A 60948-nucleotide genomic window follows, 5' to 3' on the forward strand; every position below is an offset into this window, starting at 1 on the left:
GAATATTAAAAGAAAAAATGATTGAAAATTATGTCTCCAAAAGATAAACTATTAAAGAAAAGGACTGAATAATGGGAGGATGGTAAATTTGGACCCCTTATAAGTGTAAGGTACTCTATACAAATGTAGGGAATAAATAAAAAGAATCATGTATAAAAATTTATAGGAGAGGAAAAAGTGAAGGAGATTACTAGACTTTGATTAGAATATATATATATATATATATATATATATATATATAGAGAGAGAGAGAGAGAGAGAGAGAGAGAGAGAGAGAGATCTGTATCGAAAGCTTTGAGGTTCAATCTTGAGAGGTTGGGAAAAGATATGAGATGAGAAAAGAGTTATCTTCTATTATGTTGATACTTATTGTTAGCCTTTAAGTAATCAATTAAGAATAAAAAAAGGGATAATATGTTGTCATAAAGTAATACTGCCTTTATCGTGTGATATATACGTACCAAGAGGTATTTTCATTCTTCGTTGCATATGCCCTATGACCTCTAATCTTCAAAATAATAATAATATTAATTATAATTTCATGGTCATATTCTCTTATTTAGTTCGATTTTAAACTTACGATTACAAAAATAGTCAAAATTTCAAAGGTCATACCACCATGACAACATAAAATCCCAACAGTGACATTTGAATTTAAATTAGGTTAAAACCATTAAAAATCGTTAATTTTTCATCTTTACTATTTAGTTGAATATACTTCGATACAATATAAAAAAGTCTACTAAAAATATAAATATATCTAATTTGATTAATTATTAATATTTAATTTTTATATTTAGGAATAAGTTATAATATGTTAAAACTAATGGACGGAATTTGAGAAAAGTTAATAAGTTATAATACCCTTGAATTATAAAAAAAAAAACAAGCTGACGCAATATTTTTCATTAATTTGTGGCATAAATTTAGCGGCAAGAAATACTTTTAAAACCAAAATAAAAACGAGCCGCCATGGAGTCGGCTCTAGCTGCGGACTCTGCGGTCGGCGGCGGAAGGACTCCACTGCTGGAGAGAGCCAGAATTGCAAAGAAACGCGGCGGCTCGGCGAAAGCAACCGACGAAGAGGTAGGGCACCCTACCCCACAGGTGGGAAAAGGACTAGGGGGGGTGGGGCCCTATGGGCTTGGGGATAGGGACTGGGGGAGCCATCAGATGTCCCTAAATTCCAAAGTAAGGGCTGATTGGACGTGCTGCTTTTTTGTTTTCTTCCCTACTTTTTTTTAAAAAATCAAAAAGAAAAAAAGCTTTCAGTCTCCTCGGCCTTTGCCCCAAAAGATTTGCCTTTTTTGCATTTTTAATTTGCTTTTGAAACCACGCAATACGATAGTAAATTACATTTTGCCCTAAAGTTTAGAAAATGAATTTGTGTTTGGCTGTAGTTTGCGTGAAACAAAATTTTTGTACATATTTTAAAATCCGAATTGCATGTTCCTAAATATTGAATTAATATGTTTTAAAACTTAGGAATTGAAATTTGTGGTTTAATATTATTGTTATTTTGAACTTAATTGTAACAAAAATATAAAATTAATTGCTTGTCACATTACTCATTTTCTAAGCTCTTAGATAAAAGAGTATAACAAAGACAATAAATACGAAACTAAAAAATTAGTTGTAAGTAGGGGTATACTCGGTTCGGTTCGGTTCGATTATGATTAGAACTGAAAAACGAACCAAGTGTTTCGATTTTTGGAATTTTAGAACCGAAACTGAAACCAAACTAAAAGTGTTCTTCTATGGAGAACCGAACATTTAGCGATTCGATTACTATTTTTTCAGTTTTTAAACGATTTTACAGTTGTTGTGAAGATAGGGGAGGGAGGTAGAGCCGCAGGCACCAGGCAGAGGTGGTGTTGGTGCAACTCGAACTCTGAGAGTCCGAGAGAGACTAAGATCCTGAGAGAGGCAGCGTCAGTTATAGCTCGAACTCAAAGTGAGAGAGACGACGAGAGACGGAGAGAGACCTAACTTAGATCATATCCGAGCGTGAGAGAGTCTAATATGAGGGAGAGGTAGATTCAATGTGGCTAGCAGGGGGGGCTCGAAGACGAGAGAGTGAGAGATGACACATGGCCACGGGCAAAGAGACAACTCATATCAGAGAAATGTAGAGTGAAAGTGTGAAACCCTAAAATGTAGAGTGTACTCCACATTAATTACATTAATATTTTAATATATATACATATAGACACACACCCAAATGAGAGTACATATGATAGCTTCACCAATACTTTACTTGTTTGGTGTTATTGTTGCACCTAAAAATTGCTATTAAAATTTTTACATAAAATACTAATTGCAATTACCAAAATCATTTCAATTTGATAAATCAAAATAACACTAATATTTTCTTTGAGAGCTTATAATTTGAATTTTAGTAAATTGCGACACATAATTATATCAAGTTCTATGGAGATTTGCACACACACACACACACACACACACACACACACACACACACATATATATATATATATATGTGTGTGTGTGTGTGTGTGTGTGTGTGTGTGTGTGTGTTTTAAATGTGAGAGAGACGACAAGAGACGGAGAGAGACCTAGCTGAGATCATATCCAAGAGTGAGAGAGTCTGATTTGAGGGAGAAGTAGATTCAATGTGGCTAGTAGGGGGGACTCGAAGACGAGAGAGTGAGAGATGATGCATGGCCACGGCCAGAGAGATGACTCAGAAGAGAAATGCAAAGTGAAAGTGTGAAACTCTAAATCCCAAATCCCCCATATATAATTATTAACTAGTCATATCATTATTATTATTATTATTATTATTATTATTATTATTATTATTATATAAATCAATATTTGGATTTTTTTTAGTTCGATTATATTTTGAAACCAAAATCGAAATAAAAAATTTGTATTTTTGGAAACGAAAATCATAAATTGAAAAATCGAACTGCTTGTGTTTTCGGTTTGAATTTTGATTTTTCGATAATATATTTACACTCCTAGTTGTAAGCACTAAAATAGATAAATAAGAAGAATAAGGATGCATTGTGTAGTGACCTGAAGAATAATAGTATTATAATAAAAAAGAGGGAAGAAAATGAAAATAAGAATAGAAAGAGGTAGTAGACTTCGTCGACGAATACAAGGATTCGTTGACGAAGGTCTTCAAGATCTCGTCGACGAGAAAATACCGAGCGAGGATTTTGGGCTACTCTGAATTTCGTCGACGAAGGGTAAGGTTCGTCGACGAATTTACTGAAGGACTCGTTGACGAGGTGACGTGGCTCGTTGATGAATTTCGCAGTATAAATAGCCCTAAACTGATTTTTAATCGCAGAATTTCATCTGAACCCTCTCTTTCTCTCTCCTCTACGGCTCCTCCTCCTTCTTCCGTAGATTTCGGCCCCGCCAGTCGTCGGATCGACGATCTGAAGCCACCACGACGCTCCTAGCGAAGTTCTCTACAAGTCTACCGGAGTGGATCGTTGGTGAAATGAGGTTGGATTTCATCCCAAATTCAAGGTAAGACTTTTTAGTCCATTTTTGGCCTTCTGACAGTTATAGGAAATTATGTAGGCCAAAAAATATTGATGTTTTGTTCTGAGATTTATGGTTTTCAGGGTGTTGAGTGGAGAACCCTGCGGGTGTTGGACCCGTTATAGTAAAAGATTTTTAGCAGGAAACAGGTAAGGGAAATATGCTATGCTAGGTTATATGAATATGTTTTTAGTATGAAAATATAAATGTTCCACCAAAGTATTGTTTACAGCAGATATTTATATAGTTTATCAAATGTGATTAATATATTTTAAAATTACTGTGTGACTTGAGAATATAGATATTGTATAAAAACATGTTTTACAGTATTTTCAGAGATGTTTTTTACAGAATATATAGACAATGAATGTATTTTACAGCAATTACAGAAATACCATAATTATACAGTTTTATAGTACCATGACATACATATTTATAGTTTTCTACAACGTCATGGTTTATACAGTTATTACAGAATTATGATAAAACAGATAGTGGTATATAGAGATGTATTATATAGTATCAGACCCTGTTGACCATACAGTTACAGAGCACGGTACCGTAGTTATATACAGTTTATATAGTGCAACCACCTATTCAAATAATACGTGGTATAAAGGTCAATCGCATAGAGCCCACGAGTGAACAGACTCCCCATCAGATATGGGTTGAGTAGGGCTGATCAGACTATGGAGTATAGTGATTTATTTCTGATTGACCAGCCAAGGTAAATCCCGCCTACGGGCCGCACAACCCTGTCATGAGGGGTTAAATCATGACACACAGTTATCCACAGGAAAGTTTACAGTTATTATTATGTTTATACAATTTTACAGAAATAGATAATATATACATATATTAACAGTATTTTGAATAGAAACCTAAAGTACAAAAATGTTAAGCAACAGGAAAAAGATGAAGACTATATTTCTAGTATTATGCTTTACAGATTTAGTGATACATGATTATATGAAAATAGATTTGCATAATATTGTAGCTCATTTGCCACACACTAGTAATAGCATATTTCGTCTTATGGAACTTTGGTTTATCCCAGTGTTGAATTATTTTTCAGGTGAGTCAGTTGGGCGAGCGGACCAGGCTCGCAAATAGAGAGATCACAGTACTGCCCTGTCAGAGAGAGTGAGTATATTTTTGTATAGCTCTCACCGGTTGAGGATATTGAGGGAACAGTCAAATATGTGTATTTTGGGAAACCTATTGGCACTCTGGTATTGTATATAATTATATGTGGATATGTTTATTTGATTTCTGTTTGTTACTGCTTAGGTTAATGATTGTGTTCAATCCAGTATAGTATCAGAGCATGTTAAATATCATAGTATAAAAATAAAAAAAAAAAACCCATTTAAATAGCAGGTTGTTACACACTGAGAATGTGAATACTCTATTTTTATGGCGTAATGCAAAAATCAAACTCAATCTACTCCTAAAAGCTCCTAAAATTGTGAGGAAAATGAATCGATTAAATTTAACCTTATCAATCTAACCTAGAAATAGGAAAATTTAAACATTATAATCTCCTAAATACAGGAAGGAGTCATTCAAATCAACTCATTAACAAATGATGAAATATTGATAATATCAAACTTATATTTATGAAAAAATAAGAATAAAAGAGTAATCTTGTCGTAACAGAATGAATCAAATTGCTTTTGGAGAAATTTTTTTAGATTCAAACACTCTTTTAAAGTATCTAAACTTAAGTGTTACCGAAGCCATCCACTTGTTTCACTAATTCTCAATATTTTCTTCTAATTTAATTTATCTATCCTTTCATACCAAAGCTTTAGTCTGAAAATCATACTTTTTCTCAATACAATTTGATCTTATAAGTCTAGCTAAAAAAAAAAAAAAAACAATTAGATCTTATAAGTTGTTCTAGTTATAAGAATTATCGTTATTTTGTGTGTTTATACACACATATTATTTAGTATAATAAGAATTCCTAACTTATTTTTTGTAGTATATAATTCAATGAAAGAGGGTTAAATTGTTTACAATGAGATACATTACTTTACCGACAAGAGAATAGTAAGGTGTCACGGTTTTTTTTGCCCCTATCTTCATATTATATTCAACTTTATAAAGTAATAATTTTTTATAAATTTTCAACAAACTTTTAGTTAATTTATTATAAATGTTTTTGGTACAATTGGGAAAATAAATTTTAAAAATTAAATTTAAATTTGTAGGAATTTTTTTTTAAAAAAAAATTAATATAATTTTATACTATTTTTTAAAATATATATAAATTTTAATTCAATTATCAAAAATCTATAATCCAAAACTCATGGTATCTACAGTAGTATATTACAAAAATATATGGTATCTACACTAGTATATTACAAAAATATCCCTTCTAAAGAGTAAAAACTGAGCAGTTTATTTCATTTTATATTCGTAGAAGTGTAGAACAGAGAAGAGCATGGTAATTTCACCCCCGGCATGTCTCGTCAGCAGGGGAAACCCCTGCTCTGCCCTCCACAAAGCCTGATATAACCCGCATCAGCATCACCGTGCCAGAGGGATCTCTCACACTTTCCCCCTCCGTGCTGTGTTTCTACCATCTCTTCTTCTTCTTCTTCTTCTTCTTCTTCCTGGTGATGGGCTCTGGCTCTTCACACTCCTATACTACCGCATTACAGAGCTTACCGTCGCGAGCTCTTTCCCACCCATGATCCCAAAATATGACTCTGTAGTTGCCCAAGAGTATTTCAAATCCTGGGAAGAAGAAGAAGAAGCTGTAGCTATGGGAAGCGGCAGGGTCTATCCCAATTCTAACGCCACCGTTTTACTTCAAAACGACAGACCTCACTGCTCATCGCAGGTTCTTGAATCCCTTTGGATCAGCAGCTCTTCCCCCACTTTCCATGGTGATTTTCTGCTACACCCTTTCTTTCTTATTCACCCTGTTGCTTCTGCTTCAGTTCCTTAAGTATTTAAGTTAGGTCTACTGAGCTACCGTTTCTCTGAAATTTTGATATTTCTATATTTGTAGCCTTACTGTCCGGCTTCTTTGATGGTTGCTGGTTATTATGTAAACTAGCTTCAAGATTGATTTGTTTCACTTGTCTGTGAAATAGATTTACTCTGCTGTCATTGAAAATTTTCAATCTCGAGCTTTCGCTCATGGTTTTCAATCTTGGGTAAAATCAAATTTTTGTTGCTCCTGCTGATGGCCCAACCTGCAAAAAATGTGTAACCCCGCGGAGCTTGGAATTTTGAATTTCAATTTTCGTAAAATTAAATGCAGAAGCGCACTGAATTGCGTTTAAATTCACACAAATCTAAACCAAAGCTCCAAACACAACTAAGGAATCTCTGAAATCCCTGCTTACCGTATTGTCTCTTCTTCTATTCCTATGCTTATGTTTGAGGTTCCAGAACAAGAGCTACCAATAGCAAATTTGTAGGGCAAAGAATTAAAAAGCTTCTCTTGTAGTTAGTTTCACTTATATATACCAGAGACAAGCATGATAAATGAAACTGAAAAGGTGAATTTGAGCTCAAAGTTCGACCCAAAAAATTAAATCTCATATTTTTTTAATACCCACTAGCAAATTTTGCAAGAAAGATGACAAATTTATCAAATGGCAACTGTTCAAGAGTCTCAAAAAAGTTGTGCCGATCAAGTGTAAGTAATGTTTGAGTGATTCTGGTTTTGGTAACTCAGGGTCGACTTCCATGGTGAGCTTCGAGAGTGTTGGAGGCGGGGACGCAATGGACGGGCCTTTCTTCCAAGCGCTGAGCAAAGAAGAGAATGGCGACGAGGATTGCGACGAGTGCTATCACCAACGAGAGAAGAAAAGGCGTTTAACAACCGAGCAGGTCCAGCATCTGGAGAAGAATTTTGAGGTAGAGAACAAGCTTGAACCAGAGAGGAAGATCCAAATCGCAAAAGAGCTTGGGCTGCAGCCTAGGCAAGTTGCAATATGGTTTCAGAATCGGCGCGCAAGGTTCAAGACCAAACAGCTGGAGAAAGACTTTGATTCGTTGAAATCTAGCTATGAAAAGCTCAGGACAGACCATGACAACCTCGTTAAGGAAAAAGAAAGATTGAGAGATGAGGTAGTGCCGTAGTAGTAATAATAATAATAATAAAGTAGTACCAAACTTTAATCGATCCCTAATGAATGGTTCATTTAAATTCTCTGTAACTGTTGGACTTCGACAGGTTGTTTTGCTGAGAGATAAACTGCAGCACAGAGAGAAAGGGTTGACAGATTCAGAGCCTCACAGTCCCATCACCTCATCACATGCAGAACATCAGAAATTCCCAATTCCCAATAAAGGTTGTTGTGAAAATTTACGTGATGTGCCAGTGGCAGTCTGCAAGCAGGAAGCCGCGAGTTCAGCCAAAAGTGATGTTTTCGATTCTGACAGTCCACACTGTGCAGAGGGGAACCCCTCATCGTTGTTAGAGCCTGCGGATTCTTCTCATGCTTTTGAGGCAGCAGAGCAGTCTGATTTTTCTCAGGATGAAGAAGATAACCTCAGCCAGAGCCTTCTGCCGACGCCATACTTCCCAAAGCTTGACTACAAGCAGCAGCACTCTTATTACCATGACCCGGCTGTTAATCCCTGTAGTGCTCTGGGGTTCTCGGCTGAGGATCACCCCTTCTCTTTCTGGCCTTACTGAGTTAATTGATCACCATTAATTTGTCACATAGGCTAGCTCCAGCATTTCTGAGTACTGCAATTTCAAGTGTCCTGCTGTAATTATGGTTAATTATTAAGCAATAATAAGTTTGTGGCGTTGTTCCCTGTGTTATATCTGCTGAGCACTTGAATTTTGAGGGTGCTTGCACTTTATTTATTCAAATTACTTGCTTGTGAAACTGAGGAAAGGAAAAAAAATGAAATGAAAATTTGAATGGAAATCACATGAAAAATTTTGTTTTCATTTCTCTCAATTTAATTCTGATCTTAATAGTTTGAGGAATAAAACTATTAAAATAAATCAAACATAAAATAGTTCACATTTTTGAGAAATTTTCAAAGTTTTTTTTTTTCAAATAAATGGCTAGTTAATTATATAGCATTCAGTTTATATACTTATTATATATAAAAACAATTAACGCTTAATCCGGCTTTGTGTGGTGAGTGAAGTAGTAGGTAATGAGACATATGAGTAATCATGGGCAATCATGAAATTAAATGTTTAGGATGTGGAATAGAATTTAATTAATCGAAGTAAGTTCAATGCAACCTTTCAATTATTTAAACCGAGTGTAGAATAGCTGAAGTTGAGCCAAATCATTAGTGGATAAAATGCTTTTTAACAAATCATGCAAAGGCAGAGCTAGAGTTGATAATGAATAAATAATGGAGGGCTGCCTTTAAGAACAAAAATGTTGAATCTCAATGCAACTTTTGGTAGTAAAAGTAAGAACAAAAAAAAATAAAATAATGGAGGGAACCCAAAGATGATTAAATATGGGCAAAAGAGAAGATCGTCAATTTGTCATTATCTGTAATCAGCATGTATAAATATGTCACCGACATAATAAACATGCTGAATTAACCAAGGACATGATTAGGTATGCTATCATATCCACTCGAAAAGTTTACCTGCTTTCATAGAGAGATAGAGAGAGAAAGGTAATATATATTTCCTATTAATTAAGCTTCCAAGTTCTTGTCCGTCCATGGAGAATTGAAGTAACAGCTAGGTGGCAAAGAAGTAAAGGGGGAGAAGCAATAGCCATATAGCCAACAGCTAATATGAGTGCTAAACAGAGAAAAGAGGGCAAACATAGGGGCATTGGGGACCCTTAAAGTCAAAAGATTAGGGCGGTTCATATTCAAAATGCCCTTACAGTGGGCAAGGACTTTTAGGCATGGCATTAATTGGATGGGTAGCTAGCTAGCTACTTGAATTTACATATGTATATATATATATATATGGGATGTTGACATATGTATATATATATAAGCGCGCTGTCCCACGCATGGCGAAAACATGGAATCCCCATTCTGTACCCACCCATAGTTCTTTTCAATTTTCTAATTTCTTCCACAACAATACTTCATATCAGCGAATGCTGATGCAATTGGGTTCCTCTCAGAGATTTTCTCATGGTTTCTTTTGATTGAACTCGCTAGCTAGCTACCTAGCTACCTAGCTAGCATTGTTAGAAAACCCTAGAAGTACCTTTGCCTCATCCCCCGTTTAGTTCACCTATGGATCGAGACATAGCTAGGTTTGGAAGAACTTGCCATTAAAGAAGAAGAAGAAGAAGAAGAAGAAGAAGAAGAAAGAGGAAATGAAGAAGATGCTTCGTGCTTGCATGTTTTTCTCCTTCACCTACCCCTGTGTGGGTCCTCAATTATAATTATGGACTCAACCAAGCGCCCACTGTGGTTGGGATGGGCACAGGAAGGAGTAGATGATGACGGGATAAGGGGGTGCATGGGGACGTCGCGTACGTATACCATTACGATCTTCATGTGAAAGATTCCAGTAGTACGTTTTACTTTTTTTTATATACGTAGACATCAGCTGATAGATACAGCTGAATGTAAAACAAGTGGTGTAGCACACCAGAAGCTATTGCTCAGCTTTCTCCCAAAGTAGATTATTCAATTTCTTCTCTGGATGTGTATTAATTTTTAACCAAACCCTGACTTCTGTTGTCCTTCAGGTCTCGTGAGAGAGAGAGAGAGAGAGAGAGACATGTTTACTAGTCTGTAAGAAAACATGGCTTCAATATTAGGGGCTCTTTGGAGCTCAGAAAATATTAGGTAAATAAGAGAATAATATTAAGAAATTCTCATTTTCATGTTTGATTATTACGGAGAATGAGAAAGAAAATGAAAAATATTCTAAATTTTTAAAAATAAAAATTTGATTTTACACAATATTAATATTTAATTTTTCCTAATTTTTAGCTATATTAAAATAATTTTTTTATAATATCTAATAAAAAATTAAAATATAAGAAAAAATGAGTTTTCTTTTTATTTTCCTTTTCCTGATCATAAAATTCTTGATCCAAACATATCCTAAATATTTTAGTTTTGTGAGGAGGCCATAAAAATTATATGAGAGGGAATATTAGATTTTTCTAATTAGAATTGAGTGTAAGAGTTTTGGAATTTATGGCTGTGTAATTGAGATTGAACTATGATATTTGAGTGAAAAAGAAGAGGGAGAGTCGCTTAAGGCAGTGTTTTTCGAGAGTATAGATTTTGGGGTTTAAATTTGAATTTGTATAGATTTGAATGAAAACTTATTGATATTGTTTGAGAGTATGGATTTCAATTATTGAATTTAGATTTAAACATTTTGTTTTTTTTGGAAAAAGCCGGAAGCCACCCATAGAGCGGCTCCGTCCCAAGTTTATTAATAACTCTCACTTATGGCGGAAAAATATCATGAAAATAAAAGGACACTTGGGACAGATTTGAATACAATTCTATACTATATTTTATCTAAATCTAACACAACTCAAAATTTAAAATCTCTCCAAACATAGTAACTATTCATGACATGGATTTGGGATCTTAAATTAGATTTGGATGAATTTTACTATAATTTTATATCATATATAATTCAAATCCACCATAAATCTAAATTTAAAACATCTTTCAGCATAGTATCAATGAATATTTGTACTATATTTCATCCAAATATATAACAATTAATTAAAAAAGAGTGCCCATTGTGAGAAATTACTTATATTGTCCAATCACTTTATATTTTGTAAAAATTAATTAAAATTTTGAATTTTAATTTATTTTCAACTTGAGAGAGAGAGAGAGGGTGATGTATTTTCAGGACATAAATGTATAAATCGAAACTTTAGATGACATCAAATTAAAAGGTGAGAATAATATTACTTACTAAGTAGTTCGATCTAGTCATTGACCCTTTCCTGATTAATTTATTAACTTGAGATTTTAACATCATCAAAACCTAGTTTCTATGCTCACCACTTCAGCGAATCCATCAATGTATTCATCATCATCAAGGGGTGACTGTAGACGTGGTGTGAAAGATTTAAGGTGATGGGCAGCTAGCTGGAGGAGATGAATTCATGATAAGGAAAATGAACAGGGGAACTAATTGGGAAGGGCGAACTTCAGGCAGTATATCTTAACAGTAGCTAGTCACTTTGGATACAGTGAAATGTCACAGGTGCATGTGGGACAACTGCCCCACCCACTAGCTTTATAATTTAGACATGCCTCTCCTGTCAACTTATCAATCCCTACAGGAAAAACACTCATCTATCAATGAAGGCAACAGGAAATTATAAATGCCTGCACAAGCCTCAAGTTCCGTCTCTCTAATTGGCCTTGCAACCCTAAGAAAAACCTACCTATAGGCAAAATACATTGCAATGGCAATTTGTGATGCCCCTCTTAGATCACACTTCAAGAATTAGGAAGATTAAAATTTTATGTTGAACTTTGGAAGTATATATAGGAATGGAAAGAGGCGTCGGATAATGAACAAAAATTGTGAAAATGATTCGATCACATAAGATTTGGATCTCATCAATTATAAGATGTCAATTTAATGCTTAAGCATATATAAATGAGAGGTAAGGGTTTTCAATTGATAGATTCAATTGGTTCAAGTGGATAAAATGGAGAATAAAATTTTTTTCGATTTTATATGGGAGAAATGAACCTACCTTCTATATGGAATTCAATCAAATCTATCAATTTTTATTTCGATTTTTCAAGGTGAAAATCAAATCGAAATGAAACATCAAATCTATTAGTGTTGAGTTATGGTTCATATCCAAAGAGATTATCTACTTCAAAGCTATCATAAATGGGAGGGCTCAGGAGTCTCATAGGCTCTTGAGCACTCCATGGGTGAAACCTCCATGTCTACTTAAACAAAACCCAGTATAGTGTGATGGAGGGGTGCAAGAAGTTTTCACCACCTTGCGGGATGGTACTGGACGTTTGAGTTAGGACACAATATAATTGTATTATCATATGAGACTATATCTATATATTGTAGTCAAAGGTTGAAACCTTAAGACAGTTTTTGTTGATGATAGTAGGACTTGGGACGATACTCCATATGTAGGCACAATACCAAACCACATAAATTCGTTATACTTCTTCTCTTTTTAGATTTTCTCTATTTTTTGTGTTTACTGGCATTTGTGCATAACCTTAGGCCAGGATTTTCACAACAATTAGTTTGGAGAGAAAAAAATCAAACCAATTCAATTGCCCATTTTGACAACCACACTTATCAAGTAGGTCTTGGCACAATCTATTGTTATTTTCAAAATTTATTCTTTATGCATTACATTAGATATATAGCCAATAAAAAATCTGTTGTAATAATGGATTGGATAATGAAGATGCACGGCAGAAATTAAACAACAGGTAAATCAAAATACACAATCAGAACAACAACACAAAGATTTATGTGGTTTAGCAAAACCTACATCCACAAAAGCAATGGTATACAAATTTTCACTAAGAAAATCAAGATGTACACAATACACTTCTCTAATGATCAATCTCACTCTTATATATGCCCAGAATAACATATATAAAAGTTTCTCGGAGGTTTCGCCCTGTTTGCCCAACCTCTCAAAGTTCAAAATTCAAAAATTCTGAAAAAACTGCTCGCAACCCAGGCGCCTCTCGTCAACGAATACAGGGTTTCGTTAACGAGACCAAGAAGACCCTTCGTCGATGAATACAAGGGTCTCGTCGACGATGCCAGAAATATGAAATTTCCTACTCTCGCTAATTACTTGTCGACGAATTTCAAAGCCTTCGTCAACAAGTCTCTGCTATCCCCTCGTTGACGAAAATAAGCCCTCGTTGACGAGGCTGTTCTATGCTGCCCCCTTCATGTTTTTCCCTCTTTCTTCTTTACTTATAAAAATCAAAGTATAAAAGTCACAAATAACAAAATTTTAAAACAAGTAAAGAATAATTTCAATTTTTTCAATTTTAATTTTCAAAATCAAAAACAAATCAATATTTCTTTGATTCTTAAAATTACAACCAAATCAAACTAAAAAGGTGTATAAATCGAACCATGTGGAGCAAATTAGCTCGTTTCAATCAATATTTTCGATTTAACCCAAAGTTCTACACATCTCTAATAAGAGGTAGGGTTTGTCACAGATTTTAGTGATCTTACTCTCGTAATAATTTAGTGATCAAAGCATTTCATTTCTACCCCTCAAGGGTGGCTGAGGTGACAAACTCAAGACTCTCCTAGTTAAGTAACCAATGTTTGAGTCTTGGGAGTTATGATTTTCTATTTGAGATAATACCTTGGTATTTAAGTGAAGAAGGGTAGACATATGGGCCAATAGTCTTGGTCGATTAGTCAAATATTCAAAGGGTCTCAGATACTAGCATTTTTTTTTTTAAATCACTTCTTGTAAGTATTTATTGTAAATCAACCCCTCTACAACTCCAATGAATAATCGATTTCTTTTTTATTTTTGTAAGTGAATTAAAAGACTTATGAAACTGCACTCATACGAAAGAGTCAGATATATGGTTCATCTCTAATTCAAAGAGAAATGTTAAACAATATGGCACTCATTAATATTACAACTCCACATGGCAGGAGCTTATTAAGGTACACATTGTTTCACCTAGTAAATTCCATTCAAATGAACTCACAATATCACGACTTCATTTTTTTTTTTAAATTTTTTCCCCGTTCAAATTCTCTTTAAAATATTTAGATTTTGTAAGCTACAATTAAGGAGAAATTGTATAATATCAAATCTATGATTTTTCTTTGTTGATTTTTAATCAAAAATCTTAAAGTTTGATTGATTAGTGATTTTTCATGTTTTTCCCTCATGAGTGACACATGGGTTTATATGTTTGCCACGTTGTCTACCGGACATGCCACGCAAAATGCAGCCTTTGCAACGTGGTGTATTCTGTGCAAGGCATAGCTTCATGCTACGTGGCAGCCAATGGACGGTGGGTCTGAAAGTCCTCTTGCTGCCACCATGAACACAAGCATCGCTTTCGCTGGTTGATCGAGAACTAGTGATTTGAGACGGGGCCCAACCCGGAAAGCCCCATGGGTACCCCATAGCGGCCTGGCCCATGCATCCCTGATGGCTCTGTCAGTGTCAGCAGTGACAGCAGCTATCTGTCAACCAGCCTTGTCTGCCGAGTGGACACGTGTATGGTCCCTTAATGGATTATTGACCTCTCACGTGGCTACCACCTCCTCATGTCTGAGCCCTAAAATCAGCTAATTATGAGAAATAAGTATTTAGAGCCGAGTTCGAGTAATAATAAAATGTCACGTTAAAATTTAAATTTATATTAATACAGTTCTTATAATATTTCAGTATATTTAAATGTTAATATAGCAATTTATAATTGATTGATTTCTAATTTTATATAAAAGAAACGTTCCTCTTAAAATTTTTTCAAAAAAAACAAGCCCTACCTAAATTGTAATTTTTTTTTTTATTACATAGGAACTCCAGCCACCAATAAACCCTTCGGACCTCTTGGTACGGTACCAAACTTACGAATCAGCATCCTTCCCCTAGGTCTCGCTGATCAGGTAAAGTCCGTAATGCAGACATAGCTTTCGTGCATTAGTTCGACATTCAGACAACCCGACTCCCGAGACATATCTCCATTACCATCCAAGGTTCCCATTGGTTCACAGAGCGAACTCTCACCATCCACGGTCTCTACTAGCTCACAGAATAAATTCTCACCATCCATAGGTATCGCTGGTTCTGTGAGTGTATCTACTTGGAATTGAACCCTCGATACTTTTTCTTACATGTTGATGTCTTTTCACCGCGCCATGCCCGTGGTGGCTAAATTGTAATTTATTAAAATTATATTAAATAGTGATATGGTACTCACATTTAAATATACTTTACAAAACAAATCGGTTAAGATAATATAAGGCGGATTAGGTGGGTTGTCGGGTAAGCAAATTGTAATCTATATCCGACTCAATTAAATGCCCACTTAATGACGTTTCGATTGAATAATCCGGGACAGATGGTAGATAATCCGTCATTCTCACCCCAAATATAATTGTTGTTACCATATAATGAACACTTTATTTCTTAAGATAATAACTAAAATTATTTTTAAAATTATAATTTAGTAATTCTTAAAAATTTAATAATCAATCAATAAATTTTAGATATATTTTTATTTTTTAAGATCATGAATTTAAGATTTTTGTTTTGATCACCAGAATTGAGCATTCAGACTTTAGTTTAAGTGAGAATGCGGGACAAACCTAGCAATGCATATAATAATTTTAGTGTAGGAGTTGGGAGCGTAGGGTTGGATCTTGACCAATTGGACTTATACTAATTGGTTCATGCCTAATAAGCATAAACATGTAAAATTATCTATGGATTTGGGCATTAATTGTTAATGGATTAGCAGATATCCATTAGATAAATCCTGAAACCCACCAACCGACTTGCTAAAGGGCAAATGCAAAATTTTAAAACGCAACTCATTTAATGTGCTGATCAATTATAAGTTAGTTTAAACGGGTCGAATTTGATTCAAATAAACAAATTTTTATCCATTTTACCATATCTACGCGTAATTAAGCCGGACCCACATATCATGCTTTACTACCGAGTCACTTTTATTGTTTAGTTAATTATTATTAATTAATTTTATTATATTTATTTTTCGATTAACTTTTTTGACAAGCTTATAAAATTAGTTAAGATCATTCTAATTTCCAATTAAACTACTAATTTCATTTTTTAACAACATATATAAACTGCAATATCATAATATTGTGCTTTGTATAAATAATTAGTTTAAAATTCATAAGATTTTTTTTTTCTTCATGCAATAAATTAAACAAGATTTGGTTTGAATTTGATATTGCATATACACCATTTTATTAAAAAAAATTATCTTTAACATTTCATAAATATTATTATTGAATTCATTTATAGAGAAAAAATACACTTCCGCCAACTTAAAAATTTTAATTTAAGGAAACATAATTTTTTTCATTTTATTTTATGATATTTGATTTTTTAAATATTAATAGATATTATTTATACACTTATAAAAAAATTTGCATTCAAGAGTTCTTATTTCAATTATTTACAAATGAACTGATCATTCGAAAATTAATTTATTAATATTAACTCGATGTTGAACAAAACATAGTTTTATTTATGTAATTTTACTATGACGTATATTTCTTTTTATAATTTATATTAAGTTTATTTATGATCAGATGACAATTTTTTTTTTGTTTGATTTTTAAATCCATATATATTAGCATGTAAATTAAAAGAACTTAAATAATAATATGTATATAAAATTTCTTCATGAGCATATTTTTAAATTAGGAATTAGTACAATATACAATATCATAATAATTTATATTTATTTGTTTCAATTAAATTAATTTAACTACTCCTAAAAGGCTAAAGGCTAAATCATGGTAGTTCTCAAATTGACAAAATAAAAATTTTACTTTTACCCTTCATTGTAAATTCATGAAATTAGTAATTACACATATGTCCCTAAAACTAAAATTGAACGTCACCCCTTCACGATTCATTTGATTAATGTTCAATATCTTCCTAACCTTTTGTAATTCCTAAATGAATTCATAACTCTCTTTAAAACTCTTCTTTTTTTCTGTCAACCTCTTTGTTTCCTCCACGACCTTCAATTTTCCATTCTAAACTTTTCTCCTTTAGTTTACATACAATATATATATTTTTGGTTGTGAGTTTTGACGGAGAAGGGTTGTGCATAAGGATCTCACTGTAAACTTAAAAGGAAAGCTTATTTATGAAGTTGGTTTTGTTTTGAACCATTTACTCCCAAACACATTGGTTTGGAAGGGAAAATTTTTTCAATTATTTTCCATTCCCTCTCATCTTTCAAAAATTATACCGTCTCCCAAACGCTTCCAAATTGCTCAACGTTCAAAATACTACTTTCAATTTTGCTCCCTCTGCTACACATCGTCACAAGTGATTGTAACAAATGTGTCAGTCTACATATTATTATTATTAAACTACTCCTGAAAGCCAAAATTTATTTTCATGGTAGTCCTCATGTGACAAATTTTATAAAGCCCATAATACCTTTTAAAATATGTTGGTTGAAAAATTAATTTCCCCAGTATCCCAAGAATTTGAATAGTCACCCATGGGCCTAACTAATTGCTTTGCCACCAAGTGGCCCACTTTGCCTATCAATTTTAAAATCAGTACTGATGCACTCTTCCCACCTAATGTACGTTTTCCAAGCTAATGCCTTAACTTCGCCTTGCCCTTTCATCTACCGCTCCATTGTTCTATCTATTTTACTATTCCCTATAATCACATTTTATACTTCTATAGTCTTTTTAATGTATTGATGCATTCCAGAAAACTATACTTGAATTTTTTTAATTTTTTTTTATTAAACAAAAATCCGTACTTGAATATATTTTGATTTTTTTAGTACATGTTTTTCTAATTCAATGTATCTTATCTTTATCGATGAAAAAGAGGTTTTCTATTCTCGCTTTCATTATTTTCAATTTTTATTACTTATTTTCTTTTAAATTGTGCTCGGAGGCATAGATTTTTTGTTGATATTTCTTGAAAAAGGAATAGTATTTTTGCTATGAAAGTTTCCTACAAAAAAACATATTTTGCTGGAAATTATTCGAGAAAACATGTTTATATGTTTATTCACATACAAATTCAGGGTCTACTTTGTTGGGAAAATTTTCTTTTAAAATGATAGTTTTTATTTTTATTTTCAAACTTTCTAAAAAATTATAGAAATATAACTTGATTTTAAAGTATTTTCAGTTTTTTTCTAAATATTTTTGAAAAATTATAAAATTTATTTTTAAATTTTATTCAAATGTTAAAAAATTTAAAAATAATGAAAAATTTAAAGTTAAAAGAAATTATTTTTTATAGTTACTAAACCCTTATGGCTCTGTTTAGAACTTAGAAAATATTGAGTTAGAAAAAGAAAAGAAAAATATCAAGGAATTTACATTTTCATGTTTGATTATTGAGGAAAGTGAAAAAAAAAAAAAAAAAACAATATATATATATATATATATAATTTATGAACAAAATTTCGATTTTACACATCATTAATATTTAGTTTTTCTTACTCTTTAATCATATTTCTTGAAATCTCTCTTCTGATTCAAAATCGTGGTGTAACGTATATCCCCCCCTGCTTCCGGTCATGGAATACAAACTTTTATTTTTGAAAATATTTAATCGACAAGGAAAATGAAAGGAAAAATGAATTTCCTCATTATTTTCTTTTTGAAAAAATAAAATCATTGATCCAAACAACCCTATATCTATAAAAAGACATCTATTGAAATTGAAAAAATGCCAACAATAATGCAAATCATGTTACAAGGATATGACCACAGACGAGGGCTTCCAAGGCCCAATAGCTTTGGGCTGGGCTGTGGCCAGGAAATCATCCACAAGTTTGAGCTTTTCTTAATGGGCGCACTATATTGATAAAGATCCAAGATTCACTGGATTTCCTTGATGCTAATGGTCAAAGTACCAATAGGATGACCCAACACAATCCATAGTCATCAGCATCAGGAATTGAAATTCAAGAAGCATAGATGCCATAAAAATGCAGCAACAGGGATAGCTTGCTCAAGTTCAATGGCGACTGACATGAAAATGCAGTACTGCTCCCACACCATCGACTTTGGCAAGTTCATGATGTATGGAACTTACCTTCATATTTGGAGAAACTATTTCCGTTAACTTAAAACGTCTAGGATCCGTTTGGATCAAGACCGAATGGGGTTGGGCGAGAGTGATTAAAGAGAGCACCAGGAGATGCCCTGGCGGCAGCCTGCAGGCACCACCATCTAGTGTTCAGCCTCTCTTAGAGAACACAGTGAACACAGAATCTCGTGCATGAAGGAATATACACAGTTTTCCAAAACTGAGCATCCAATACAAGTCACAAAAATGGACAACACAGTTTTCCAAAACTGAGCAGGCCCTGAGTTCCTGTCAACCCACCAAACATGCTTTTCCCAAACATTTTAATAATGAGCCAATCATGCTAGCAAGCATAGCAGAACTGGACAAACATGGAGAAATAAGAGCTTCACTAAAAATAGACCCACTTACTTTGAAGACATCCCTTTAAACACTCCATAGTTTTTGGTCTCAAACTAGTTTTGATCACTTTTTATGTCTTTGGTAGCTGATCAAGTGTTAAGAGACTACCATTTGCACTTAAATAAGTAATGATCAAATTGAAACTAAGCATGCACATCTACCACTGATTTCCTATATTTGGAGACACTCTAGGATATCTCCCTCAAAACCTACCTTGTAAAGCATTAGGGTCATTATTTTCAAATCTCTTGAAGGATTAGAGAAGTAGAATTTGTGATAGAATTCTATCTCATCTCGCTGGTGCAAAAGAATGAAAGAATATAGCCTCAGAAACCAAGGAGGGACCAAATTAAAGATAATAAGCATAGTTGAAATACCTTTGGAAACAAAACCTTACAGCAGCAAGGAAAAAAGCTACACAACTGTAAAAAACGTAAATCTTGAAACAATTGTGATGAATAAACAAAGAGGTTTCAAAAGATTTATCTCGACCGAGTTATATTTTTTATTTATTCATTAGTAATAAGCTAATTAGGAATTCCCCTTACTTATTCGGATCTTAAAAGATATAATCCTCTGGAAACAACAGCCAATTCTGGGGGAGCACTTATGCCAGAATACTTGGATACAACTGAACTACTGCAGGATGATGTCGTAGCACCCACAATCCACTAAGATTAATTTGTTTGCATAATATGCGTGAGAGAGCTACTGCAGGCCTAGCTAATTTAACCTGAAAGTTGAGAGGGAATCCATCCTTAACACTGAAGGTGAGGGAATTCATGCATCATCTCAAATATAACTTACTTATTGTTGCCAATACGCTAGCAGATTTCCTAACAAAAAAATATGCAAAAATCAGTAAGGCGATGCATCTATTTCTGGACAAGAAATCAGTTTTATTCACATGTATTAGGATAATAGAACAATTTCTGTTCCACTCCATGTATTGAAGAAGATAACACTACTGTTCCAGAAGCAGCAGGTTTCATTGGGAACATACCATAAATGCAAATGCTTTGTGGATGCGATGTTGAAGCCTGCAAGTAACCTAATGCTTACCTGTTTTTTTTTTTTTATAGAAGTATACTTGTGAGGCTCCAAATTTTTTACCATGGGCCAACCACAATCCCATTCCAATTCTAAGAGCCATTCTAGATAAGTCCTACTGATTCCTTGGCTTGTTGAAATGGCAAAATGAGCCAACCTTCTTCCTCAAATAATTCCAACATGATCAAAGGTATCGCCTTGGAAAAAATACCAGAACAGAGCACAGAATTATAAGGCCACATAACGGTTCAAAAAGCTAAGCTTGTTGGTATCTAGTGATAAGAATCCAATTACGCCTTTTAAAACAGTGATTTTACTCATTCACTTCCAAAGAAAAAAGATACACTAAAAGCATTTCCTAAGAGACTTTTCTAAACTCAATGCCCAACTAGAGAGAGAGAACTATAAATAAGGAAGATATCCTCATGATGACCACATCCAAGTCAGTTCATACTCCATTCACAAAATTCAAAGTTTTTAGTCACCTCAGCAAGAAAAAAAAAGATCTATTTATTCATCAATTTGATGAGCTCAAAGGCCTAAGATTTCGAAGGACACTCCACATGAATGTGGATGTACAGAAGAGAACAATACCAGTTACAATGGCATACTTGATCCCAAGGTTCACCAGCAAGTTTACTAGAAGCCCAGCCAGAACAACACCGCAAAAATTTGCTGACACAGCAGGCCAGAATGGCATGTCAAGAACAGAAGCTATGAAGGCACCTGTCCATGCTCCTGTTCCAGGGAAGGGAATGGCCACGAACAACATAAGACCCAACCACTTGAACTCTTCCACAGGGCCAGCCTTCCTTTTGACATTCTCTAAAAGCGTTCCAAGTAACCCAGAGGCAGACTGATTCCTTCCAGCCAAGTAAGATGCAAACCTCTTCAAATAGAGTACAATGAATGGCACAGGAACCATGTTCCTACAGACAAACAATTTCCCAAAAAGCAAACATCTTTATTAGGAATCTACAGAAAACCCTAGACATGATAATCATATTTAATGATCTAGAACATATAAAAATGCTGAACCTTAGCTATAATAAGCCTAACCATACTATCCGCTGCATCTAAAAGGTAAGAAAAGGGAATTCGATAGAGGAAAAAAAATCGTGTCAAATTGAAGAGGCAAACTTTAAGAACCCAATTTTTTATCTCTATGATTTGAAAGATTAAATGTATGAAATTGGAATCATCAGTGAGAAGAAAAACAGACGAACCCAAGAACAGATAAGACGGTTAGGATTGTTGGCCTGAGTTGCATCCAGTATCCAACAGGGATAGCTCCGCGAAGCTCAATCACCGGAAGCGTGGCGAGGGCAAAGACCACGGCCTCGTCGGGCCAGCCCGAGCTCCGAAGTGCCGCCGCTATCTTGAGACCGAAGCTTGAAGTTCTGACGGAATCGACGGCAGCATCGGCATCACCACAGGCTGCAAACACAGCAAGAGACAGAGACGCCCAGAATACGACCCAAAAGAGAAATTTCACAGGTCTTTCCGCTGGAAATGGCACAATCTCCTCATCTTCTTCAACTGTGCCAGGAAACCCATCTGAAGCAGCTTTTGTCGCAGCGGAAGAAACTGGAGAAGTGGTAGAAAGAGAACCCGGATGGTGAGAAGTTTGAAATTGAAATGCCAAGCATTGGTTTGAGTTGAAGTAGTTTAACTTTTTGTTGTGGGTGATGGAGGGAGCAAAATTTTTGGGTTGGGTTTTTCTAAATGAGGCAAGTAATGGCGATGGTGGTGATGACACAGAGGCAGCCATTGAAGCCGGTGTGGCCGAGAAGAAGCCTGTAACAGCCCCTTTTAACCAAATCTGTTCTTGAGATGGGTGAGAGTATCTGCACTTCGCTTGAGGCTAAACTTGAAGGAGTGAATTATTGGAGTTTTTTTTTTCTAATTTATCCTTTTTTTTTTTTAATATATATTAAATAATACTTTTTTTGTGAAAATAATTCTCGAAATAACTTACGTAATCTCATGACTCGGTCGCGAATGCCATATCGATATCCGAACTGTCGCATGACTCAGTCGGGGGATACCACTTGATAATATGAAAGCATATGAGTGACACTCGGACTACCCACAAGTCACTTCCGAATACATAGTCAGGAGGCAGGTCGATTAGAATCTCAACCGTGTAGGGCCTTCATAGGAATTGCACTTAAACATAAAAGTTAACCGAACAATACATAACTGAAAGAAAGAAAGAGAATATCATGTGCTATACTTTAATTAGTTTATACTTTATGCTCCCCGTATATGTCCAACTCAAACTTGTACCAGGATAATGTGTGTAACGCAACCATCGGTGCCCTCAAGTCATCCCTCCATCTATATAAAATGAAATGTAAGTTTCTGAATGTAACGACTAGTACATACTACGAATTAGTATTCGTAGTACTTATAGAGTGAATGAAGAGAGATAGATGATTTTGGTACTAACCGGTATGCGAGTGGGAGTGGGTCAACCGGACGACCGTCCTAGCCCCTACTAATTATTAGAAAATATTTTCTTAGTATTATGTATGTGAGTAGTAAATTGAACAAGCACAACATGAAAAAAAAATATAAAAAAGAAAATAAATTAGAACTAACATTCGTCCAAATGCAGCTATGAACCGAAAAATCCAAACTAAATTATGAAACAAATTCAACTCAATGTAACAAATTCAAACTCAGTAAGTAAAACAATGAAATTCACGTTTTTGCTAAATAAAAAATACCTACCCCATCTTCTCCCTTAAATAGTTTTCCTCGCCTTCGAACTGTCACCTGCAAGCTTCGCGAACAGTCACCTGCAATCTTTGACGTCCTCTCTGCAATCTCCTACTGTCTCTCCCTTTCCAAACGATCTTCTGAGTGCTCGGGAGGGAAATGGGCGGACGAAGCAAATCTCGTAGGATGAACCTGCGAGATTTTCCACGTGTCACACGCCGCGCCATTTTAGAAACAAATCTTGCAACACCAAACTGCGAGATTTCTACCACGTGTCGCCAGACGAAAGGTTGGAACTTTAAATCTTACAATTTAGTACTGCGAGATTTGCTGAGCTTCATGTCATGCGTCACCTTTCCACTTGCTGAGCTTTAAATCTCGCAGCTTGGTACTACGAGATTACGTGAGCATTAATTTGAGAAATTTTTTCCCAATTAGAGTATTATTTAATATTTTATTTTATTTTAATAATAAAATAAGAAAAAACTCTCAACAAATTGCCACTGACCATTTTTATTAGTTGGATTACTTTAGGTTGAATTTTTAGAATTTACGATTGTTAAGAGTTTTTTATGGATTTAATTAGGTACATTTGTTAGTAGGTTTTTATTAAAAATATAATTATCGTTCATATAATTTTTGCACACATGTCAAGGATATAATGGTCATTTTATTAATATATATGTCAAAATGTTCACATTAAACTGAACACTAACACAAACATCTTATGTGCATTTAAAAAAAAAGAATCTTACAACACGGACTAAATAACAATACTTTAATAAGACAAACATCTTATTTTTTTCAAAATAAAATTATTAAAAATAAATATTTAATATCACGGAGCAACATTAGTAGTGTATTTTTTTCTTAGACATTTTTATAATTTTTTTCTCCTAATATCTCTTTATCTCCCTTCATCAACGTTTCATGTTAGACTTTCAAACTTGAAGTAATACAATTGATTTCTTTGTTGAATGAATTGTTTTCTTCTAAATTATTATATCTTTATATAATTTCTTATGAAATTATCATTTTATTCCATTCTACAATTAAAATAAATATTTTAATACCCATACATAATTTTGTTATTCAACATTTGAGTATCTAATTCCAATCATTTAATATTTAATGACTATATGATTCACTGAATTAAAAGTTAGATTAGCATTTAATTTTTATAAGATGATATTTAAAAATAAATATAAAAATTTTAAGATGAATATATCACATGATTAAATTATAATTAAACAATTTTATTTAACTTTAAATATAGATTAATATACATAATATATATGAGGAATTTTCAAGAATACCCCCCATTCCACCAATTATTACAGGGTGCAGCAACTGTGTTCCTCTCTAATAATTCCCCAAACGTTCAGTTTTGTTTTCGTGTGCTTTTATTATGTTCCTTCCCAAGATGAGCCGTAAGAGAGACAAGCCCTACCTCTCGCGCCACGCGCCCACCTCCACTCCCAAACGACGTCGTCCTCCTCCCCCTCCTTTCCAACCGGCCGCTCATGCCGCCATGGAGCCCTCCGCGAAGGCCCTCTCGGCGGCGGTCCTCGTGATCGGTCTGCCTCTGGACTGCTCCGTCCTCGACCTCAAGTCGCGCTTCGAGATCTACGGCTGCGTCTCCCGCATCCGCATCGAGCGCGATGGTCTCGCCTACATCACCTTCCGATCCAAGTCCTCCGCCGAGGCCGCCATTGCCGCCTCCCTCGACCCTTCTTTTGGCATCAACCTCTACTCCAAACGGGTTAGTGCGCGCGCGCGCGCATACGCACACTCTGACTCTCTCGACACACATTCTCTCTCTCCATCTCTCTCTCTCTCGCTTCGCCATCTTCAACCTGAGATTAGGGGGTTTTTTTTTGCAGGTACAGGTAGTATGGACGAATGACCCTCTTCCGAGCAAGATCCATGGGTCAAGTTCGAAGCTTTTAAGGGCTGAGGTGCCTCTGAGTAGACGCGGAAGAGGTAATAAGCTTGGGTCCAGGAATACTGGTGGTAGTTCAGAGATAGATGTGCCTTACAAAGGCAGGGAAATAGTCGCCTATGACGATGTTCTATAACGTTAGAACCGGGATTCCTAGGGTTTTCTTGATCTGTAACAATTGCATCAAGCATGTCTTTTTGAGCTATGGGCACTGGCAGCATCTTCTAGGTATATTTTAAACCAATGATGTTAAAATTATCAGGATTTCGGAAGAAATTTGTGAAGCAGTTGCATGTGGCTTTGATTTCTGATTTCGTGGTGTTGCCTTTTCTTTTTTGAATTTTTTAAGTTCTGGTTGTGTAATTGTTTTTCAGGCCTATGAATAAATTGAAAGAAGTGTAGAAATTTATCGAACGGTCTTTGCCATAAGCGTGCTTCATTAGATCTTTCCATTTGAATTTTGTGTGTGTGACTCTGTATGTTTTGTTTACAATCCAGTGGTGCATTACATTCCCCATTTAGCTGCTGAGCTTTGCCCCATACTCTAAACCCTGCCCTCCAATTCCTTCTCTCTGCTTCTTTCGGTTTTTCGTTTTCTCATATTCCTCTTCTACAGCCTTGTTGAAGGTGTGATTTGAACTTGCCACTAGCACCTGATGACAATATTACCAAATGCTATCTTGAACGTTTGAAGATTGATGGTTTTGAGTATGATTTCTTATCTGAAAAATGGAAAAATAAATGGGGAAATGGTATTGGGGAGCCAAGCTTGAACTGGGGAGTTTCTAGTATGGATAGAATTTTTTTTTTCTTTTGGGGTGGGGAAGGAGCTCGATGATGTAGCAAGGATTTGTGTTTTTTGGCCACTCTTTTGAGATTTTTTTCGACGAAGCCCTTTGAAAAGGGTTTTGGAATGCCCTGATAAGCTTGTTTCCTCTCATAGTTCACTTTTTATTTGGGATGTTCCAAACTTTTCCTATGGAATGGGCATTTCATATTATCTTTGTTTTCTATCCCTTTGTTTTGTTGCTGAGAACCATGAGACAAATAAAATAATGAACATTTTATATATCATGTTTTTTGTAATCTAAATACAAGAAAATTCAATGTGGCAGAACAGAGTTATTAGATCAGCTTAGCTGAATGGAAGTCTTTAATGCTTTTCCTTCTCCGATCCTGAACTATGAGAAGCTATTATTAACAGCTATAATTCATTTTCTTTTTCTGTATGCCTTATGTTTCATCAACAACAAAATAGGCCTGAATATTTTATTTTTTTGTTTCTGAATACTAATTGAATATTTCCAACTTAATTGTTTGCCAAAGTTCCCCTATATAGTTCCCTTCGTAGATTTTGCATTCCATTCTAACTCTTGTTCCATGTATGTCAGGTATTAAATTGTGTTTTGTTTCCATTGCCTATGCTATTCTGCACTTCTCACCCCCATTTTGAGAAATCAGGAACCCAAGGATTAGAATTGCTTTTTCCTTCCATGGCATTAATTAGTTGCTATATAGGTTCCATTTCTTCTGCATCAGATGATGTGCAGGTGTTTTACAGTTCTCTGAACCAGAAGCTCGCAAGGGTCATATGAATCTCTAAATTTTCAAGCCTGAAGCTATGAGTCGGTTTGTTTCCTTCATTTATTTCAACTATTAGATGGTGAGTGGGAGATTTCAGGTTACAAATGGGGTACTCATTCCCTTGCGTCACTCTTTCTCCTTTAGCGGACAACCCTGCAGATTTTAGTGGGTTAATTTCTGTAATGCTGCTCTTGAAGTGTCTTTCGACAATTTTCAATGCTTGCTTTTGCTGGGGATTTTCACAGCTTTTAACACCCAGGTTTCGACTTACCTCACAGATTTCAAAAACTTTTCAGAATTTTAATTTTCACTTTTTATGGAAGATTATGTTCTTGAAGTGTGCTAGCATGTCAAGCTCCAGTGAACTTGTAATCATTCTACTTGCCTATGGAAAGTTTAGAATACTTAAATCCAGAATTTTAAATCAAAGAGTTCTTTTATCATTCGTTGGTGTTCTGCCCCCTTGAAGCTCATGTATGCTGGACAGTAACAGTAACAATCCATGATTGAGGATTTGCCAAACCATCTGATCATATCCCATTGAGGGCATGCCTTGACCTGGCAACGGTGCCTGTGATTGTTGGAAGCCCTTTGCTCTTTAGCTGGCTGAGGCAGAGGCTTCCATTTGCACAATTCATTGATGATACATGCAGCAGCTCATTTGGTTTCAGGAAAGAAAACATTGAGAAAGAAAGCTCCAAAAATCATCTAGAGCTAACAGAAAAATCATTAGCCACTTCAAGAGCCTAGTTATATCACCCGAGGATCCAAATTGCTATTGGTGAAGGATTTGGAGTCTGGAAACTCTCTCTCTCTCTCTCCATTGTCAAACTTCTCAGGTGCTGAGGATCTTATCAATTGAAGGATGAGATGATACTGTTTAGTGGAATTTGTGTGACATCTATATATTCCAATTTCCCCTTTCAATATTTTTAGAAAAAAAGAATAAAAAACAAATTATTGGGCAAAAAGAAGAATGAAATCTATCGTGTTTGCCAGCAGAGTGCCAAGGATTTTCATGGGTAGGCAAGGTGTCATGACGTTATAGAATACCAAGGCCAAAAGAATCACATTTGCCTAAATATGTCGAGACTATCCAATTTTATTCAGTTGTGCTACTCCAAATACATAGTAATCAAGTAATGTTGGCATGGCAATCCTAATCCACTTGAGATGGTTGATGAGGAGCCATGGATGAAACAATAGGGTGTTATATTCACATCTTACACAAGATTGAAGGTAATTCTCATCTCATAGTACGATCCTTGAGTAGGGCTGTAAATGAACCAAGCTACTCGTGAGTTGTTCGGGTGTTTGGCTCAATAAGGGTTTGTTTGGACTCATTTATTATTCAATGAGTGATTCCCAAGCTTAATTTTTAGGCTCGATTTGAGGCAAGTGTGAGCACAACATGCTCAAGGATAATTATAACTACCAACAAACGCAATAAGTTGGAATTAGAGAAAGTAACATCATATACAACTTGACAATGATATATGAAAGTCTAGCAATCCTCAATAGTTCAATTTGTACAAGGCAATACCACCTATACTTAAGCTCAAGAGCCAACACTCATCCCAACCTTTGGATTGTTAGTGACATGAGATCCTATTCTTTGTGATCATTCATAAGACACCCAATCGTATACAAAAGTCTAGACACCTTTTAAGGATGTCAACTATCTGTCCCAAGTACTCTTTGGGGTGTTGACTTAGCGTTCGTAAGGACACTAAGGATGGTTTGACACTCCTTGGTGTCTTTTTTTTTTTTTTTTCTAAAATAATCATTTTTCTTGTGTCATTCTCATTCTAATTATGAATCACGCGCCTAAAGTTCATACATCACTTGATCGAGAATGTTATTTAACAACTAATCAACTTTGCAAAGTCCGTAGCAAGATTATAAGTACATGTATAACATCATATGCATTTGTATCAATGTTTATAATAGTTACCGACAATACACATTTTCACATAAACCGTGTTCTTTCAAGGTTGTCCATGTGGCCTTTTTGCACATGACCTGAATTTAAGAGCGTAAAATTGTGACATGTTCCTCCACTCCATCTTATCAACTTTCTTGATGATTAAAACAGATGTGGCCTTCAGCTAAACTTTAACAAACACAAGGAGAATCACTTGAACGTTAGGGCTTTCAAGGTTGATCTTCCTTGGGCACAGTTTGCATGACCATTTCAAAGTTGTCCCCACACTTAAGCTTTCTAAAACACCCATGTGGAGGACATACCCTAGTGCAAAATATATTCAGAAAACACCGAACTAATAATTGGTCTCCTAAAAAAATACACCTAAACTTTCAATTCTTAAAGAAGTGAGTTACAACATTTACCATACATTCATCCAACCTCTTTCGCCATTAACAATCCTTAATATGAATTTGTATCTCCTCTGTCACACTATGACCCAATGGGAATCAAGTCAAGACAGACTACAAGAGGAATATAAGTTTCAAGCCTATCACAAATATTGGGATTGAGAACATATGCTCAATAAACAAAATAAAGAGAACAAGAAAAATCAAAATATCATGCATGGTGTACAATCAACAAAAATATTTGTAAAAGGTTGAACTAATGTAGATATAAGAGTACAAAAATCAAAATATCATGAAAGTAGTGGATGCACTTGTGCAATTAAACAAGTAATGGTATAGTTCAATAGCTCTACATATATCAGCAGGAGAATGATCATAGTAAATACAACTCATTCTTCAAAACTATAAAATGAATGGAATGAGAGAGTGTTTGTGAACAGATACATAATAGAGGTTTACAAGAGAAAAGGACTGGAGGATAAGGGCTGTAACTACATCAGATTAATCAGATTCAGAGAAGTTTATTGCTCTAATACCATATTGTAGATCTGAAATAAATTGAAGATTCAATGAAGAAAATACAACACTTCGGGTTAGAGATGGAGATGGAGATGATTGGAAGATAAGGAGAGGAGAAAAGTCATTTAGTAGTTTCCTGGAGCATACATACATCTTTAAGCATGCCCTCTTATATAGTAGTAATAAAAAAAATGCATGGACGAAAATACCCTTACTCTAAAATGATTTTTTTCTTTGAACAGGTTTAAAACCTGGATGAGTACTGCCGGTCTGACTTGGCTGGATCAGAATTGTCATCTCGCTGATCCATATGATATCACGAAACTAGATTTGCAGTGAGCCAAAGTGAACCTGGCCAAAAGCAGGTGACTCAGCCGGGCTCAGCCAAAATTGTCTTTAGTTTGTTGTTATATCACCTTAAGGATCCAAATTCGTTTTGGTGAGGGTTTTAACTCTCTCTCCTTCTCCTCTCTCTCCATTGTGAAATTTCTCAGGTACAGAGGAACTTATCAGTTGAAGGATGGGATGATAATATTTAGTGGAACTGGTGGGATCTTGTTTGATAAAAATGTTAAGCATTATGATTATTGAAACTTTTATGATTTTACCCTTCAATTTTTGAAATTGTTTGCTGCACAATTATAAGTTTGAACAATATTCATCCATATATTCTATTTTCTCCTTTCAACATTTAAAAGAAGAAGAAGAAAAAACAAATTGTTAAAACAAATTCTCATTTAATGATGAATGATTCATGGGTCTAGATGGAGAATGATGTTTAACAACTGATTCATGGTTAATGTTTATACTTTCTCTAAGAATTTGAAAGCAAGAAAAAGTAACTGCAAAAAAAAAAAAAAAAATTTAAAACATTTTAAAAAATTGTGCCACTTTACTTAGTTTGACGGCCATGTGTGTCAAGATTTAACAATCCTTATTCATGTTGCCTGTTTGCGCATGTAGAGAGAAAATAAATGATAAATAGCACTCCTTAGATCATGAAATAATTTTTAATCCACAACAAGAAAGGTGGGTAGCAAAATCAAAACCCAAGACCTCTTGGTTATCATTAATTTGATATCATATTAGATTACCAGTTTATAGACATTAAGTTATTAGGTTGTGAGCCAAAAATATATATTAAGTTTTAGCATAAATTAATAAAAAATAAATATCTAAATCTTGAGAAATATTCGAGACTCCAACCACCTTAGTCAATAGAACTCTAAACTTCAATAGTCAATACTCTTCCAACTAACTAATTATGCTAGCTGGAGAAGATCTGAAGCAAACTTTGTTATTTTTAAACATTTTTTTTTGTTTTTCTTATATTTATTTGCAATTTGATGTAATTTGAAACTGGATTGTAACAAATGGATTGTATAGGTTGTAATTTATAATATTTTTTATAATATTATATATTTTAGTCTTTTATTTTTTGTACAAATGCATGAAAAATGTGGTATGTTGTTTGTGGTGTGGCTTTTATACTTTGGATTCCATAAACAAAGAAAAAAGAAAAATGTGAAGGGGCAGCACAGTAGGGGCTCATCGACGAGTGCCCTGTGATCTTTGACGAGAAGACAGTAAGGACTCGTCGACAAGTGTCCTATACTTGTCGACGAGAAGATCCCGAGAGGTCCAAAAGTTCAGAGTTTTTGAGATACCTAGAGTAGAAAAATAGGATCGTTGACGAGTGGAATTGTAACGACCCGGCCCTTTATATGGACTCAAGTGTCACTCACTTATACCAAATATCTAAACTTGTTCAAGATATGGAAAAACCCACCCTAAACAGGGACATACGGGTATAAATCATACATAATTATGATGTAAATGTCGCGGAAAAACATAAACATCCATTAAGATTTCTATTAGACTTATACCAGAGTTTACTAATACATCCATAATTTACATAAATTCGGACTTGGAATAATTCTCATTATTACAACCCTCCAAAAGGGAACTTCATCTAAGTTTATTACAAGATTCATATGCTTACGTAAGCTGACCAAAAATAATCTCCCCAGTCCCTTTAGCTATTAGGACTGACGCCCTGATGGACCTGAAAACAAAAGTTGTATGATAGGGTGAGACACCTCTCAGTAAGGAAGAAGGAGTTACAAAAGTGTGTGACTGCATACATGTACATTTTAACAAGAACTCATGCATTCAAAACATTTGTTTATAATATTGCATCATATCACATTTGTTTGCACCTAAAGTATTTAAATCATGCATATGATTATGAGAACAACTCCAGCTTGGTATGACAATTTTCCTATTTACCCCGTGGCACGGGTTGTGCACTGATTGCCTTTGACAGTGTCCTGTTCGTGCAGACAAAGTCGAGCATCTTTTATGATCTGACCGCCCCCTGGTTTATTTTTACCAGCAGCTTACTAACTCCTCGCAGGTTGACCAACTAACGTACCCATACTGATTTCTCACGTATGGTTGCACTGTACTGCCAGCATCGGTACCTAGCCCTAGGAGTTTATTTCAACCCCCGAACATGGAGTATTTTTCAACTCCTTTTTACTAAAGTTTCTTTCAACCTCTTTTGGTCACAAGTTGTGGCTCCAGTATCATATATACAATTTATAGCAAAACAGTAAACTGTGCAATTCCAATATTTTTCACAAATTCAGATAATCGCATTGGGTTCAAACCGGCGCCTTTCCACTCAGTTTACCCCTCTTTGTTTATTGATTCAGCTCGGTGTATCACTGGCCTCCGTTTCTCACATTCTTAATATAACAAATTGGAATTTCGTTCCCATACTCTATATCAATAGTATAGAAAATTCATTCATTTCCATTTCAACATATATCACACAAGTTTAATCCAAAAACCCGCTAAATGATAGAAATCAAGTAAACATCATTTAAATAAATAAGTAAAAGGATTCGAGCATCTCCTACTATAGTATAATTGCAAATAAATGATTTTCGTAAGATTTGGAGATCATACCCCAAAATCATCGTTTTTACCAAAAATTGTAAAATAGTAAAACCAGCATTTCTACTTGGTAGAATTTAGCAAATAAGCAGTTAAATCATACATAATAACATAAACTAGTTTTTTAACGGTTTAGTTTTCTAAAAATGTTGTTGTAATCAAATTTCCCTTACCTTATACTCAAAATGAAAGTTCGTGTGAACACGATCCAAATCGACAACCCAGGATTCCGAAAACCTAAAACCACAAAACATAACCTTACTATGTTTTCTACTACTATCCAAATATCCAATCAAAACTAAGATCAAATCTCTACCTTGACTTTTGGGAAAAACCCGAAAATCTCTGAAACGACGATCTTATCCACTAAACTTGTAGAGTTTTTTCTTCTAATCCACGCAGTACCCTCCATTTTTGGAAACGGACGACAAACGGCGAAGAATCCTAGAGAGAGAGAGAGAGATTCGCAGGTTAGAGAGAGAGAGAGAGAGAGAGAGAGAGAGAGAGAGAGAGAGAGCTTTTGGGTGAATCTTAGCTCCTAAGTAACTCAAATGGGATATTTATAGGGCCTTTGACTCGGTCCAATTCGTCGGCGAGGCGGCGTTTCATTGACAAATCCACCACACAAATCATCGATGAGGCCCTGAACTTCATCAACGAGGATTTCCCGAGAACCTCCCAAAACCCCTCGGCATTCTCTCGTCGACGAGGCTCTAAATTTCGTCAACAAGGCTCTGAAGGATTTCATCGATGAACGCGATCCTTTGTCGACGAATCCAGCTTATAAAGGTTTGGGTCTCTACAAGAATGATTCGTCGACGAGTGTTCTTCTTGGTCTTGTCAACGAATCTCCTGTTCTTGTCGACGAGAGGTTCTAGGCTACAAGCATTTTTTTGAATTTTGAATTTGAACGTTGGAGTGGTTGGGTAATTGGAGGGAAACCTCCGAGGGACTTATGCCATTCTGGGCATATATTGATTGAGAGAGTGATCATTTGAGAAGTGTATTGTATACTTTGTGATTTTCATAGTGAAATTTGTGTGTCATTGCTTTCATGGATGTAGGCTTTGCCAAACCACGTAAATCTTATTGTTGTTCTTGTTCTGGTTGTGTTTCATTTACTTATTGTATTCATTCCGCTGTGCATCTTATTTATTCGATCCATATCTCAACAAATTGGTATTAGAGCGATTGTTGTTATGACATCGGGATTGTCTTCTACAAGATTTGACATCATCAAATTTGATGGAACCAGGAACTTTGGTTTATGGCAGAGGAGAGTGAAGGACATTATTATGCAATAAGGAATGGCTAAGATTCTACTTGATACTCAACTGGAAGGAATGGATGAGGCAACATGGGTAGATTTGAAAGCAAAGGTCGCTTCTACAACACGCTTTTGTTTGGCCGACGAAGTACTCTATCGAGTGATGGAGGAAGATTCTCCAACGGCTATATGGCGAAAGTTAGAGAGTCGCTACATGTCTAAATCTATTAATAATAAACTTTTTCTTAAGCAACATTTGTATTGGCTTAAAATGATTGAAGGATCAAAGTTAGATCAACACATTAATGCTTTCAATCAAATTATTAGTGATTTGATAAGAGTTGATGTTAAGTTTGATGAGAATGACAAAGTTTTGATGTTGTTAAACTTTTTGCCCTCAACTCATACCTATGAAAATCTTGTGACCACTCTTACGTGGGGAAAAGAAACCCTCGATCTAGAAGAGGTAACAAGTGTTTTGCTAAATTTTCATCAAAGATTGAAAATATGTGATGAAGGAGAAGGACTTGTGATAAAGGGTAATAACGAGCGAGGCAAGGGAAAATCCAAACATGGATCAAGTTAGAAATCCTGAAATCAATCCAAGAAGAAGAAAGAAATCTGGTATTATAAATGTGGTAAAAAGGGGCATGTGAAATCGAAGTGTCCGGATTGGAAGAAGGGAAATTCTGAGAAACATGAGGGTACTTCAAAATATGTGAATGTCGTTCAAGAAGGAGGTTCAGCATGTAGTGATGGTGATGTTCTATCAGTTTCAGCGGGGTCAGATAATCTAATGGACTCTTAGATACTTAACTCGGCATATTTTTATCACATGACTCCAAACAAGGAGTGGTTCAGCACTTACAGGTTAGTGAGTTTTGGATCAGTTCTTATGGGTAATGATGCTTCTTGTAAGATCATTGGCATAGAAAATGTAAAGATAAAAATGTTTGATGGTGTTGTAAGAACGTTGTGTAATGTAAGACATATACCAGAGTAGAGGAAGAGTTTGATATTACTTGGTACTTTGGATTGTAATGGCTTTAATTACAAGTCCAAAGGTGGAATTCTGACGGTATGTAAAGGTAATCTGACTGTAATGAAAGGGCAGAAACTGGATGGGAATATCTACACATTGTATGGAACTACCGTTGTAGGCGAAGCTGCAGCTATATATGCTGAATCAGATGAGACCATTTTGTGGCATATGCGCCTTGGGCATATGGGGGAACACAACATGAAAGAACTACACAAGAGGAAACTTTTGAAGGGCTTGAAATCATGTCTGCTGTAATTTTGTAGGATTTGTGTTCTTGGAAAATAGAACAGGACAAAGTTCAGATCAGTTAAACACAAGACAAAGGGTATTCTTGATTACGTGCATTCAGATGTTTAGGGTCCGGTTAGAGTTGCATCAAAGGGAGAACATGTGTATTATGTGAGTTTCATTAATGATCACTCACGGAAGGTCTGGGTTTACTTCATAAGTCACAAATCAAGTACGTTTGCCAAGTTTAAGATTTGGAAGAGTAAAGTGGAAAACCTGACAAGAAGGATAATCAAATACTTAAGGTCGGATAATGAGACCGAGTACGCTAATTCTTGATTTATAGAGTTTTGTGCGGAACAGGGCATTAAGAGACACTTTACAGTTTGCCGGACACCTCAACAAGATGGTGTAGCAGAATGGATGAATCGGACTCTTAATAAAGGGCCTAATGTCTCAGATTAAATACAGGACTACCGAAGAACTTCTGGGCCAAGGCAGTGAGTATGACTTGTTTTCTGATAAACAGATCACTAAGGGTGTCACTAAAGGGTAGAGTGGCAAAAGAGGTTTGGACGGGAAATGCAGTAGACTACTCCGGATTGAAGGTATTCAAGTGTCCAACCTATTTTCACCTATCTAGTAAGGAGAGGTCTAAGTTTGACTCAAAGTCTCGTCGTTGCATCTTTTTAGGATATCTAGAGGGTGTGAAGGGGTACAAACTATTGCAAACAAGGTGGTGATCAGCAAGGATGTAGTCTTTGATGAAAAGACTATGGTGAAGCATACTCAAGAGTATGATGAAAAGAAACAAGAACTAGAAAGTTGGGGCAGTGATGAACATGTTGTGCAGGTGGAGTTGGAAGCTCAGAGCAATGGAAATGATCATGGTCTTATGGTTGCAATGAGTTCTAGCTCGGGAAACCAATAAGTCGACGAAATTCCTATATGGAGATCTAGACGCACTATCAGGCCTCCATCAAGGTATGGATTTGAAGAGTTAGTATCTTATGTTTTCCTTACTAGTTGCAATGATCCAACTACATTTCAAGAAGCAGTCCATGGTTAGGAGAAAGATAGGTGGATGAGCGTGATCATTGAGGAGATGGAATCACTACATAAGAACCAAACTTGGGATTTGGTGGAGCTTCCAGATGGGAAGAGACTAATAGGTTGCAAATGGGTATATAAGAAGAAGGAAGCCAGAAAAGGAATGAGAGAAGTTCAAGGTATGGTTGGTGGCAAAAGGATACTCACAAAAAAAAGGGATTGATTATGATGAGATCTTTTCTCCAATGGTCCGACATACTTCTATCATAATTGTGTTTGAGTTGGTAGTCCATTATGATCTTCATTTTGAACAAATGGACGTGAAGACGACGTTTCTTCACGATGACTTGGAGGAACAAATCTACATGGTACAGTCAAAGTGATTCATTGAACCGGGAAAAGAAAATTTTATTTGTAGGTTGAAGAAATCTCTTTATGGGCTGAAATAGTCTCCAAGGCAATGGTATAAACGGTTTGATTCTTACATGATCAAGATTGGTTATAAGAGGTGTGAGTATGACTGCTGCGTATATGTGAACAAGCTTGAGGATGGTTCTCTTATTTTCTTGTTATTGTACGTCGATGACATGTTGATAGCTATAAAGGATTTAATTGAGATGAATCAGTTAAAGGACCTGTTGTATAAGGAATTTGACATGAAAGATCTTGGATCAGCCAATAAAATACTTGGGATGGAGATTCGTCGTGATAGAATTGTAGGGAGATTATAATTATCTTTGGGCGGTTATGTATAGAAGGTGTTGGAGAAGTTTAGCATGACTGATGCAAGACCGATGTGTACACCTCTGACAAATCATTTCAAGTTGTATACTGCAGGTTGCCCAAGTACGGATGAGGAAATCCAAGACATGTCAAAGGTCCCCTATACGAGTGTTATAGGGAGTTTTATGTATGACATTGTGTGTACAAGGCCAAATTTAGCTTATGCGGTGAGCATGATAAGTAAGTTTCTTTATAATCCAGGAAAGCAGCATTGGGAAATCGTCAAATGGATACTTAGATACTTACGGGGTACATCGGGATATAGCATCATGTTCAGCAAGCAACAGGTTGTCCTTTAATTATGGGGTTTGTTAATGCTGATTATACTGGAAATATAGATGACAGAAGGTCTACAACGGGATATGTGTTTACCCTTATAGGAGGACCGGTGTGTTGGAGATCCATAGTACAGTCTCTAGTAGCATTATCCATGACTGAGGTGGAATATATAGCAGTTGTTGAAGTTACAAAGGAAGCCTTATGGCTTTCTGGTTTAGTCATAGAGTTGGGGTTACAACAAGATGGAGTGGTGCTGCGTTGTGATAGTTAGAGTGTCATTTACTTGGTGAAGAATCATATATACCATGCTAAAACCAAGCACATTGATGTGATGTTCCACAGGGTTTGGGAATTGATTGCTTCGGGTGAGCTTGTGTTGGAGAAAGTTCACACGTCTGAAAATGCAACGGATATTCTGACAAAATCAGTAACTTCTGATAAGTCCAAGCAAAATGCAACGGATATTCTGACGAAATCAGTAACTTCTGATAAGTTCAAGCATTGCTTGGACTTACTCCATGTTTCCAAGTGATAGAAGGGAGGCATACCCGACCAACCGTTCCAAGTTTAAGGTGGAACAGTTAGACATGTTTTTCGGAATTTTCCTAAGAGGCGTATAATCGCCAAGGTGGAGATTGTTGTTTGTGGTGTGACTCTTATACTTTAGATTTTATAAACAAAGAAGAAAGAAAAACATGAAGGGGCAGCACAATAGGGGCTCGTCGATGAGTGCCCTGTGATCATCGATGAGGAGACAACAAGGACTCATCGACAAGAAGATTCCGAGATGCTCAAAAGTTTAGAGTTTTTGAGAAATCGAGAGTATAAAAATGGGACCGTCAACGAGTGGAATGATTTGTCGATGAGTTTTCTTCTTGGTCTCGTTGACGAATCCCCTATTCTCGTGATGAGAAGTTTTTTGAATATTGAATTTGAACGTTGGGGTGGTTGGGTAATCGGAGGGAAACCTCCGAGGGACTATTATATATATCATTCTGGGCATATATTGATTGAGAGAGTGATCATTTAAGAAGTGTATTGTGTATTTTGTGATTTCCATGGTGAAATTTGTGAGTCATTGCTTCCGTGGATGTAGGGTTTGTCGAACCATGTAAATCTTGTTGTTGTTCTTGTTCTGGTTGTGTTTCATTTACTTCTTGTATTTACTCTACTGTGCATCTTATTTATTCGATTCATATCTCAACATGATAGAATGGCTAGGTGAGGTGGATATAAGAGATTGAGAGCAAAACAAGTGAACAAGAGAGACTGGCTCCTGAGAGACCTTAATTAGGGCTAACACAACCAAGAATAAGAAAATAAAAGTGAGTGATTTTTTTGGGGTCATGACTTTAAAAAAGATTATTAAGGCAAATTTTGAAGTTTAAAAGTGAGTGATTTTTTTTTTTTGGGGGGGGTGGGGGTGACATTAAAAAAGATTATTAATGCAAATTTTGAAGTTTTCTCTTTGAAATCAAGGAACTCAATTTTAACTCACTAAGACTTGTAAAAATCAAGCTAAACAAAATGGTCTAGCAAAATTTAAAGGAGTTATGGAAACTTTTTAATTGAAGCAAAATTTCCAAAATAAGAACAAAACTTCAAAAATGAACCTAATGAAAATTAGGCAAAAAGGGATAGCAAATAAGGCCAAAATGCCTTAGCGGATGAAATTGTAAAAAGGATAGGATGCCCAAAGTATGATCCTTGAGGGCTTAAAGTTTACCTAGATAAAATTGAGTGTGTACACTATGGTTTTTAAGGAAAGTTGAAATCATCCTTGCAGACAGAGACTTTACATTATCAAGGAAGAAGCCATCGAGTTCGTAGAGCGGAAAGGTCTTGGAGATATATAAAAAAATCAACTGGATTTTAGTGAAGGACTTGTAATTATTCGTGGACAAAGTAGATGAGTACCTAGCGTCAATGTTTATGATAATATCGACCGCATAAGTGAGGGAGAATATCACGACTTAAGCTTGTTCAAAACATTATTTTTATTTATAATCGCTTGCCTTGTGTGCATAGAATGAGTTACCATCATATAAATAGTAGTATAGATTTTATGCTTTGAGGATGTGTAAATCTTAGTATAAAGTGAAAGTATGATTCCTCAAAAAATTTGATATTTCCTAGTGTCAGCTAAATAGGATATAAAGATATTTAAGGAGGGTGAGTTCATCAATCTTGTAAAGCTCAGTAGCATTTGTCAAATGTGTTTAGTCTACTTGCCTCCCTTGTTAAACTCATTACTTATGCTAATGCTATAAATTGACCATCACCAAAAAAAGAAAAATTGATCATTAAGCTCATCCTAGTCATAGGCCGACCTACTACGTTCCCCTTAATTAGATGATTACAAATGAAATATGAATTTCAAAACTATCACATGTATTGTGATTCAAAAGATATACTGTCAACAAAATAAAGAGAAATAAGAGAAAAGAAAATTCACTATATAACCAACTTATAAAATTTTGTGAAAATTTCATATTGTTGTAAATAAAACAGTATAAAAATCAAAGTGTCCTAAAGTAGTGGATTACTAGTACAACTAAGATGGCAATAATGTGATCTAATCCCTCTAAATATATAAGGAGTGAAAACAATATATATATACAACTAGATGATTATTAAATGCATAGAATGAGGTAGTACATCATGAATTACGCTATATTTTTAAAATAAAAAAAACTTAGTGGACACTTAATAGAAGATATCGAAAAGTTTGAGTAAGATATAGTAATCTAGTCTTTGCAATCTAGAATCATGATAGGCCAAGCAATTAGATATTTTCTCGAAATATTGTGTACTGTGATAATCTCCCACATTTAATAAATATATTTTATTACAACTTTTGCTTTTTCCCCCCTTGATTTACTCAATTCTCGCAAATTATGAAAAAAAAAAAACATAAATTTGAAATACTTACAATTAAATCAAGTTAAAATTATTTCATTTAATGTAATTAAACAAATAAATTTGATAAAAATTAGAATGACATAATGGAAATTAACATTTGATAGATAGAAACAATATTTTATAAACATGCTGAAAAAAGTATAACACATTAAAGGGAACAACAAAGGCAAAAAAAAAATTTTTCTTTTCTAGTAAAATGACTAAACTTGCATAAAACAAATTTATTGTATTAACAACAAATAAAATAAAATAAAGCAAGATAATGTTTTGGGGGGTGGTTGAAGGGTAATTGCAACCAAAATTTTGAAATTTGGAACCAATCATATTGATTTTGACCCTTCAAGCTGTTCAAGTAATGTTATAAAATCAAAAATTTGGCAAGTCCAAATAATTTGGTCTAAACCAATCAAATGTAGTAAGCCACAAAAATTTAAATTACTTGTTTATTAACTGAACGAAACTAATCCCTACTATTAATTAAACAAATCCAAAATAATTGTCAATCATGGTAAATGGCAGATAGAAGCAATATCATATAAACGAATTGAAGAAAGTATAACACATTAAACACTAACATAAAAGACAATACAATTTACATAGGGAGGGAACAACAATTTTATTTTTATTTTTTTTCCTTAGTTTACTTTTTGCCGTGACTCAGTCAACTTCAAGTTGGAAGCATCACATTTGTACTATCTATTGAATACATTGCCCTAAGGCTCGAGATTCGCCATTTTACCCTAAGTAATCCCATTCCATCTTCAAAGAAAGAAGGACTTTGTACCTTAGAGAGATTAGGATGAGGGAATGAAGATGAAATAAATGCAAGCTCCTATCTTATAGGCTGCGAGGGGGATTTCTTTTAACAAAGAGGTGCCTATTTTTTTGCTATTTAAGCAATGACCGAACCTGCATAAAATAAATTTGTTATATTAACAACAAAAATAAATGTAAATCACGATAATATTGGGGGAGAAGGGTGAAGGGTAACTGTAATTTGTAATTATAATTTTAAAAAATTATTGACTTTCATGATCTTATACTCTATATTACCTTTTGATAATTTTTTTTTCTTCAATCATATTTCTATAAAACTCCTTCATTTCTTTCAAATTTATAAATTCTCTCTTTAAAGAAAATTATAACATAATTTATCAAACAAAATTGTAAAAATTCTTTTCAATATTTTAGTGAGATGTTATATAAATAGATTTCCCGTATCATGCGAAACAATCTAGGACCTTTGGGCAGAAAAGAACGAATGGAGAGACATTGTGGTTTAATGGAAACAGATGGAAGTGCCGAGCAAGTACAAGAAGAAGATGCAGAACAGCGGGCGCTGCCAGTTCAGCACCAAGAAGTATGGAGTTGGGGAGCCGGCACCGAGGGGCAGCTGGGGACGGCCAAGCTTCAAGACGAACTCCTCCCACAACTCATCCTCCCCCCTTCTGCTGCCGCCGCCGCCGCCGGATCCCCCATCTCTCTGCTCGCCTGCGGCGGTGCTCACGTTATTGCCTTGACCCCTGGTAACCCTTCTCTCTTTGAATTTTGGTGTTATAGAAGAAATTTGATTTTTTTTTTTTTTTTTCCCATTACAAAGCTGTGACTGGTAATTTGGAGAAAAACCCCATTTTCTTTTTTGGCATATACTATTGCGCGATAACTAAGGTTTTTACAAATGGTCTCGTTGAGACTATGATCCTGTGTGCTGTGCTTCTGGCTCTCCTTCAACTCCCTCCTTTTCGGAGCTATTACTTATGGCGGGCATATATTCAATTTGCAGGTGGGAGGGTTTTGACATGGGGACGGGGCACGTCCGGACAACTAGGTCATGGGGAATCCATGAACAGTCTCCAACCGAAGCCTGTAATGGCCTTGGAAAGCTTTTTCATAACCCATGCTTCTGCTGGATGGAGCCACTCTGGATTTGTCTCAGGTTTGTTCTGTACTTTCCCGTATATAACATGATTGTATCTTTTGTGTCTTTCACTAAGATCTCAGAAACGAAATTATAAATTTATTAGTAGTATCGACCGTCATTTTGTGAATTGCAATGTTCCTTTGTTTCCCCAATTTGCAAAATATAAGTTACTTTGCTTATGGCTTTAGCTAATCCCCCAATGTCTATCAAATCTAACACAAAGCTTTTTTCCCTGCAAAATTCTCCTGAAAGCCACAGATTATCAGGCTTGTTGCCTTGGTTTTTCTGCGATGACAATGGAACTCTAAAACCAACTGCTTGAGTCATTTAATGGCCTCCAGTCCACCATTGGCAGGATGCATGTGTGCCCGGCTGGATTTATAATGTTGCTTTGGTCTTTCTATTGAAGTTTATTCTTGTTGTGTTTTTAATGTGATATTTTTATGATATTCATAAGTGAGAAGTAACTGTCATCCCTTAGAATTGGTTTATACCATTTCTTTACGATCACTTATAGGTTCTGACATTAATGTCGGTTTAAGTTTACTTGCTCTACTGTTTGTAATAAACCTAAATGATACTGATTTATTTTCTTAGGAGCATTGTATTTTCTCCATGCTCCATTCCCACTTCAAAATTGCCTCCGGTCACTGGTCTTCATTAATTTTCAGATACTGGATGCCTTTTCACTTGTGGACATGGCTCATTCGGTCAGCTTGGGCATGGTGACTACAAGTCACAGTGTTCTCCTATTGAAGTTTCATACTTCAATTCCAGGCATGTCAAACAGATAGCATGTGGTATGCGCCATTCCCTGGTCTTGTTGAGAGGTAAAGACATGATAATCTATTGCATAGGATGTCTATCTTTGTTCATAGTGCTGGGATTTCATTATTTTATTATGAAAGCTAACAAATCTGAAATATATGATTTATCCCTTAAGAATTACACTCCTTTGACATAACTTTGAAATCACCCTGAACTCAAACATGCAAATTCTTGTTTTGTAAAACAACACCATGTTAACACCCAGTTCACAAGGCTCCTAGGCCATCAGGCTATGGGGGTAACAAGATATAGTCTTACGACTCTTACCTTCATGCTTGGAGAGATTGTTTCCAACATTTGAAACTTTGACCTTCAGGTTTGAATGTAACACCCTTACTGTTCATTTAAGGCTTGCCCTCATGCAAATACTTAGTAAGCCTAACAGAAATTATACTCTTCACATTTATTTACTTCACTTTGTATTGATTAAGAATTGAAGAAGTGATAACACCATCTTTCAAACTAGGATCAGTTGATGCAACACATTCCAGAGATCAAGTTTATGGATTTGGGTCCGGGAAGCGTGGTCAACTGGGCGTTTCCAAGGCTAGGATGGGAAAAATAAATCTACCTCAAGTTACTCTTGGATTAGATGACGTTGAGATAGTTAGCATTTGTACAAATGGAGATCATAGTGCCGCATTATCTGGTTAGTTCTCTTTGTCCCTTTGGATGATAATTGATACAGCAAAGCTGAATACTTTTTTTTGAAACAAAATATTTTGAACTGTGGTCCACAATCTGTCGTAAGCCATGTCTGTCAGCTCATGAATTCACACATCATTCCATCAAAGGACTTTGAACATGGCTTAAAATTTACTCCTGATGTCAAGTCTTCTAACTCAAATCAGCATTAATTTGAGATCACCCCCCTCTTCGCAAAACATTTCCCTGTATCTGGTGTTATAATGTCAGCTGACGGGCATCTGTACACTTGGGGAAGAGGGTTCTGTGGTGTTTCTGATGCTTACTGCCCCCAGCGTTTACCTTCATCTTTGCAGTTCATCCAAGCTGCCCTTGGATGGAGTCATGCTTTCGCATTAACAGGTATCTTACATTTCTATTTTATACCATTTTCTATTTTCCCCCATTAGAAGTTGCAGAAAATTGACTTCTTAAATTAGCAACCTTCAATATCTTCAATAGGTGATGGGGAAGTGTTTATGCATGGTGGCAACTTCCATGGAGTGCTTAGTCATCCTCAAAAGATGAGCCCGGTGATGCAGTTTTCTGGTAATGATTTTGATTAACTTGTGAAAATATGCTTTGTGGGATTATTACATGCACGCATGAACACACACACACACACACAGTTCTTATTAGTATCCTTGGAAGAGACGCTTGCCCTCATCAGAGACACCCACAATCTTGTTAATGTTTTATTATATCAGTGATATACTGATATATTTATACTGATATTTGCACATATGATGGATTGTGCATTAAAGCTGCAACAACTATCTGGTGGTTTTCACCAGGGAATTGAGAGGTGAATCAACCTTAATAAAATGATCTTAAGCACTTTTCTATTTATAGGTGGACATTTTCTTCATCATTTTAGGCAATTGCCTGTTTATTTTTATTTAATGTTGGCAATTTGGATGCTTCTTTGTGCTCCAGAAGATTCAAGAGAAGCTGATTTGATGAAGGTACCTGGTCTTGAGGGGATAAAAGTTGTACAGATTGCAGCTGGAGCTGAGCACTCAGGACTAGTAACAGGCAAGAGAATGTTTTTCTATCTTTATCCTTTCTAAGACATTCCTGTTGCTCGAACATACAGGGTAACTCGTGGTCTGCTGATTCATTGTGTAATGATTTGTAGAGAAGGGAGTAATAAAGATGTGGGGTTGGGGAGAACATGGTCAGCTGGGCTTGGGTGATACATGTGATCAGACCACCCCTCAGGCAGTTAGCCTAGCTCAACAGATTTCCAACAATGAGCACTCCGTTACCAAAATTTTCTGTGGAAGTGGATTCACGTATGCTGTAAGGATGCTTCATCTCACTTCTCAGACATAATATGTTTATGTTGAAGACGACGATGCCTTTTATGCAATAGGTTTTCTGGCATATTCCATGTGGAAAATTTTATGGATTACCACTCTATATTTGTCGTGGAAAAATGTTCTTTCCTTTTTCTTATTTTCCCCCCTTGCTGATGCCTTCAGTCTTGTTTATTTAAATATGTGCCTCCAGTTTGGTTATTGAAGGGATTGATGTCCCGTTCATATTGTAAAAGTAATGTCTAATGAAACATTAATTCATTCACAATATTAATAAAATGCTAGTGTGCTATTCTGTCTCCCTCTCTCTGACAATTGCTAAATTTCAGAATTTTCAGATGTGATAATGATGAGTTGTAGTTAGCTAGAGAATTATAGTGTTGGTGGTGGTTACATTCAATTTAAGGTAATTGAGTAGAAAGAGTTATGACAGAAGGCTTTTGATTCAAAGCTTTGGTTGGAAGAACAGCTATAAAAGAGCAAATGATAAGTCACACTTCCAAGAGATCATGAACACCAAGGTAGATCTTAGTATGTTTGAGGAGACCAATAAAAGATTTGATGAATTGGTAGAAATGATGAGAGGTTGAAACAGGAGGGCTTGAATTCAGGACAAAGATAAAACCATTGGTGATTGAAAGCAGTACAAAAATAATTGAGAGGAAATTCTACTGAATCCAAGGGAACCCGAGCATGTGAACTGAGTAACCAGATGATGCTTTTAAGCATCCAGAAAAAGATGTTTTACTTTATTTGATGGAAATAACCCAAGATGTTGGGTTTGAAGATGATAAAGGCAATTTTTGTTTAGTCGAAAACCCAATATAAGAAGGTGGATCTAGCTTCCTTGTATTTAGAAGGAAAAACACTGATGTCTGGATCTATAAGAATTTGGCATCGAGTGATTTATGAAAAAGAATTACTTACATAGCTTGTTAGTAAATGACAATCCAGTCGGCCACTTTATTATTATAAAGACAGATCAGCAGTGTCTGATGATATCTATAAATGGCATTTTGAAGGTGAAAAAACTTAGTGAATGACAATCTCACATTCTTTCCTCTCTGCAATTTTAATCTTTGTTTCCCCAACCCTATTTGTTCATTTATCAATAAATAAATAAATAAACTTCCAATCTCAGGTAAATTTACCCAACCCTATTTACTTATTTATCTATAAGAGGGTTCATGGATTGCCTAACATAATAAGCCGGGAATTTCAAAAACCAAAAATGATTGAATCAGATTACCTCCAAGGAGTACATACAAATATCTAGTTCACATCTAGAAAAGAAAAACAAAATGAGCAGAAGAAGCTGAAATTTAGCTGCTGCAATGGAGTAATTTGTCCAGGTAAAAAAGAATTGTTAGGAAATTGTTATCCACTGCCCATTTTTACAGCTACAAATACTCATGCCTCGCCTCACAACACCGACTGCGACTATGCTACCCATCCGAACAATATCATGTCATTTTTACAGCTACAATACTCATGCCTTGCCTCACAACACCAACTGCGACTATGCTAACATCTGAACAATATCATGTGCCTACCCTTGCTCTCTGATCTGAAGCCTTCATGTGATGATAAGTAGATTGTTCTCATATCCATTGTTATTGACAATAGGGCGAAGGGGATCGATCCTCCATGTTCCATCAATAACAAACTTGATCTATGAAGTATCAAGGAAATAATTAGAATGTTTCATCATTATAATTATTAAAGTAAATATATAATATCAACGAGTTGACAAAGGCAGCCTAACACATCATTAAAAAAATTAAAAGTAATTTAGAATCATAAGAGAGTTCACCAAAAAAAATAAAAAAATAAAAACCGCCTACCTCATATCTACCTGGATACAACTTCAGGCACAGGGAAAAGATACCTGTAGAGGACCTCTCCATCTTTCTCTACAAGACAGCACCATGTAAGTTATAATTTGAATTGGAAGGTAAGCTACCTAAGGCATCAATCATAGGGGGAAAAAGTATCTTTCTGCCCCTTTACAAGAGAAAATATTGGAATAATCTGCCAAGGATATGTAAAGAAGTTGACAATTCACACATGTTAATGCACCATCACAAACCAAGCAAAAGTTCATGCAGCATAATGGAAATAATACTCAATCTAGGGATTTTCTCATAAAGATGAATTGAACTAAAAATACTATTCTTCAGAATGAAATTTATCGACTCACAACCCCCTGGGAATCAACTGCATAACAACCATCACCAGGGGCCTTTTAGATAAACGGGCAAAGTAGCGAAGCACATAGCATAAGATTGGGAACAAGAACAATATAAAGATTGAGGCATTCCACCACTCATGCAGATAATATCTCACAAAAACAGCTGGCACTTATATCAATAAGCTGAGAGTTGTGTTCTTGCTTTAAGATAACATGGCATGTGATCACAGAATCAATAAGAAGTTCACTCCCTTCTTTACATGAATTTCTCAAAGCACTCAATTTATCACATCAAATCACTGTAACTGCCATATAAAAGGTAAATAGGTATCACTCCCACTTGTCATGAAAATTTTATTCCACTGTTCTCATAGCATACAAAAGTGGACCAGAATATTCCCTTTTCTAGGGAACCCTATTGGCATAACTTCATCATTCATGCAACCCAACATTGCCTACTTTCTCAACCATAGATTTTTAACACTTGTGTGCAAAATATATAGATAATAAGCAGCCAATTTGAAAAAATTAGGTGTTTTAAGAGCGAATCACAAAATTAAGTTATAAACTTGTGAGCTGCTAATGAATGATCATGAGCATTAACTAAGAGAATGTGCTTTTTCGATTTATTAGCTTTAAGCAATGGTTATTAAAATCGCGATCTAGATCGTAAGATCCTACAATCCAAATTCACCCAAATGATCCAAGTCGCAACAAAAATCGGAATCAAGTAAAATCGTGGTAGAATTGTAAAAGATCTGTAGAATTGTAAGTAGAATTGTACAGATCCCATTCTGTTACCTGGATTGGGAATTTTTTTCCTTTTTGGGCCTCAATAATGTGGCCCAGTACATGTTTTTATTTGCCCAAAGACCCCAAGAGGTTTATGTTGGGTCCAAAGTCTTCTAGAACTAGGGAAAAATGGCTGCCAGCCTCCCATCAATGAACAAATTCAGCGGAATCTGCACCTGAATTCCCTGGAGTTCGACACCTCAGTCCTCTATTGATTGAAATTCAGCAACCCAGCACCTGAATTTCTCTCCTGTTTGAAAACCAGAGCCCTCCATCTAGTGACTGGTGTTTGATCAGCAGCAGCTAGCAGTTTTGCTTTGATCAACAGTTCTTTGGTGTTCAACAACCAGGGTTTGACAAACACTCAGTCCTCAGTCCTCTTCCTTCTTTGCTGTTTGACAAGAACACATCAGTCCTCTTCAACACAGACTTCTTGTTTGGTCAGCAGCAACCAAGAAAAGAGCCAAGCCAGCAGAGCTGCAGAGGTATGCTTTGCAACAGATTTTTTGCTTCTTGAAAAGACTCAATAGTGAGCATTGTTTTTCTCCTCCTCCTCCTCCTTTTCTTGCTCTTCTTCTTTTTCTTCTTTTTATTGTTTAAACTTTTTACTATATTTTTGACTTCTTATATTTACTAAGTTACTAACCAAGTTTTTAGTCTTAAGACTAGTCAAGAAGTCCCACATATAATTTTTTAATTTTTATTTTACACTGAAAGTAGAATCTTACGATTCTCGATCCAATTCTATGATTCGATCCTGCAGACCCCTCCAACAATCCCACTTAGAATCCCGATTCTAACAACCTTGGCTTTAAGTGATTATTAAAAGGTGCAAATCAAACATTCATGACTTCAAAGCTGTGTAAGTTTGATAAAATAAATACATCTGAAGAGAATTATCGAGTACCAAAACTTGAATATTAAGAGATGCAATCAAACATTCATGAATTCAAAGCTCTGTAAGTTCGATAAAATAAATACATCTGGAGAGAATTATGGAGTAGCAAAACTATGGGAAAAGGGGTACAAAAGCTGAAAAGCATGAGTAGCTTAGGCAAAATAGATATGACTCTAGAAAGAACTATGGAGTACCCAAACTATGCAAAAAAAAGGATACAAAATTAAAGATAGGTTTCTGCTAAATATATAGATAATAAATGGCCAGTTTGATAAAATTTAGTGTCTTGAGTGCAAATCACTGAATCAAGTTCTAAACTTGTGACTGTAACATGCTTTTGAATGATTACAAGCACTAAAGAGAGAGTTGTTCTTGTATTGAATTATTGGCTTTTTAAGTGAATATTAAGAGCTGCAAACAAACATTACACTGAATTCAAACCTGTGCAAGTTTGGTACAACAGATATGAAAATAGGATAAAAAAACCAGTGAAACCATGGCAAAATAGATTTGACATCGGAAGAGAACTATGGAGTACCCAAACTATGGAAAAAGGGATACAAAAATAATTTCTCAGCATACTTGTAGAGACCCGGAGAATTATAGCAATTAAATAATAATAATAAAAAAAAAATTTCCAAGGGGGCTCAGCAAGGTCTCGTCAACGAGTGACCTTCTTGGGAACATCGACAATGACACGTGTCTCGTTGACGAAGAAAAACCAAGAGCAGGATTAAGTACAAGCGGGCTCGTCAACAAACCCATAGCCTTCGTTGATGAACTCCTTCCTTGGACTCGTCGACGAGGTGACGTGGCTCGTCAATGAGGCTATGTGGGCAACACTCTATAAACAAGCTCCAACCGGGATTTCAGTGAGAAATTCACATGCAAACCCTTTTTCTCTCTAAAATCCATTTCTTTGACTTCTCTCTAGAATTCCGGTTTCGATTCTCGCCAGTTTGACAATCGGAAGCCGCAACATTACTCCTGGGAAGATTCTCTACAATACTGCCGGATCAGAATTTTGATTTGGAGCATTTGGGCACCATCCCAAAATCTGGGTAAGTTGGTTATTTTAAGTTTTATAAGTTATTGGGTATTTCTGAACTGAGGGGAATATGTTGGAAGGTGTTTGATGATTTATTAGGAAAATGTAAATTTCAGGATGTTGAGCTGGAAACACAAAGGAGTAAGGTTGGTTAGATTTGTGGGCTTCTTAGTAAGTCAGGTATGGGGATAAATTAAGTCAGCAATTTTCATGAAATTATTTATTAATATACAGCATTTATTTTTAGAAATTACGTATGTTATGGCATAGTGTTTGAGAATACTATTGTTGAATGGAAAAATATATTTTATACATTTTATCAGAAAATATGATTTCAGATCAAATTTTATGTTTAGGGTATTACTCACATTGTGTGGCATGAATATAGATTTCCATGAAAATTATGTTATCTCATAATAATATGATTTTTCTAGAATAAGCATGTTATGACAGTTTTCAAAGAAAAAAAAAAAAAACAGTACATGAACTATGGTTGAAAATATTATGTAAAACAGTGCAGAAATTTTATGTTCAGTATGTTATGATATGGTCGGCGCAGATGCCGTGATTTATATGTTAAGATATGGTCAGCGCAAATGTCGTGATTTATATGTTATCATATGGTCGGCGTGGATGCCGTGATTTATAAGTCGGCGCAGATGCCGTAATTATGCATGTTATGTCAGAAATTAGGAAAATAATATTATGTCAGATATTACTTTGAAATATAAACCAGTTATGTATCAGTAATATGAAATGTACTATATGTTATTAGAATCTGGATGGCTTAGTCTAAATTTCAGAGCACGGTACCATAGCAATAAGTTTAAGTTCAAATATAAGTTTATGTTAGTACTACCACACATCTCAGATAGAGTGTGGGAGATGTCAGGTGATGTGGCTTCGGTGTAGTGCAGGTACCCCCCCTAGCAGTCCGGATCAGGTGGGGCAAACCCATCGTACTTACAGACATATGTTTGACTTAGCGTGGTCGGCCAGCCATTACTAGGTCCCGCCTACGGACCGCACAATCCTATCATGTGGAGGGTAAGACATGACATCAACTAGCTACGCATCCTTGGTATTATTTCAGTATTGTACAGTTATAGAAGATATTTACATGATTACAAAATTTAGTACGTTATTTATTATGATATGATAAATCATGTTTTACTCAGAATTTATACAGTCAGTTTTATCAGATATATATATATATATATATATATATATATACATATTATGTACAGTTTATGTTTAAGTACGATAATACTCATGTTGGCACACACTAATATTAGTTTATCTCCCTTACTGAGAGGTGTCTCACCTTAGCATTATAAACATTTCAGGAAATCCAGATAAAAGGGCGGATAGAGCTCCGCAGCAGTAGAGGTTGATCGAACTACCCTGTTAGAAGGGTAAGTAGTTGAGCTAGGGTCAGATTGGTTTTTGGGTTATGACCCTAGGCTGCTTTTTGGTCCTTTTGCGGATGTTTGTATATATATGACAAATTCAATAGAGTTCTGGTATTGTGCCCATTGTTGTATGGTATGTATGTAAATTATGTTTTCCGCTGTTTAGGTATCAGAGATGTATGACAGGTATATCTCCAGTACCCATGGGTCCAGGTTGATCATGATTATATCAATTTAGCAAGATATCAGAGTTATTATGAATGTTGTTATGTAAAAAAAATAAAAAAATAAATACATAAATAAATATGAATATATGTATATGGTAAAATAGGCAGGTAGTTACAATACTTCTATTGGTGCAGTTTTGCAGTAGTATTGTTTCCAACTAATTGGTTGTTTCAAGGTGAATTCAAACCTGTGTAGCCCAACCATCATAGGATCCTGCCAAAAGAACCTCTGAGGCTGAATTAGGCCAAACTATGCAGGTAGTTCGGAGAAGGTGTAAAGCTTTATGAGCATCATCAATCTTCTTTTGCTTCTCTTCTGCAATCTTTTGTGCATCACTGTAGAAGGCAAAACTTTGGTGTCAACAACAATATGAAGCAGGTTTAAGATCTCAGTTATTAAACAATCAAACAAGGTGAGTACATTATTGCTAATGCCATCTTTCCTTCTAATACTGCTAATTTTGCACGTATTGAACGTAAACGGTCCTGGGCATTCATGATCTCATTCTCCTGGAATTCGCATGCATCAGAAAGAGTCTGCAAATTCTCCAAAGAGCCCTCAAGACCCTGATGAAAAAATGTAGCAAGATCAGCTAAGTGATATGAAAATTTCTGAACAGCCATTCAAAAAATTGGAGTAGAAAAACTTTCAAGAGAAAAAGATGAATTCATGGCAGAACTGGAACTTTTTCATCTTCACCAAAACATGACTACTTCACACAAATGTCAAGCATCAAATGTACTTGTAAAAAGCTTTTACATATATTTTCAGATTTTACACTCCTTCCTCCATTATGATTGAAATCAGAGAATATTTACCCGCAATTGCAGTGGTGATCTCAGCTAGCATGCTGTCCATAAAAAATGCTGGCACACACTAGTTTGCCTTTGTGATAGTTTATTTTGTACTCAGTTAGAATATTTATTTTAAAAACTATTTGAGCTCTTGCTATATTAAAAATAGAACACAATTGCATAGCAAAAGAAGCTTGTATGAGGGGAAAAGACCCAGATGAATGATCTAGTATTAAACAATTAATAACTTTCTGGTTAGATTTGATGTTTTTTTTTTTATTGCATGTAAACCCTCCTACCAAAAAATAAAAAATAAAAATAAAAAGCACACCTGTGTCTAGAATGAGTTTTCACTAAACATACTTAATATCACCTTTAGAGGGTGGACCATGGATCAACGGTAAAGTTGCTCCTTTGTGCCAAATGGTCACGGGTTTGAGTCCAAAGAAACAGTCTCTCTGGATAAAAAGCAGGGATAAAGCTGCATACAGTCTGACACCCCTCTCCCTACCTACCCAAAGTAGGGAGCCTTGTGGCCTGGGAACACACCATACTGAATAACCCATTTAAGCATCATGGATTACAAATAACAAAATGAACAGCTATTGCAAAGAATAATAACATTTACAAATATAAGCTCAAGCATAGTGTACAAAACTAGCATGAAAACAAATACCAGAAAAAAAGGTTGCAACATGCAAGAAGAATTGCATGAAGTTGTTCAGAACTACCAACAATGTTTTGAACAGAATTTTAGAGTTTCTTCTTAACAAATGTGAAATTTTCGCATATCCTCCTACTCTCTCACTGAATTGACTGCAATTAATTCAGCACAATCATGTGGTTCTCATGGAATTCACTAAGTATACTCCTAGGAGGCTTAGCATCAAATTTAAATTTTCTAAAACATTAGTTAATGGTATGTTCAAGGAAAAAAATTGTCCCAAATAAACAAGAAAGCACTGGTGTCTACAAGGCATAAAGGATAATTAGAAATTCAAATTGGGATTGATTGCAAAGAGAACTGGCAAATAAACTAAAATGCTGCAGGTAAATAGAAGATCAGAATTTACATGACATGAAAGGATATATTTCCTTATATCATAGCTAAGAAACTTTTAAAGGCAAATCCCCACCAGTAACTCTCTCCTAAATCAAACATCCAGAAAACATATGTAATATGACTTCAACAATGAATAGTTGTATACAAGCATCATGCACACACACACACAGAGGCTAATACCCACCAGTAACTCTCTCCTAAATCAAATATCCAGAAAACATATGTATGACTTCAACATTGAAGGGTTGTACACAAGCATCGTGTATACACACACACACACACACATTGATAGAGAAAAAAAGAGAGATGCAATATTTGAGATTAATTGACATATGTGTACTGAAAGGGATCAAATTACCCACCTTCTGCAAAACAACTTCATCCCTTTTAGACCTCAATAAGTGAAGTGCAGAAGAAAGCTCCGACTCCAGGTGCTGAAGGCGACTTAGTATTTGATTGGGTCTAATTTCTCCACCAGAAGAGTTCAATTCTTTGTTTCCGTCTAAAGTTTCACCAGCACTGGCTGTTACTGAAACAATTTCATCTTTCAAACAATTGGTTGCCCCTCCTGTTCTACTCTCATCAAAAGCAATTTCACCAGCTGCATGTTAAATCAGCAAAAGAGGTCATTTGATCTAAAATATTGAACCTATGCATCACTCTAATTTCTTAAGCAGACAATACCTTCAAATTCCATGCCTGAAAGTCCTGCCCTCTGAGTGCTCCAAGTTCTCCACATTTCTGGCTTGTGTGAGTTTTTCCAATCATCAAAGTTAGATAAAGATATGTTCTGACTGAGCATATGCCTCAGATCATTGAGCTGCCCATTGTCGGGGCTTATCATAGGTTGGCTGCTTCTTTCAAGGTCAGCAACTGTCTTTTACGATGTAAGAGAAAGGGAGCACTTTAAATTGTAAGATTTGTGTGTATAAAAAATAAAAATAAAAATAAAAAATAAGCCAAGCATCGTACAACAACATCTCCGTACACAGATGCTGTGATTGTAGTTGTCATCAACCAGCTTGACGACATTCCCTAGATCTTTTTTAGAATAAAATACAGATTAATATAGTGTTTATCATATGGAGAGATCACGTTACAGTTGTGGTTGCATTAACTTTTCTGCGAGTGTTAGGGCTTATATTACACAAGCATACCAAAGAAGTTAAAGAAAAGGCTAACGAAGAACACACGCAAAATTTGATATTCAGATATTTTATAGCCCTCAATTAATGCCCAATTTCACTATGTACTTTTCACATGCATTAATGTCAGAAAATAGGCACAAATTTGAAGAAAAAAAATTGAAATTAACAGTACACTTTCTTCACAGTATCATCAGGATCGAAGGAAATGTCCATGTAAATTAGAACGAAGTAATGTTCAAAGCCAACTCACCTTCATCTGGTATGCCAGGACGCCAGTCCTCTCCACCATCATTACTGAACACATGACTGCTATTTTCTCTCTCTTTCAATCCAGGGCCAAAGGACATATTTCTTTGTTTCTCCAATCGATTCAATATACCCTCAATCCCCATATCGTCGGCAGATGCCGTTTCTCTGAGCAAAAAGAACATATAAATCAAACGATCTTTCCAATGGAGCGGTAATATGTCTTGCACTACTAACAGCTACATCAAACGAGGAAACCCAAATATAGCACACATGAACAGAAACAACTGAAAATGCAAAAAGGGTAACAAGAAAATAGAAACAGGCCTCACAGTGATCTACCAGACGAGGTGGTTACGTGACAGGAATTAGCAGAAGACGTCCGAGAAACTCTGCTCGCCAACGCATCACTCTCTGGACTACTATTAGCATTATCTTGGATTGCTTCACTGCCACCGCCAACTAAGCTACCATTATCATTCGAAACTTCGTCACCTCCAACGGCAGCCGCCTCGTCCAAATCCCAACCCAAAGAAAGCCAACCGCCCTGCTTCACAATAGCCTCCACCAAATCAATCCTCCCAGCCACAAGAAGCTCTTTCTTGGTGGGAAAAGCTGCAGGATTCCTAGATTTCTTCATGAACTCCAAAATTTCAGCCTCCAAAGCTAAGTCACCTCCTCCTTCCCAGACCGTACACCGCCTCACAAACCCTGACCGCCAAGCTCCTTGGAAATTAGAAAACCCTAGAAGCCCACTCTCCCTCGCCGCAGCAAGATTGAGGCAGAAGGTCCACTTCGGTCTTCTCCTTCTGAGCTCAACCACGTAAACGACCGGACGAAACGCGGCGGCGACAGGGCAATTCAAACCAGCGTCGGCGCAAGGCGAGAAGGCGAAGCGATTCGAGGCGGGAATGAAGGAAAGCATCGTTCAGGCATTTCGTCGAACACGTGGAGGCCGAGGCGTGGGGAGGATTCACTGAAGAAAGGCAGCGTGAGCGCAGGGGGACAGCTTCAAGAAACGAACAACACCACCGAAAAGCGCGACGTGCATTAATGAAGATATCAGAAAAACGAAACAAAAACAGAAACAACCCTTTGTCTATTAGACGCGCTGCGGGGGAGAGAAGTGAGATTGTGAGAATGGGGAACACAATTATTAAATGAGGCCTATCCTACTGCCACACACACACACACGATTTTGTTTTTGCTTTTTCTGTTTCTGTTTTTCCTTTGTTGTGTTTTTCGTTTAGGAAAATTTGGTGGCAAGTAGAAAATATTAGAGCTTTCTTAGTTTAGGAATAAGGTAAAGTTTTAATTATGTCATTAGATAAATTATTATGAAGTTAACACAAATAGTTATCTTTTACGTTTCGATACAACCGTATTTTTTAAATAATTTTTATATTTTTATCTATTTATATTCGTGCCACCAAAGATAAAATTTAATATTTTTTATGATTAATCATATCAATAATGTAATAATTTGAAATTATTTCAAATATATTTTGTGTTCCTTACTTTAAAGTCAAAATAGAAATAGTTTAAGACAGCAATGAGTGGTGATTAGGAGTCCTAGGACCGCCCCTACAAACGTGGTCTTAGAGTAATGAGATTAGAAAAAATTGAAAGTATAATAGGATATTCAAAAAAAAAAAAAAAACAACAACAACAGCAGCAGGAGCATTTTATAAAATCCTAAAAATAGGATGTTTTCTGGATATAATTCTAAAAATAATTTAATATAAATTTCACAAAAAAAAAATTTAATTCTTAAAATAGAGGGTTTTCAAGATATAATTCTAAAAACTTATTTTATAAAAATATTAATCATAAGGAATTTTTATTTTTTTTTGTTTTTTTTGTATCCTTTGTTCTTAGATACAAAAGAGAATAAAATGAAAGATATAAAAAATTAAAACAAAACAAAAAATAAAAAGTTAAAATTTAAGAACTAATAAAATAAACTAGTGCAGAAAAATAAAAAAATTTAAAAAACTTCAAAATTTTAATAAATGAAAAAAAAACTATCAGAATCATAAAATTTAGTAAAATTAAAATTTATGTAAATAATTCTTAAAATGAAAATTCTTAGAAAGTATAAAAAATTACAAAAAAAATTTCCAAAAATATTGAAAGAATAAGAGGGAAAAAAGATCATATAGTTCATAAATACTTAAATTTTCTCAACAAAATTCATAAATAATTATAAAAACATAAATAAATAAAAATCTATAATAATCACAAAAGAATGTAAAACACAAAAACAAAAAAAAAATTCCTTTGGAAGGCATCAAAATAAAATCTTTTTATCCTTAAATTTAGTGCTTTTAGATATTTGATTTATTACGCATTTTGGTTACTGTGTCTCCTTTTATTTTCTTAAAAAAAAATAATTCTTTTTAAGTGCGTGTTAATGACACATGTGATGCTCATTGTGCGTGTTAATGACACATGTGAAAGGTGATTGAAGATTATGGCTCTCGTTCTCAGTCAAACATCGCTATTATTAGAATTATTATAGCTAAGAGAGACAGAATGATGAAAAATAAGCAATACGATTAAAAAGAAGAAGAAAAAGAACTAAATTGTGGGCTATAAATACAAATGGAAAGAGAGAGAGAGAGAGAGATTAAAAAAAGAAGTCACATGGGAAGAAACGGGTCCAAAACTAGGTAAGGAATTGATCTTATATAGGTAACTCAATAAAATTCACAAGTTCAATCCAATTTTATTTTGCTCCCCCGACTTATTAAAAATGTAAGTGCATTTTTATGTGCTAATTTTTCTTATATCTTAATTCTCATTTCAAAATCACTTAGAGGTCATTCTTCCAATCTTAATCTTAGTCATAAACAAACGAGAAGAAAATTAAAAAAAAATAAAAAGTTCATTAGGTTAAAAATCATTAAAACAACCTAGAAAAGAGCATAAAGCAAATAAATGTTCAATTTGAAGATCTTTACTGCAAAACCAATTCATTATTTCTTGGGTTCATTAGCCAAATTGGATATTGTTCGTTATTTCTTGGGTTCGTCATTGAGATGAAATGGCCATTAAAAATATCTTCAGCATAAATTTTTCAAACAAAATTCATTAAAATTGTAAACATAAACTTTAGAAATTTTTTCTAAAATAAGAAAAAAAATGTAAAATAATAAAATATTTTGGAAGATCTCAAAACAATACATTTCCATTAGTGCGCTTATTCCCTAAAGTTTAGTACTCACCTATTTTATTCATGACATATTTTGATTTCTCTTGTTGTTCTTTACCTGAAAATATTTATGTTATGTTTGAATTCAAGCTAAGAGGCAAGAATAATAAATAAATTAAAAAAAAAACGATTAAAGGAAGAATATCATTAAGAAAAATAAGCTTGAAATGATGAGGTACACGATACATGCAAATGCACATGCACATGAACCAATGAATTATTCCTAGATTTATGTTCAAATCCAAAAGTCTCTACATATTGATATGCAATGAAGGAAAAAATTATAGTGTCTTTAATATTAAACTAGACCACGAATAGAATTTGAATTCATATGCTCTGGAGCATGATTTCAAATCTCAATTGTTAGTTATAAAACAGAAATAAAATGAGGTGAATATTCTTTAAGTGACAATTTTCATGTTTAATTGAGTTACAAAATTAATAATTTTACACTATAGGCAAATAAATCTACAGAAAGATTTTAAACAGTTATCAATAAAACAATTATAGTCAAATAAAAAATATTTCTTCCATTAATATATAAAAACTTGACTCAAAAGTCTCATCCCAACAATTTGAGAATGGCTATAAGATAGGAAATTTAAGCATATATTGAAAAATTTTAGCATTCACGCTCACATACCTTTCCATTAAAGAAAATAGAGATTTATTGCTATAATGGAAAAACTGAACAACCACTTATAAAATTCAAAATTTAAATGAGTTTGTCGTACTAGAAAAAACATAGATCCATCATCCATCATCCAAACAGAGTTAAATCAGATAAAGTCTTGTTTTTCTTGCTAAGATTTCCCTAATTAGTTCTTTAAGAGCTGCAATATAAAAGTGAAACAAATATTATAATTATGACGATACAAAATAAAAGTTCTAATAGATAGATGTTTGAGAAATTTTTTTATATATATTTAAATTTTTTATTTTCTTCTTAAAGATAGGGTGCTTGGAATTCTGAATATGAGAATTTTAGATATCCTATGTCATAACCGTTAGATTGAGCTATACAGGTGCAGGAGCTAGGAGGTTATCAATGGCCGGACGAGGAAGACAAAAGGGCTATTGCATTCTAAGATTTGGGACATGGATGGGATTTTAATTTTTTATGAATTAAACTTAAGACTACCAAAATTTAGCTTTTGTGCTTTAATAAGTAGTCTAATATATAGAACACACACACACATACACAAAATAAATAAAATAACAATTTAATTTTATACATTCTTAATATTTAATTTTTTAATTAAATTAATATATTTAAATACTTTTTTATTTTATTAGTATTTGATAAGATAAGAAAATGCTGCAAAATTTTTTTTCTTTTTCTTAAACAAAATCTTTACTCCAAATAGAATTTCATAGGGCAAAAAATATTAAAGCACAATGAATGGTCAAAATTGGAATACTCATAGCATTGTGTAGTTTGGCTTGAAGATTAGTTAGCTTTTATTTTTTTTATCCTTTTTTTGGGTCTATTATGACCTCATTGAAATTTAGAAAACATTTTCAAAAAGAAAGGGAAATACAAAAGAATTCACTTTTTCATGTTTGATTATCACGAATAGTGAGAAAGAAAACAAAATATGTAACAAATTAATGAGCAAATATCATGTTGAGTCCACTAAACATGATTGTTGCTATTTACGTATTTAGGTTGAACCCTACATATGTGGGATTCTTTTTCTAAATGTTAGTCATTGATAATGAGTTAGTTGTAGAGTCTATAGGTAGGGTAGGTCATGTACAATGTTTTGCTTTGTAATTTATGTAATGTCGAATCGATTCTAACATTAATTAGACAAATTTAATAAAGAATTCACCTTAAGTGCAACACATGGATTATCTATGGGCAACGGTTACTTGAGGCAATTTAAAAGTCAAAAATATCAAGACAAGCTTCATCATCTATTTATTATGGAGACATAAACTGTGGCTATTGCTAGCTATAAAGAAATACTCACACGAGTGTATAAGCTCACCAAATTCCATTGTAGACACCCATTTTGTCTGGCTACTATATAGCTAAACTTTGAGATTTTATTTATTTTAGTTTTTTTTTTAGTTATTATTTTTAGGTGTTATCTAAGGTCTTTCACCTGAATGAGGTCTCTTGTTTTTTATTCTCTCAGCCTCACCGGACGGAATTGAGCTTTCATTAATTAAGTATTTTATGCAAATTGTTTTACGTTCATACATTTTTAGCATTACAAGCATAATTTCTAAGAAAATACATTTGAAAAAAAAAAAAAACCAAATTGGTCTTCATTTGTTGTTGGGCCTTCTCTATTTACCTACATGTGTATAGGAGTTTTAATGGGCCCCTTTTTGAAATTGGCAACTTAGACTTAATTTTTACTAATTAAAAGGGCCAATTGTAGAACTTTCTTTTCAAAGTCAGCCCAATTTAGGCTAGAGACAGCAAGTAAGCCCAATCCAACAGCCTCTCTCACATTTGTTTCCCATGGTAGGTATGCATGTCATCTCCCCTCCTTATAAGTCCTTTTCAAGGTGGCTAGCCCATGAGCTAGCTTTTATACCAACTTGCCTATAAAAGGACAAGTAGAAATTCAAATTGTAGAGGCTGAAATTAAAAATAGGGGGGCTTTAAATTGAAATTTGGGGGCTAGGAATTGAAAAAAGAAGGGAGAGATCGGAGACTTTAGAAGATTAGAGAGAAAAATTGAGGTTGATAAATTGAAAAAAAGAGAGAGAGGAATTGAAGAGGCTGAAAGTTGAGAAGAACTAAAAAATCATTGAGGCTGGCAGAAGACAATTAAAGCAACAGAAAATAGAGTTTGGGAGCCAAATAA

At 34.9% G+C, this 60948-nt stretch overlaps 5 protein-coding genes across 14 annotated transcripts; 3 read left to right on the top strand and 2 right to left on the bottom strand.

Moving 5' to 3' along the window:
• Positions 1 to 5967: 5967 nt before the first annotated feature.
• Positions 5968 to 8317, top strand: LOC131144382 (homeobox-leucine zipper protein HAT5). Its single transcript, XM_058093004.1, has 3 exons — positions 5968 to 6419; positions 7220 to 7614; positions 7721 to 8317. The coding sequence occupies exons 1-3, from the start codon at positions 6221 to 6223 to the stop codon at positions 8183 to 8185; spliced, it is 1059 nt and encodes a 352-aa protein (XP_057948987.1). The 5' UTR covers positions 5968 to 6220; the 3' UTR covers positions 8186 to 8317.
• Positions 8318 to 21196: 12879 nt separating this feature from the next.
• LOC131144501 (uncharacterized) lies at positions 21197 to 22582 on the bottom strand. The gene is made up of 2 exons (XM_058093194.1): positions 21929 to 22582; positions 21197 to 21631 (listed from the first exon to the last, which is right to left on the bottom strand). Exons 1-2 carry the CDS (start codon positions 22471 to 22473, stop codon positions 21220 to 21222), a joined length of 957 nt encoding a protein of 318 aa, XP_057949177.1. The 5' UTR covers positions 22474 to 22582; the 3' UTR covers positions 21197 to 21219.
• A 2165-nt stretch (positions 22583 to 24747) lies between these two features.
• On the top strand, positions 24748 to 25782 carry LOC131144504 (uncharacterized protein At1g27050). Its single transcript, XM_058093203.1, has 2 exons — positions 24748 to 25188; positions 25310 to 25782. Exons 1-2 carry the CDS (start codon positions 24835 to 24837, stop codon positions 25502 to 25504), a joined length of 549 nt encoding a protein of 182 aa, XP_057949186.1. The 5' UTR covers positions 24748 to 24834; the 3' UTR covers positions 25505 to 25782.
• A 15732-nt stretch (positions 25783 to 41514) lies between these two features.
• On the top strand, positions 41515 to 52026 carry LOC131144503 (ultraviolet-B receptor UVR8). Of its 9 annotated transcripts, none has more exons than XR_009133832.1 (11): positions 41515 to 41863; positions 42121 to 42273; positions 42930 to 43088; positions 43553 to 43735; positions 44002 to 44133; positions 44233 to 44319; positions 44707 to 44805; positions 44909 to 45072; positions 50931 to 51065; positions 51365 to 51433; positions 51916 to 52026. XR_009133832.1 is itself a non-coding variant. In XM_058093198.1 (9 exons), the coding sequence occupies exons 1-9, from the start codon at positions 41560 to 41562 to the stop codon at positions 51002 to 51004; spliced, it is 1350 nt and encodes a 449-aa protein (XP_057949181.1). In that variant the 5' UTR covers positions 41515 to 41559; the 3' UTR covers positions 51005 to 51309. The 9 variants fall into 9 exon arrangements, 5 of the variants coding, with proteins under 5 accessions (XP_057949181.1, XP_057949182.1, XP_057949183.1 ...); XR_009133829.1 differs by having other exon boundaries at positions 50936 to 51065; XR_009133830.1 differs by having other exon boundaries at positions 44710 to 44805; positions 50936 to 51065.
• Positions 46306 to 56152, bottom strand: LOC131144502 (protein PTST homolog 2, chloroplastic). 2 transcript variants are annotated; one of them, XM_058093195.1, is made up of 9 exons: positions 56002 to 56116; positions 55242 to 55918; positions 54914 to 55077; positions 54200 to 54388; positions 53878 to 54116; positions 52079 to 52224; positions 51846 to 51993; positions 46934 to 47002; positions 46306 to 46761 (listed from the first exon to the last, which is right to left on the bottom strand). In XM_058093195.1, the coding sequence occupies exons 2-9, from the start codon at positions 55832 to 55834 to the stop codon at positions 46666 to 46668; spliced, it is 1644 nt and encodes a 547-aa protein (XP_057949178.1). In that variant the 5' UTR covers positions 55835 to 55918; positions 56002 to 56116; the 3' UTR covers positions 46306 to 46665. The 2 variants fall into 2 exon arrangements, with proteins under 2 accessions (XP_057949178.1, XP_057949179.1); XM_058093196.1 differs by having other exon boundaries at positions 55242 to 56152.
• Between the last annotated feature and the right edge of the window lie 4796 nt (positions 56153 to 60948).

Source organism: Malania oleifera, chromosome 12 (assembly GCF_029873635.1).
Source record: "Malania oleifera isolate guangnan ecotype guangnan chromosome 12, ASM2987363v1, whole genome shotgun sequence".
NCBI classification, from domain to species: Eukaryota; Viridiplantae; Streptophyta; class Magnoliopsida; order Santalales; family Ximeniaceae; genus Malania; species Malania oleifera.

Excerpts from the sequence above, each read along its gene's own strand:
- LOC131144382 (XM_058093004.1), top strand. The coding sequence starts at position 6,221 with ATGATCCCAAAATATGACTCTGTAGTTGCCCAAGAGTATTTCAAATCC. Across the intron at positions 6,420-7,219 it reads CTCTTCCCCCACTTTCCATG|GGTCGACTTCCATGGTGAGC; the intron begins GTGATTTTCTGC and ends TTGGTAACTCAG. Across the intron at positions 7,615-7,720 it reads AAGAAAGATTGAGAGATGAG|GTTGTTTTGCTGAGAGATAA; the intron begins GTAGTGCCGTAG and ends GGACTTCGACAG.
- LOC131144501 (XM_058093194.1), bottom strand. The coding sequence starts at position 22,473 with ATGGCTGCCTCTGTGTCATCACCACCATCGCCATTACTTGCCTCATTT. Across the intron at positions 21,632-21,928 it reads ACCGTCTTATCTGTTCTTGG|GAACATGGTTCCTGTGCCAT; the intron begins GTTCGTCTGTTT and ends GTTTGTCTGTAG.
- LOC131144504 (XM_058093203.1), top strand. The coding sequence starts at position 24,835 with ATGTTCCTTCCCAAGATGAGCCGTAAGAGAGACAAGCCCTACCTCTCG. Across the intron at positions 25,189-25,309 it reads TCAACCTCTACTCCAAACGG|GTACAGGTAGTATGGACGAA; the intron begins GTTAGTGCGCGC and ends TTTTTTTTGCAG.
- LOC131144503 (XM_058093198.1), top strand. The coding sequence starts at position 41,560 with ATGCGAAACAATCTAGGACCTTTGGGCAGAAAAGAACGAATGGAGAGA. Across the intron at positions 44,320-44,706 it reads CCCGGTGATGCAGTTTTCTG|AAGATTCAAGAGAAGCTGAT; the intron begins GTAATGATTTTG and ends TTTGTGCTCCAG. Across the intron at positions 44,806-44,908 it reads GCACTCAGGACTAGTAACAG|AGAAGGGAGTAATAAAGATG; the intron begins GCAAGAGAATGT and ends AATGATTTGTAG.
- LOC131144502 (XM_058093196.1), bottom strand. The coding sequence starts at position 55,834 with ATGCTTTCCTTCATTCCCGCCTCGAATCGCTTCGCCTTCTCGCCTTGC. Across the intron at positions 54,389-54,913 it reads TCCTGGCATACCAGATGAAG|TTGCTGACCTTGAAAGAAGC; the intron begins GTGAGTTGGCTT and ends CGTAAAAGACAG. Across the intron at positions 47,003-51,845 it reads ATGATGGTTGGGCTACACAG|AGAAAGATGGAGAGGTCCTC; the intron begins GTTTGAATTCAC and ends GCTGTCTTGTAG.